The following is a 71,141-nucleotide window of genomic DNA, read 5'->3' on the forward strand; positions in this document are numbered from 1 at the left end:
ATCAGAAAGGTTGCCGACCCCTGATGTAGTTCGACAGAATATTGAGTTTGCAAACATACTAAGAACTCTAAAAAGTTTATAATAGATAAGCTACCAAATAAGGCTAATGAGTTTTGTCTATGCAATGAATAGTCACCTGGGGTTGCCACTGAAGAACACGCTGCCAGGCCGACTATTTAATGATGGGGTTCTGGCACGTGCTACAGCATCAGGCCAGAGTAGACCTGGGAACCGGCAAGGAGCAACTCCATATTCCTACAATGGCTACCTCTCTCTGACTTTTTATTGGCATTGATTTAGTTATAAAATTATAGGATCACAGCTCAGTTGAAAGCAATTAATTTTATTATACTTGGGTTCACATTTCAGCCGTACACACAGAGAGAATCAATTATTTATCAGACATTTCAAATTAAAAGCATCCCAAAGAAACAACAGATTTCAGAGCTTCACTGTCATCATGAAATGAACTTCATGATAAATATTTCACTCAGGGTTTTTTGTTTTTGTTTTAAATTTCAGATTATGTTTTCAGATTATGTTTCAATGCTTCAATAAAACAGTTAAAAAAAGAAGGAATAGTCTCAATTATATGTTATTGTACCACCAGGTGGTGCCAAAATGACGCTATAAAAGCAATCCTTTCAGTGTTTGTCAGTAGAAAATAATTGTAATTGCATGTAACTCTGCAGCAGGGCCTACAAGAAGCAATGAAAACAACCAAGGAGATTGTTGAAACTACTAAAACTGGATTAAAAATACTCCCGTGCATCATTAAAACCTGTAAGAATAGCCTGGAGAAATCATCAATTAAGAAATTTGATTTAAAAAGTCCTTGAATTGTTGTGATGAAAGATCACTTAAATGCTTGGTAAAATCAAATCATTAAATATCTCCAACAGAATTCACTCTTTATTATTATTGTTTCATTAAAGAAAGAACATTTCCACAGAAATCTGGGAATTTTTGTACTTTTCCTCAAATTACTGGAAACTGATGTCGCTGAGAGGAAGAAGCGTAGTGGAAGCGAGCAGCCACTCAACCTGCACACACAGCAGGATCAGTAATAAATAAATAAATGGAAATCTGTCCAAGCTAAAGTCGAATCACACCAAAGAATTATTGTATGTACCACAGTCTTAACACAAGAGAACGATCTTCATATAATTTAAATACAATAATGAATTAACAAAATATTAAAACTGGAAAGCTAGTCCTCAACTACTGTTACACAGATGTGTTCTTTTTATTAATAAAGATCATTTGAAAGATCCCCAATTAACATGCAGATTTACACCAAAATGGGCCTGAGTAGCATAATCTCGTAGTTAGCTTAAGCATGGCATTAGCCCAGAAGTCAGTTCTAAATATTCCCTATAGAATGGCTTGTACTTTATTATAACTTCACCTCATGACCAATTTAGAAAAAGTCCTCTAAGGCCTGCTTCGATGTATGCAAACTACATGGAAATCCAGTTTACTTGAGCTCGATTCAAAGTAGATGCTAATTTTCAGATCTGATATTTCTCTCTGATGAGACAAACACAACTTGTCTTCTTTAGTCGTTCATCACCTTAAATAACCCTGAAAGTTTGCATTCCTTCGTGTTTATTTATGCTCTCCAACAGAAAAAGGAAATATACAAATATAACCTAAGAAATAAAGAACAAATCAATCATGTTTGGTTTCACTTTTGCAAATGATAAAAGTAATATATGATATTGAGCCTCTTTTTTGCAGAAACAAACAGTGGTAACTATGGGGGACATTTCTGATGCTTTAAGAGGTATTTCTTTTCTGGAGGTTTCCACCAGCTCACGTTTAGGTCATCAGATGTACCGCCCAGGTTATTTTTAACCTGTGTAAGAGAAACAAAAATGTAATGGTTATATCGGAATTTAAACACTCATTAGCAAATCTAATAATCCAGTTACATGGCTGGAACTCAGCGCATTCAGGCATGTAGTTCAAACCGAGTATGAGAATGAGGAAGAAAGGGGGTTTAAGTGACACTGAGCATGGCATTGTTGGTGGTGACAGACAGTCTGGTCTTAGTATTTCAGGAGCTGCTGATCTGCTGGGATTTTCCAACAATCCATAGCTAAGCTTTACAGGGAATGCTCTGAAAACGAGAAAATATCCAGTGAGCTGAAGTTCTCTGGTTGAAAATACCTTGATGTCAGGGGTCAGAGAAGAATGAAAAGACTGCCTTGTTACATCAAGTTATGCAGAAGAGCATCTCTAATAGATTAAAGCAGCAGAAGACAACACTGGGTGCCCCATCTGTTAGCTAAGAACAAGAATCCGAGGCTACAGTTCACGCAGGCTCACCAAATTAGGCCAAAAGAAGATTAGAAAAGTGTTTGATATTTCTCAGATTCTGATGCGACATTCAGAAAGTCAGAATCTGACACTTTCTGGGAACACCCTGGGCATCTTAGTACTAGGAAGCATCATTTAAATACCACGTTGTTCCTGACCATGCCTATCTACTGTATCCACAGTTCACTGTATGGCCTCTATAGTGACGAGATCTCAATGTATTAGGGCACCTTTTGGATGTGGTGGAACAGGAGATTTACATTATGGATGTGCAACAAATTTGAAGCAACTGTGTGATGCTGTTACGACAATATGGAGTCAAATGTCTGAGGAATGTTTACAGCAACTTGTTGAATTGAAGCCATGAAAAATAAAAACTCCTTGAAGGCAAAAATGAGTCCAACTGAGTACTACTACACTGTATGTGATAAACTGTCCAGTGAGAATAGATGGTCGCCTTTAAATTTTGTACAAAAGAGTCTAATAAAGTTGTGTCCATTTAAAATGTATGTTGATGTTACAGTGACCTACAGAGTTGATATTCAGTCCACCTCAAAAACATCTGGCAATTGTTCTCATTACTAAAAACTTTACTTGGCATTTTATGACTCTACACAACTTACCCATTTCAAGACAGACTCCCTCACACCCGGGTCTGTCATGTCCACATCAGCACTGAGCTCCATTTGCACCAATGTCTTTTTCCGCGGAGCTGGTAAGATTATAAATTCCTCTTTAATTTTAGTTCATCATCATTTCAAATGCTAAAAGTTGTAATTATACAATTATGCAGTAATTTTTAAATGAAACTTTTTGTAATTTCTTGTTCTCTACATTTTGATAAACTACACTGTAATATAAGTGTAAAACCTCAGCAGTGCTTTCCAGTTATATCTGCCTTTAGTTTTCTTGCTCTAATCACCAGAAATCTTTTTACGTGTACAATAACAGTGAATTTTTTGGGGGGTCAATTTAAAATTAAGCTCCCAAACACCTTTTATTTTTTAATAACAGGAACTGGTCCTTCCAAATTTCTGCCACTACATTGCACTGCTGATCCCACAATGTTTACACACACTCTTTGAAAATGATTATAAATAATGATTATAAATAAACCCAATATATACGTTAATGGATAACATTTTCTTCGATTTAGGAAAACAAATTTAAAAAGTGATCAAAATTACTTATTTTGATAGTACAGGGTTAGTCATCACTGATAATGATTTTGACCTCAGGGAATTTTTAAAAGGCTATCATACAAATCACGGTTTGTGGTTTATGACAGAAGAAAGAAATGATTACCGGTGTAGCAAATAAAGGGCTGTTTTTCAGCATAGCTCCTTTGGACCATCCCAAGAGGATTGCTGCTGACCTGAAGCACACCACAATCGCTGAGTTGAGCTGACGTTATCACAGAGAGTCCCCAGGGTATGAACGAGGGTTCGCTTCCATCAGACCACCTCCAGGACATCCTTGTCAAGCCGATCCACACCTGCTGGTTTGTCACCAAGGCTTGCAGCAGGTCATTTTCCTGCTGGTTCTGCACTCGGGCCAGATCTGTGTACGTAGCCCTGCAGTAGCTCTGAGCAGAGAGCCAGTCCATGGTGTTGGTGATCAGGACAAACCTTTCAGAAACGTCAGTGGCAAGTGCTACAGAAAAAAAACAGATGTTTGGGGAAAAAATGCTCAGTTAGTCAGCAGAATAATTTTAATATCTCGAATTAAATAATGATTATGATCCCGGGGTGCACAATGTTAGATCAAAGGTTTCCAGAATATTATAAAATGAAGTGCAAAAAGTTGCTGTACCATAATTCATAAGCATTTTGCTTGTAATTGCTTCTAATGTGCTTGCTTGGTGTCATCATTTCTGATTTGGTTCTTTATAATTTTCTCACTTTAAGTTTTAAAAGAGTGACTCTCGTTTCAAAGCAGGGGGGGAACTGTGGTATGGACTGTGGCTCACACAAAAGGTAAACAGCACAGAAAAGTGTTAAAAATCTTACCAGTGTAGCAGAAGAAGCTTAACATGGAGTTGCACGGTGTAGCATACCATCCCCCTGTTGCTGACATGCTTGCACAGGACTGAACACTGGGCTCACCACTTGCCCAGTTCCAGTATGCAGGTTCTCCTTCTTTGTAGTCATCATTTTCAGACACTGACCAGCCCCAATCTCTGTACAAACCTAAGTACACAAAGGGACCACCAGACCCCACCAGACCTGCTAAATCCTCCAAGTCCTGCTCATCAGTTATGGTTGCCAAATCAGTGTACATGTCTCTACAGTACTGCTGGGCAGTGAGCCAGTCTTTAGGGTTGTTGATAAAGTGGTACAGAGGACGTTGGTAAGAGAAGGTGAAATGGCACAGACCTGTGTGTAATGCCAAAGATTAAAAAAAAAATTTGTATCACAGCTTTTATGCCTTCTACATCCGTCCTTCAACACTTCAGTATTGATGTAGATCAATTAACTTTAAAGGCAAGAGAGAAAATGTACTCACCAGAGAATAGAAAGATGCAAAACATCTTCTTCTCCATGGTCTCTGCTTTCAGAGAGATTAATGTATACTCATAAAAACACAAAAAGATGGATTACATTCAAATGTCAGGCCAAGGATACACAATAATCTAAGCCCCCAATAACTCCTACCTGTGAAGGAGACAGCTCTGATGAGAAAAGCTGGATGCAGCCTTCTCTTGAATCTGCAAATTCAAAGCAGGTGTCTGCCTGGATTTCCGGATCTTGTGTCCTTGCAGGTGGATGCAAAAATCTACTTATGTTCAAGAAAAAGAGTTTTGCATGTCTGTGACCTCCAGCAAACTCGGACACGTCTCAAACATAAACTCAACTGAGGATTATATTTAACAGTAAGAATTCATAAACGAACTAATTCCACAGTTTTCATCATCTCCACTGAGAGATTTGCTGCTTAAACTGACAAGACTCTATCTCATTAAGTGTTCTTGATAATCTTTTATATTTTCCTTAAGACTGGATTACATCCATCATGTCGAGGAAGAAAGATGACTCGAAATACTGAATGCTTTCGTAAGCAGTAACTTTGCCGTAACACTTTGCTTTGCATTTGTTCAACATGTGCCAAGCATAAAAGCTGATTAAGCTGCGGAGACAATAACTTATCATAGATTTTCCTATAAGCATTTTTTCATATCAGAAGCAGGAGGACACAACTCAGAAGTCCTTGCTCTCTCATAGAGGACGAATAATCCCTCCTGCAGCATTTATCCTTAGTCAGAAGGCCTCTGTGAATGCAAAGCACATGGAAACACACGTAGTCCTGCTGGGACTGATTCAAATATTTATTTAAAAAACAAATCACCACAAAAAACTGATCAAAACATAGTCACAGCCTTATTCTGGCAATTTCTCTCTCTTTTTTTTAAATTAACTAACAACAACCATAATAAATAAGCACCAGTAAACAAGTGAAGTAGGGTCAGACTCAAAGGCGTATGTCTCTCCATCACTGTACTGAATTAGTGAGCACCATTAAACATTATAACGTTAAGTACATTGTGTAACTAAAATACAATTTGTATACAAATTCAGGTGTGGCAGCAGTGCTCTGGATCTCTGCTGCATTATGAAAAGGGCAGGATATACAATAAGACATTTTTGTCAAGCATTTAAGTGCATTAAGTTTGTCGCTCATTTAACATTAAAGATGTTTTTGTGCTTTTTCACATTTTTTGCCTCAATTCTTTATTTTATTTTAACCCTGTAAAGCCTGAAACATGAAATAATTGCCAGCAAATTCTAATGTTTTGCAGCTGAAGTGTTCATCAAATTTAAAAATGAATAAATTAAATATCAAATTATATATAGGAGTTTTGATTTGTACTACATTTGGCATTTTTGTCTACAGTTTGTTTATCTTGAAAACTTAAATAAAGAGGGTTAGGGTTCAAAAATCATACTGATGTCTTAAAATGGGCCAAATCTAATACATTTGACTTTACAGGGTTAGTGTTGCATGTTTCTGAGTGTAAGTCAGATGAAGTTTAAATTGATTTCTATAGTCATTCATTTTACATTTAGGATGACTTATAGTTCTTACTTAACCTCCCGAGTCCCTGCATCGTCATCTCATCTGGCATTCCTGAACCTTATACTCCAATCTGCGCATTAAAATGTTGTATGTTTCTTAAAACATTGTGTTCTAAACTACACTCATCAAACTAAAAAGAACCCAAACACTTTCTGTTCAAAGATGCAAAGATGAAGCTTAGTCGAGGCCAATTAATCCCAAATAGCTAGAAGAAATTAAAAATTGCATCTGAAACAGGAGATTGTGTTTTATTGTGGTTTCTTTCACGTCATGGACGATGATTGGTTAAAAAGACAATATATACAAAAAAGAAGCATTTCTTGCTGGTAGTGCAACTTTTTTGTCCAAAAAAACAACCTTTTTGAACAACAGCAAATATATTAGAGAAAGGCTCTTCATTTAAGCACCACTGTCACCATTCACATCAATACTTCAAGCCATGAAACATGTTACATAGAACCCAAATACCAAAAAAGCTTTAATATTAATATTCGAGTTTAGTAAAGATAAAACATCCCCTGCATCTTTAAAAAGCAGGTATAGGCTCTTCCAGTCTATGACTCATGATTGACAGCTGTGATAATCAATGGCCCTTTGTTTTTTCCTTCGTCGCAAACGCCCGGGCTGAAGAAGGGGTAAACTTTCTCAGAGAAAAGGCACCCAGTAAAGGTGTAGATGTGAGATCTGGCCTCCACGTCGAAGAACGACACGGTTCCCTCGTCGTAATCCGTAAAGACCCCCACAATCTCCGGTTTCTCCTTGAGAGGAAGACGGACCGAAGGGGAGTCTAAAGCTCGATACTCATCGCCGTTCCTCAAGCGCACTGTCCAGTAGCCGTTCTCTGGCTTGGAGGTGATCATGCCCTTCCTGTTGACAGACCCTTTGACCACGCCCAGATCCCAGAAGGTCTTTTGACCGACTGAAACCTGATTAAAAACCAAATATGAGAATGAGGGAGATCAAAAACGTGTTTTGCATTTCTAGGATTACTAGGATTTTATAATTAAGTAGTTCACCTGGAAGTAGAACCTCCCCGAGATGTAGCCTTGCTTGGCCAAAACACAGATGACAGGGTCGAAGCGTTGGGGGTTGTCTGGAACAACGTGAAGAAGCTCACCACGACCCGCTTGCTTCCCGTCAGCTGTTAAGACGATGTTTGGATGGGCAGTGTCCGGATCTAAAACCACGTCAACTACAAGGTAAAATGAAAATAACTTTAGCTTATACAACTTCTAATGGTTGGTATGCAAATCAGACATGATTGGCTTGCATATAATTAAGGTTTGTTCACCAAAATCATCTGAGAAATGCACCAGTCATCCTGCACCCATAATTTGAATAGAATAGAAGAATAGATACAAAAGTTAAGAAAGTTAAGAAAGCGTCTCTAAGCATATGACTAAAAGTATCTTTACAAGCATTCCTATACATAAGCACGCAAAACATGCATTTGCGTAAATATGACAGAATAAGACAGAAAGCAATGCAGTGCTATTTATTTATGCATTTAAATGTGTGCATACCTGCATATTTCTGCATCCTCTTCATCTCTGTCATAAGAAAAGTAAGATGATGAGTTCTGACATTTTTAAGAAGAGCTCCATCTCAAAAATAAAAGGCTGTTTTTCCTGCTAAGCTTGTGTCACCTTCTTTCTTCAAATTTTCCATTTCATTCATGAGGGTCCGTTCAACTTTAGACAACGCTCTCCGCACAGTCCCCACACAGAGCTCAGGTGGTATGTTGATCTCCATCCACTCTTTTGTGGGTGGAGGTGATGTAATAGAGGGCAAATGCTTTATAAGAGAGAAATAGAGCATAGAAAGTTTAATGCTGGCATTTAAAATGTGGTATTTTTAGATAACAAAATGACAAAAACTAAATGAATGCCCTTAACACACATTCAATATTTCCTACATATAAAGATGAGATTTTTTTTTTTAATGTAATTAAGTGATGCCAAAGCCAAAAAAGTTTCAACCGTCATCAGTCTAACTCAAAGTCCTAGTTTAATGTTAACCTGCAGGAGGTGCAGGTGATCCTCAGTGTTCTTCAGCTCCTCCATCTCCGTGTTTCTCCTCTGCAGCTCAGTGATCTCCTGCTGCAGCTCACTGATGAGCTCCTCCGCCCTCCTCTCCACTGCCTTCTGCTCCTCCTTTATCTCTGCATTCACTTCGGTCTGTCTCTCCTTGATGGTATGAATCAGAGACGTAAAGAGACGATCGCTCTCCTTCACCTCCATCTCTCCACTTACCTGAATGAAAAAGAAAAGATTAAGTTATGTGTTACGTTTGCTGCTGTGTGATCATCTTGGTCTTTTCGATGGTCTGTTTCTGAAATCCTTCCCTGCTTTTCCTGGACAGCTCCACCATGACATTGAAACCACTGACTGTCTTGTTGTATTACAACGACCTTGAATTTTCATATGCATGTTCCTTTAATACAAGCAGCCCCTCTAAAAACTGCTTTCTGTGACAGCTCTGGTCTGTCCTGCTGCACTATGTAGCCCATCACACTCCAAAGACTACACAGGAATGTCTCAAGAAACCACATGGACTTAAGTCAGTAAATCAATCCGATTACGTGACTGTGCCAGAGATAGTATAAAAGATGTGGGGAAAAAACTAGTCAATCATAAGTCTTCAGATATCCTAGATAATTTGTTGTCCTTACCCTTCTGAATAACCATAATTTTGTTCATGTGTTCTTCAATAGGACCTGAACCTAGAGACTAAGCCCATAGTCTCATCCAGAACGTGCCTACTGAGGTCACAGAGAAAGGGGGGTAAGCTGAAGGCTATATTTGCATAGACCTAAATGCAATCTGATGTCATGGGCCATTTAGCCAAGGTTGTCTCTATTATGATTAATTATGTATCCTGGCGTTACGTCTTCAAATAAAGGACCAACACAGAAACGGGCAGAACAGTTCCAGAGGGTTTCATACTGTGACTATTGTCTACATTATACATGCTTCTCTAAACCCTAACGCTTAGTTACGCTGCAATATGTGTAGGCTGCTGCAGACTTTCCATGATGCACTGAGTGTTTCTACTTCACTCACCTTTTTCACTCCCTAAGTGTTTATACACCATTCTATATTTAATCAACAATTTCCCCTGGGGATCAATAAATTGTTCTGATTCTGATTAAGCAGTATCATTCCAAGGCATTGCATACATTTTCACTGCTATAGATGTGTAGATGTTACTGAGCTTTATCTATCCAACAATTAGTTAAGCTGAAGGAATATTTTACGGACATTAAGACCTGGCTGACCTCCAATTTGTTGCTTCCAAATTGAGATAAAACTGAAGTTATTGTACTCGGACCTAAAAATCTTGTGTTTTCATGTTGTCTAACCAGATTCTTAATCTGGATGGCACAACCTTGGAGTTGTTTTTGAGCATATGTCCTTCAATGCACATATTAAACACATATGTAAGACTGCTTTGTAGCATTTCCACAATATCTCTAAAATGACAAACATCTTGTCTCAGAGCGATGCTGAAAAACTAGTTCATGCTTTTCTTAAATCATACCCTAAACCAGGGGTGCTGAACTCCAGGCCTCGAGGGCCGGTGTCCTGCAGGTTTTAGATCTCACCCTGGGTCAACACACCTGAATCAAATGACTAGTTCATTACCAGGCCTCTGGAGAGCTTCAAGACATGTTTAGGAGGAATTTAGCCATTTAAATCAGCTGTGTTGGATAAAGGACACATCTAAAACCTGCAGGACACCGGCCCTTGAGGCTTGGATTTGGAAACCGCTGACCTAAATCCTCTCTTAGTTATGCTGCAATATGTGCAGGCTGCTGCACACTTTCCATGATGCAAGAAGTGTTTCTTCTTCACTCACCGTTTTCACTCCCTATGTGTTTATACGCCACTCTGCATTTAGTCATGTGTAATTATTCTCTGGTTTTCTTCCACAGAGTACCTTTTGTCCTCTCTCCCTTCTCCCACGTGCCCCGTTTCCTCTATATATGTTATTCTCTCATTTGAGTTTTGCATTTGTGCAACATGATGCATTTGCTTGTCTGTGTTCTTCTCCGTGTTGTTCTCTGTGGTTTTGCATCTTCATTTTTGCACACTTTAAATCCACCACCTTGCAACGGCAAGGGCTGCCCCTGGTGGCTGTTCAAAATGAAGCAGGTTCCTCACTCGCTCCACATTTAAGAATGTGAATCTGTCCTATATACGGTCTATGGATTATACATCTTCTTGGTCTAATTTCATGAAACTAACTGAACTATTTATACGCCTAGCCTCCTAAAGAACTGGTGTTTGTGTAAAAGTCTCTCTAAGCTTTTACCAAACTCATGTCAGACTTTCTAAACACATTTTTTGACTTTAACCAAAACAAGAAATCAGTAAGAGAGAATCCAACAAACCACATGACAGAAATATTTGCGTCGTGGCTCACCGTGCTGAGCTTCAAACAGTTTTTGATCTCCTCCCCTTTCTTCAGTCGCTCCTGGATCATCTCCTGAAAGTCAGTCTCACTCTTCTTAATAAGGACCTAATCAGGCACAAAATAAATGAAAAGGCATTGCTGATTGGCATGACTACAGGAAGTTGAATCATTATTCTTTTCCTCGATTCGTGTTTAAGTGTGTGTAAGAGGAACCATAGATTTATAAGTATACATAAAAAAATTGTTCTGACAGTTTAGAAAGTTCACCACACACCTTCCTCTCCGTGCTCTCATCCTCTACAGAAACAACCTTATGATCTCTGTGCTCAGTCTCAGTGCAGAACTGGCACACACACTTCTGCTCATCCCTGCAGAACATCTCCAGCAGCCGCTCGTGCTTCTTACACATCCTGTCCTGCAGGTTCTTCACCGGCTCCATGAGCTTGTGCAGCTTCAGGGTGACCACCCTCTTGTGAGGCTCCAGGTGGGATTCACAGTACGATGTCAGGCACACCAGGCAGGATTTCAGTGCTTTCACCTGCAGGGACGTGGCGGCACAGACATCACACACCACCTCACCAGGCTGGGCTGAAGACAGCGGCGCGGCCGATGAGCAGACTATCATCTGTTTGAATGTGTCTGCGAGCTCTTTGAAAGCTATATTTATGCTTATTTCAGGCCTTGAAGGGAACGACCTGTCACACGCGGGGCACTGGCAGACGTCAGTGCCTTCCCACTTGCTCTGAATGCAGGCTTGGCAGAAGTTGTGTCCGCAGGGAGTCGTCACCGGGTCTGTGAACACCTGCTCACAGACGGGACAGTAGAACTGTTTTTCTGGTAGCATGTTGGAGGCCATGACCTGCAGAACTGTAAATGAGGAAGTCAAATGATAAGCTGCAGGCAGAGGGAGTAAATGCAAATGTCTGAATGTCGTGATGAGAGGAGAGCTCGATAAAACGTATTGTTCATATCCGAAAACACTACCAGAAAAAAATTATTTTAGCAACCTTGAGGAAACAAAAGGACTTTATTAACAAACGTTTAGCACTCTTGTGACTTCTGCTTGTGTGCGTGTGTGCGTGTGTAATTGTGTAATTGTGTAAATATGTTCAAGCATGCACTTCTTGAAATTCAGGCTGCATACACCCTGCACTCTTCAGTGTGCTTAATGAATGAGTCATTGTTTCCCAAACTAACACACCCATTCTTTCCACATGTTATTACTGTGATATAATAATAGTCTACTCTTCCACCAATTAAAATATCTTACTTAGAGACCAGAGGTATAATTATAGTGACTTGCTACAAAAAGCACTTCTGAACTCATAAGTGTGAGACTAGTTTCACAAAGCATGAAAGCAGCAATTTAACCCAAGAAATATTAAAGACTTTTGCAATTTGTTTTGATTTTATTTGGGGCAATTGTGGCTCAAGAGTTGGGAGTTCGTCTTGTAATCGGAAGGTTGCTGGTTCAAGCCCTGGCTTGGACAGTCTCGGTCGTTGTGTCCTTGGGCAAGACACTTCACCCGTTGCCTACTGGTGGTGGTTAGAGGGCCCGGTGGCGCCAGTGTCCGGCAGCCTCACCTCTGTCAGTGCGCCCCTAGGTGGCTGTGGCTACAACGTAGCTTGCCATCATCAGTGTGTGAATGTGTGCACTTTGGGGTCCTTAGGGACTAGTAAAGCGCTATACAAATACAGGCCATTTACCATTTATTTTAAAGGCAAGACTGTAAAAATATTATGCAAAGTCATTTAAGGTGAATCCAGATATTTGGAAATTCTGCAATGAAATAGGTACATTTGATATTAATGGTTAAAATTAATACGTTTTTAATTAATTATTTATTTAAGATAAAATGTATCAACTGAAATATGGTATTAAGTTACACAAGTTAACTGCTGTCATTTATGAGCAGTAACTCCGACAAGTCAGCTCTGACAAGTGTTCAGGGTTTTTTTGGTTTGTTTGTTTTGGGTTTTTAGTCCACGTTGTTTCAGTTTCTTCATGAACGTTGCCAACTTGTCACCATCTCATTGGTTGGTCCCGCCTTGAAGCTTTACTCTTAGTGCTTTTTTGCCTCTATCATCATCTTGGTGTTTCCATAGTGAATGTGAGAAGTGTGATGACAGTCTGAGAAACCAAGGGTGACTTTTCTAGTAGAAATTGGCTTTGATTTTTAGATCAGAAAGATCATGTCCATCATTTATATACAGTTTATGTTTCTGTCTTAACCTTCTGAGGTGTGAGTCCCTATTTGAGGCGACTTTTGTTGTGATTTGGCGCTATATAAATAAAATGGAATTGAATTGAATTATTTCTAACACTTGTTGACCCTAATTTCACCCTTTGTTCCCTCTCTTGGTTCACATTTGTTGCCTAATGGACAAAACTGAAGAGAACAATTTAATAAAAAGTCCATTTTCTGATTGTCCCAGTTCAGAGTTGGGGTTAGACGTTAATAGCAGGTGGTGAGGGGCAAGGGCTGTGTGTTTTTTTGGGCTTCCCCAATCTGATCTGATATTGATTTGGCAAAGAGGGGAATAAAAGCAATGCACAGGCCATCATATGTCACTACTGGGCCTTGAGTTATAGGTATTGTTGCACTCAAGTTCTTCTAGTGTGTTAAACAATTAGGGTTGGGGTCCTGACGTAGGCTGGTAGACGGGTTTAAGGGTTGGGAGTATCATAATGACTTAGATCAGCGGTCCCCAACCTTTTTTGCGCCACGGACCGGTTTATGCCCGACAATATTTTCACGGACCGGCCTTTAAGGTGTCGCGGATAAATACAACAATATAAAACTAGTACTGGTACTGAAAAAAAGAAGATTTATTCGTAACACACGTGAAAAGACCCAGGAAAACCGAGTTAATGATAAAAATGATAACAAAATAACGCTGAAAACCGATAAAAACCCTGAAAACCATACATTTCACACCTGAGCCTCAAATCTCTCGGGGCCGGTACCAAACGACTCACGGACCGGTACCGGTCCGAGGCCCGGGGGTTGGGGACCGCTGACTTAGATGTTAAAGGGTTAAATGCTCACAAACATAGTGGTGTTGGAAGAACTCCTACCACAGAAGAATATGAGGAAAGCAGCTCCTGAAGAAAACCCAACCCGGCAGTTATTACCAAATAACTACGATTAGTAAAAACTGAACTTTACGCCCTTTGTTACAGAATCAGTTTAGCCAAATTTGTGGTTAACAAATGAAAGTTTATTGCCCTTAGCTTTGCATAATTACTGCTTCTCTCCAGAAGTACCAGAATCAGCCAGCCAGCTCACTAATGTAAACTTTTCATATTATTTGTTTAATCTACTCCATAAACCAAGGTGTAAAAACAGCAGTGGTGGTTTCTTATCCAAGTAACGTGAAGCCACAGCGAGACACAGCCAACTTTTTACACCTTTTTAAAATCTTTATAGTGAGCTAAGTTTGACAACTGCAATGCAGTCACTACACAAAGGGATTTATATGAATCTCCCCAGCCAAGAACAGGCATTTTACTCCAAACTCCCTTAAGAACACATTGCAGCGCACACACAGTGAAGGCTTTTAGGCCATATACAGATCTAACTGAGTCAATCATTACAAACTTCAGTCATCATAAAGATTTATTCCATACTTGGAACAAGCTGATCGGGCAGTGAGTGGATTTTAACTACGCTGAAAGTTACAAAACTAAAGAGGAAGCAGCTCATGTAAAGGCACCAATTAAATGCATTCAGTTAACAAGTGCACAAACAGGTGGCTGTTTCGTTTTTAGAGGATAGTCTTAAGCACACAAGTGAAGCTTGTTACATTTCAAATGCAAACAACTAGCAACATTTTACATGTGTTATGACTGTACTCTTTGAATACTCAGGATTTAGCTTTGTGCAGCAGGCCGGCTATCTAAACAACTGTCCAATAAGGGGTGCACATGCTGTTCCTCTTTTGAATTAATGATGCTGCTTGACCTGATCTGTTTCACAGTTTAAGAATTAAATAAAAAACTTTCTGCTCATACTTACAGCTTTTCTTCTGTAATGGAAGTTATCCAACCACTCCTGTGTTCTTACTGACAGCAGATCAGGTGACTCCTGCTGCATAAATTGGCATGAATAGATAACAGGACTAGCTGTTAAACAGGAAAATGTAACGTCACAACTGTTATTCATCCCTCCCACTCCTGAGCCCTGCTCCGGTTTCTCTTTACTTCCTAATCTTAAAACGGCAGCATTCTCAGCACAGCCCAGCATTAGTTACATACCACATGAATGTGCACGTTTAGCACATACTTTGTGTGCACAGGAGTGTGTAATAATAGGTTTCATACTAGCAAGGAGTGTGTTTACCTCATGGGTGTGGTGTTTAAGTCCAATGGTTCAATGTTTTCTCCTCACGAAGGCCTTAGACAGCAGAATACTCTGAGGAATGCTGCAGAGCTTTGCACTGGTTAAAAGGACATGTTCAGCTTTCATAATCAAACTTGAATAAAAGCCACGAGGAAGAACAGATGGGCACAGGCAAGGCTGGCTGATATCATCTCTGAATGGAGTTACAGTAGCTGTTTCACACCCACTGGGGCTCTTAGATAAAAACTGGAGCCAAACTGGTTGGTTTGAGCTCATTTTCAGATTAGTGATCATGTGACTGGCGTGTGATGGAGTCTTTTCAAAACAATGGAGGTGTTGAGCTCCGACTTTAGAACAAATTTACTGAGTGGTACAGTTTCATAAAGTTTCTTCTTCTTCTCCATTTCAATTTTAACTCTATATGTATCCTACATATTGCGCTTTACTATTTTAAATTGTTTCATGCAGATGATAAGAAGTGATGAGTACATATCCCATATGAAATATTTTAAAAGTACAGGGTACAGCTGCAAAGTATTGACAGCATTGTTAACTAGTAGAAGGATTTTAAAGGTATAATGTACTGTGAAGTGATTTTAATCCTTGGCTAATACGGTCAAATTTCTGCATAACTCTAAGGTGTCTGGCTGCTGAATTTCCAATAAGCTGAAGGAAAAGTGATAAGTACAGCTGTGTGTCATCTGCATTAGAACGCTACGATATGTTTTGATTCGTTATGACAGTGCCAAGTGGGACCATGTAAAAGTTAAAGAGTAATGGACCAAGGACTGACCCTTGAGGAACTCCTGATTGATTTTTTATTTTTGCAGATCTAAAACTGCTAATTGCAACATAAAAACCTTTGCTCTTTAGATACGATGAGAGCTAGTCAAGAACCTGACCTGTTAAACCAACTGAGTCATGAAGCTTTTGAATTAAAATGTCACGATGCACGGTGTCAAAAGCAGCAATGAGATCACCTAAGAATGAGACTTTCTGTCACCGTTGATCTTTAGGTCACTGACCTGTTTCTGCGCTATGATTCAATCTGAACCCTAACTGGCACTTATAAAGTCAATAAGTTGAAAATTGCTTATTTAGTTGTTTGTAAACATTTGTCAAATATTCCACTGTATTTAATGAGAGTTTCCACACAGGGATAGGTTTATAATCGCTAATTATAAATAAATCTAGGCTGAGATTGCAGCACATTTGAGAGAAACATGGAATGCAGTCTGGTTCTGCAGGAAGTTTCTTCCTGTTACAAGTTTTTTCTTCCCACTGCTGCCAAGTGCTCAAAGGCGGGGTTGTCTGATTGTCTGGTTTTTCTCTGTACTATTGTAGGGCCTTTACCTTACAGTACAATGTACAATATAATAATAAGCACCTTGAGGTGACTGTTGTTGTGATTTGGAGCGATATAAACAAAACTTAATGCAATTGAACTGAGTAGATTTGAAAAGTTTGGTGGGGATCAGCATTAACTGTGCATCCGAAATCAGAAAAAAGTTGTGTCCACACTAGACTCAAATTACACCCATGTATATACGGTTTCACATTCAATAAGAAAAAAGACATAATTGATGCCTTCTGTCTCAATGTGACTATTTACCTGCATGCAAAGCACACGCAGAACCTTGTGCTGCTGTCATTTACGTGCCTGCAGGCGTGCTCACATCAACAACTGCTGACAGAAAACATTTCCTGACTACATATCATGAGTTGTGTAGCCTACAGCAGTCATACCACACCCATATTAAAACCATTAAAAATGCTCTTTTTCCAGATGTCATCCGCATTACCATAAATGTATAAGAGTTGGACTAGATGTTTGGTCCTCCTGGTGTCTGTCCTGTTATGGAATATGTTTGAAGTTGATAAAAAAATTTTAATATCATAATTTGCAAAGCCTTGAGGGAGTCACGGCTCCTTTTTATCTCGCTCTCTCTTTTGCTAGGCAAAGCATTTCAGTGGAAGGTTTATCACTTCATATGACATGTGAAAATTAAGTGGGAGAGAAGTAACACCACTTGATGCTCAAGACCTTAAAGATACAAAAATAAGAATAAAATATTGAATATAAAGCTCGTTACACTTTAAGTAAGAAAGCACACTTATAAATGTCAAATACAGATAGATTTCCTCTCAAAGGTCACATTTATTGTGCTTTCCTCCTTTCATTCAAAAGGTCACAGAAAATATTTATTATTACAGAGAATTATTATGATTGAGAATGCAACAACAAACAAAACAAGTAAATAACCAGAGGTTCAAACACAACACATGTAATGCTATCATATAAAACAGGGCTCCTGCACACCTACTGGTCTAACAGAGCTAAGGCTGCTGACTGCATCTTGTGGGGTCGACATCTCTGCTTTGTAGCTTTAAACACACACAGTGTCAGCTTGCTGCAATAATAAATGTGTGGAAGACTTTTTTCAGGTGTTGGCTTCAAATTTGGGATTCAAATCCGAAACTGACAAATTTTTAATCTACTGGCTCAGCAGTCCAGTTTGCAGTTACAATAGCAAAACTGCTTTGGTACACAAAACAAATCCATTGCTCATTATTGCTGAACAACAACTAATGAGTCCATTTCAATACGAACATTTTAAGCAAAACCATAGCTATGAAAACATTGCTCAATTATAGCTTTTTAAAAACCCGGGAGAGCAGCCAAATGGCTTTTAGCTAGGCTTTAGCTTCAGCCAAGTGGAAGCTAAATTGGCTAGTCATTCATATGTATATTGGGTTGTTACCTGGGAATTCTGGAGGGAGGGGAGTGGGGGAAATAAATCTCCAAAAGTCACCAACTTGGAGTGTTTCAGTTTGCCATCTTAGGGAGAAATCAACACACATGGGTGTATGTCCTTTGTTGCTGAGATTTATTGATAAAAACAGTACAAAAAACCAACCATTTGTACACATATTTACAAATAATAATAAAAAGCGAGTGAGTATATTACAACATTCTCAGCAATCACTCACAATCCTGGCACTGCCATGGTATTTGTAGTCTGCATTTACCACATGTGTATCTGTTGCAGTGAACACATCGCACAGTGGCATGATTGTTCTTGCATTTGTGTTTGACCTGACACGTGGCTCTTTTTCCAGGGTAAGGTGTGGAGGGTTGTTTCCGAAGCAACTGTTCTTTTCTTGCCTTCTTCGCAGTTACATGAGAGTGAGCCAACTCTGTTGCAAGCGCCACCAGGAAGTCCACCCGTCTTTCCTTCGTCCTGGTGCATGCTTGATACAGCACATGTGCATTCAGTGCTGCCATGTCAATCATGTTATAAAACACGGCAACTGGCCAGCGCCGTGTTCCTTTGCGGACAGTGTACTCCCGAACCATCTGGTCCATCACATCCACGCCACACTTTGTTTTGTTGTAAAGGGTGACAGTGTTTGGCTTCCTTTTGGTAGTGTTATCAGTCTGAACCACGCTGTGCATGCTGCTAAGAATGTAGACTGTCTTCTTCCGTTTGGCCGCATACGCCGTCAGCGTGGCAGCAGAGGTTGAAAACACCTAAGAAATAAGATAAATTGTTATTTCCATAGCCCTTTTACACACAATGAAACACATAAACATAGAACCACAAAAGACCTGCAACATACCTGAGTGGTGAATTCATTGCGATCTGTCTGTCTAGTGGATTGAGGAATTTCCCTGCGAATCTTGTTGACTGTGCCGAGGATGGTGGTTTTCCGTCTAAGAAGTTTTTGCGCAAGTGAAAGCGATGTGAAAAAATTGTCCGTGGTAACATTTCTGCCCTTGTCTAGGAATGGTTCCATCAGCCTCATTACTACATTTTCAGAAAGTCTCTCCCCAGTGGGACGATTGGGGTCCTTGCCAAGATATGGGAAGACATTGCAAATGTACTTGGATTTTAGGTCGCAAGCCACCCAAAACTTGATCCCAAACTTGTCAGGTTTACTTGCAATATACTGCAGGAAACAGCACCGAGTCTTTGATGGGAAAAGCTGTTCATCAACGGTGATATGTAGACCAGGGTTGTAGCACGTGATGCAGTTGGTGACAAATGATCCCCACACACTGGAAATTGCAGCGAACTTGTCAGTCTTTGCTCGATCACAGCGGGTGGACTTGTCATCAAAGCGTAGGTGTTGCATGATGTCTTGGAAGCGGTTTCGTGCCATAGTTCCAATTATCTGTGGGTTTCCCAGGTTTGCTGACCAGCAGTCATTTACAGATGGAACCCTGTAAACCCCCCGCAAGATCACAATTGCAATAAATGCCATTAGTTCAGGGAGGTCCATGAACCAATGAACATGCTCCGTTTGCTGTGCATGTTGGATAGTCCATTCTTGAATGCTATGAAGCATGTCAAGAGTGATGAAACACAGGAAGCTCTGAAGGCGACTCGAGATACTTCTCCTGGCCTTAGCCGTTGGCTCTCCATCTGCAGCGTACGCTTCTATTGGGGTGAAAGGGAGACAGGTCCCCACATGTTCTTCACGCCACACTGTGCCATCTTTCGCTGTCTCAGTCCCCAAACAAGCTCTCTTTTTCGGTGGAGAAGCAGTCTCCTCATCTGCAGTGTGAACAAATTCAAATTGTGAGCAATGGGAAGGTCAAACAAAATCACAAATGCATGCATAGATACAAATTATAATTCCAGTATCTCCTCCTCTGTATCAGAATAATGTCTGAAATATCTTACTTACTAACTACATCCACTTATTTGTTTGAAATGAAAAAGGAAATAACATGAAATGAAACTAACCGGAAGACTGATCAGACAGCTCTGAGTCCGAATCCGGCTGAACTTCTAGGTCTTCTCCATCCGAGTCACAAGGGTCGACTTCCGTCAGGATCATTTCCAAGGCCTGCTGAGTGGTGAGTCTTCTCTGCATTTTCTTTCCTTGGAGATGAGGTCCGTACACCACAGAATTCTTCAGGGCAATGAAGGATTAGGCTAAGTGCAGTGAGATTGTATCATATATATACCCTTGATCACAATTGATCAGTGGTCCATTGTGGCACAAATAACACATAACACTGCAACCTGGTACAATAGTACCAGTGCTCTGATTGGTGGACCACTGATCAAACCACTGATCAACCCGTGGTTGGAATGTGGTCCATTGTGATCACACCGTCACACCACACCCGTCACACCCGTGACGGCTCGTCACCGTCCATTGTGGACCACAATGGACGTGTACAAATGGTTGGTTTTTTGTACTGTTTTTATCAATAAATCTCAGCAACAAAGGACATACACCCATGTGTGTTGATTTCTCCCTAAGATGGCAAACTGAAACACTCCAAGTTGGTGACTTTTGGAGATTTATTTCCCCCACTCCCCTCCCTCCAGAATTCCCAGGTAACAACCCAATATACATATGAATGACTAGCCAATTTAGCTTCCACTTGGCTGAAGCTAAAGCCTAGCTAAAAGCCATTTGGCTGCTCCCGGGTTTTAAAGGTAGAAAGGTAGAAGCCTGGGAGTCCCAGTGTTAAAGGTTTAGCAAAGCGTCCATGCAGGGAGTGAAATACTGTGCCTGTTCTCCATCAAGTTTTTTGAATATTGTCTAATTTATTTATTTATTTTAATATGCATTTATACAAAAGGAAAGAGTACCCAGATGTCAGCAAACTGTTTGCATCAGGCATAAAACTTTGCATGTGTTTGCATGGCTGAACGCAGCTCTGCACCACAATCTATGACCTCATACCTCTGCTTTGATCGCTTTTTGCCTATCAAAATTCTTCATAAATGGTTCAAATGACTCAGTCAGATCTGCAGTTTGAAGAAAGAAAATAAACAAATGAACACGCTATCACTCCAGCTTCAGCTCCGAGTTCAACACAAGGTGATTTAAAAGCTTGGCATCGCTGCCCTTTAAAGCGCTGCATACATCACTGAGCATAGGCTGTACCTAGTGATGGTGAGATGAAGCCTTGTGGTGAACTGAAGCTTTCCATCCAACTGGTCGACTCATGGTTTGAAGCACTGTGATGATTCATTTGCTCTACTGCGCCATCAAGTGGACGATTCAAGTGAAACAGGCTCTGTGATTATAATAATGTGATGTGTAAACCTCTAAACTGAACAAATAAATTGTTTTCATGGTTATTTATCATGAATATTGTCTCAGTATGTCTGATACAAAAGAGAAAGTGGAAACTATCAGGACAGAGTTTTGGTATGATTGTGTAACTGTGTAATCATGACACAAACTAGTGTGTGACGCTTCACTCTTTAATAAACTAAAAGACAGAAATCAGATTATAGGAATCTGTGGTGTTGTTCATTTATATTATGGTACTTATCATTCGTGATATTTATTACTGTGCGCATACTTTATTAGGAGAGATGAGATGAAAATGTTGCCAGACAGGAGAAAATCTTCTCTTCCTTGCTCGTTCCATCAAGTAGAATTGCTCAAGTATCTATGTAGCACGTACGTAATCCAATTCCACAACACAAAGTGATGGGGAATCAGCTGTGTTTTGCTGCCCATTTTATGTCTAATCTGGCGCAAACCAGCGAGCCAGTTCCTAAATCAGTCACATGGTACGGACTGCCCACGAGGCCTCGAACATCACTGTATATGTAATCAAAGCAAGCCTCACAAAAACTCCCCCGAGATTACTCGACTCACGCTTCAAAGCTTCGACACACAGGACACATCACCATCGGTCACTTACTATAGACATCTCTGCATTGAATCATACTTGTTATTAATCTCTGACTATCTTCCACAGCATGTTTCTTCCTGTTAAAAGGCTGCAGTTCATAAACAAAAGTATCACCTGCCATGCCTGAACATAGGTGCTGGTATGGCACAGTGAATGAATCTTGACTCTTTGAATTTTGATATTTTTTACCCCTCAAATGAAGGTGAGCTAAATATTAATATAATATTTTCAAGGTCTAGTTGAATCATGGGCTCATTAGCTTGTTCAATTTACAATTCTAAAGCCCGGTTTGTGGTTCAGTATGAGAACAGACACTTCAAGCATAAAATGCAGAGCTGTTCCTTTCAGAGTTAATTCGCCGACATCCTATTTTCACAACTACGCTAACGTCATGTACATTTTCCTTCACAAATTTTCAGTCAGACTATATCCATGTCTAAATGTGTTAATTAGCCATATTATTATGACGATATTACATATGAAACAGTGCAGTCTGGTTCCACTAATAGTAGCAAAAACTGAAATCATTTTCCCCCTCTGGGTCTCATGAGCTTTTTGGGCAGACAAGATTTACTGTTTACATTGGATATTCTTTCTGTTTGGTCTTTGTAGCAACAAGCAGCAGTTTGGAGCTGAAAACATTACCACTTCATATGTACATTATATATGCAGGCTTTATGATTTCTTGGGAACCATCAGTGTTAACATGTTATTTTAATTGACTGCAATAATTATGTTGCCTTATGATAACAAAAAAAAAGTCTTACAATGTTGAACTAGTCAGTTTTGTTCTTAATTGGTAGTAGTTTCATTGACATGTAACAGTTGCTTCCTCTTGGAACTGCTGCACTCGTGGATGCATTAAAGACAATTAAAGAGAGCTCTGTGTGGGTCTGTCTACACTTACATAAGAAAATGTAGCTTTTTTGTGTGTTTCATCCACATGTAAACAGCTTTTTAGATAACTGAAAACAGCACTTTGGAAAACTGCTTACAGGGTGAAGGTTTTAGAAAGTTACTTTATGTGTTCACATGTGGACAAGGAAAACGGCTTCCAGACATCAAAGGCGTGGGTCTCTATTTCCTTCTTCGATGTCAGAATGTGCAGTGTTGGTGATAGTTCCTCCTAGGCTTCTGATTGGCCCGCCTTTTAATACAGACAAGATTATATCACCACCTGCAGCGCTGTCATGCTCTTGACAGTACTTGACATCATTTTTGCACTTTTGGCCCTTTTGAGCAAATACAGTACCAAAACTCCCTACTCAGTTGCATTATGTCTCTCAGCAGTAGTAGAAACTAAAGCAGAGCCCAACTTAAACTATAGTGTCCATATACACCATCTGTGAAACACAAACACTTAAACCCCAAGTGAGTGTTCCTTCTCTTCAGCTGCAACTTTGGTTGGCAGATTCAATTCAGTTTAATTTTAGTTATCTAGGTCCAAATCACAACACTCGCCTCGAGGTGTTATATATAACTACAATGAGCTAACCCTGAACAAGAACTTTGCAACAAGGAAGGAAAAACTCCCTTTTCCTTTTAACAGGTAGAAACCTGTCAGAATCAGGCTCAGGGAGGGGAAGACATCTGCACTGACCGCTTTGTTGAGCAAGACAGGACAAATTAAATACACAGTGAAGGAGGGCCAGAGATTAATAATGATGATTAAATGCAAAGTGGCATGTAAGCACAGAGAGAGTGAAAAAAGTGTAGTGAAGAAGAAACCATCAGTACATCATGGGAAGCCCCAAACACTCTAGGTCTATTGAAGTGTAACTAAAAAGGAAAGTTTTACGCATAGATTTCCACCTAAATGCTACTTTGTCATAAGACCCCTATAATGAGCAAAAAGGTCACAGGTTGCAAAAATATATAGAGTCTGGTACATAAATAAAAAGTCCCATATAATTATACACGTGTATTTTGATTTATTTTATTGAGTCTAAAATACTGAGTCTATATAAGCCAAGTCTATAATGTGCCAAATTTATATTGCAGGAAGCAGAACATATAGCTTTGTTCAGACGTGGTTTGGTTTGGTAAAAAAACTGGACCAAAGACCATATGTTCTATGTGGCAAATTAATAGAAAAATTACATTCAGTTACAAAGAGTAACAATTAACAATTCACAAAATGATCTTAGTAAGCAAGTAGGTTCATTGTACCCTTGTTGTCAAACACTTAATGTGTTACTTGCTTCGTTGCAGGTCTCTCATGCCCTTTGGATTATCCTGTAATTGACAGAAAGGAGAATGAGTGATCTAATCATTAAAAAATATCCCTGATAATTGTGTTTCTTAAGGAGTGTAATAGATCAGAGATGGCCATGATAATGGGGGCTTACAGGGAATATCTCTTCCGTCTGCTTAAAGCGTGAAGAAGCCTTCTCTAGAAAGAATGCCCAAAATATAAATGCGAATTAGTAGTCAGATATATTTAATGCATTTTGTTATATTGTATAAATCTTTATTTATATATAGAATTTGTGGCTGATGCATGCACACACACACACACACACACACACACACACACACACACACACACACACACACACACACTTAATAACAATTTAAAATTCAAAGGAATATTAAGTTGCCTTACTGCGCAGTATCTTTCTTGCCAATACAGCCAAGCCCACTAGAAGCAGGAGAGACGAACACCCCACTATAGACTCCAACATGTAACTAGGAAGCAGGCACAAAGCAGACTGAGCAGACAATCCACCTTCGACATCCATTAAAGTGAAAATAAAGAAGTGCTGACTTTTACCGGTAACGGTTCCAGGGCTGACTCGGAGTAGGTGGGGATGTCACGGGCTCTGTTTTTGAAGGTAAAGATATTGTAACAACTCTGTAAATATGCTGTGATAGGTAAAGAGTGTTTCCAGCATCCTAACATCAATATTATTCATAGGTGACTTTTAATAATCGATACCCTGAACAAGTAGAGACTTGAGAGCCTCTGCCATCTGTCACAAACACATATTGATCTTTAAAGCTGCTTCTTCCCATTTCAGCAGCTACAAGGTAACATGGAGAAAATGCCAAGCAATCACAAAAAAACTACAATGCATGATTTAAAATGCTAATAGGTTATGCAAATGATAAGCTGCAATCATTTATTTGTCTTGGAAATGTTGCTATTACTCTAACCTAAGAACACAGAGATGGTAAATATGCCTGTATTAGCATGTAAGGACTGTGAAACATGGGAAGGGTCTTAGTTTGTTTTCTTTCACTTAAAATAATGTTGTCTATAACACAAAATGGCATTATGTTTGTTAAAATCATTTGCAACCGATGATACACAATAATGACACAATCTCAGACTATGTCTGTTTAGCATTTTAGCAATTTTTGGTTCGTTCTACAGTTACAGGTCAATTTCATGTCAACGAGCTTTATCAGCCAAACATTCATTTCAGGCAATGATAAATATCATAGTTGTTTTTAATTAATTTTTTAAAAATCAACCGTTTCCATCATTTATTTTTTCCTGGCCATTTAGCTAAATGTAGAGTTTTGCTATTCAAATTAACACTAGGCTGCATTTAGAGGTGACATGTTAGCGAGGGCCTAAAACTAAAGAATTGTCAATTGTGTTACCTGTCACCCAGTTTTCCTTGATAACACATTCTATCATGATTTAGACTTAGTCTAATTAATGCACCACATGCTGATTTTGAGAGAAGCACTTAATATTTATAGAAACAGAGAGAGAAAATAGCAATGTTTTTATCTGAATACAGGTTTCTCTTTTCCTCTTAGTGCATGCCATCAGCTGTGTTGCTCTTTTTATTTCTTTTACAGCCAACTGCGTTACATGTGATTTTTGCATCATAAATCTTTTAAATGTTGGCTGAATAGCAATAAAAATATACGGGGTGCATTTCTAGAGAGGGAAGTCTAGAGTTATTCAACATAAGGATGTTGACTAACTCTAGACTCCCTGTGATGAAAAAAAAAATCATCCTTGATGATATCAGCACACAGAAAATCCATAATGAAGTTTAATTATCACAGTTTCGAGTCAGTTAGACAGCAAAGCTCAAAAGTGTAATTTGTTATGTTTTTTTATGTCTAAAATATGAAAGGCTCTTTATCAACTTACTAGTAGAGCCGTGTGGTCTGACCTGAACCTGTACGGCTACTTGCTGCTGCCCTGCAGAACATAAATACCAGTCAGCATCTCTCATCTGCAGCTTCTTTAAGGTTACAGTGAAAGCCCCAGTTCTGTCATCGCTGATGGTCACTGAAGTATCTTCGTAACTCCTTTCAGAACCTGTCGACAGACAGGAGCTCCGGTCTCCGCTCCGACACCACTTCTTCTCACTTAGTCTGTTGACAGGCAGTCACAGGAGAGTCAGTGAATGCTCACTGTCCACCAGCGTTTGATACCAATGAAAGTTTTTGGACAAATTCCCACATTTACTGAAGTGTGGTCAGTGCTTCTTTAAGGACAGTTCTAAGGGTTTTAAAGGATAAAATGTGGATAAAATCCTCCAAAGGAAAACCAAATACCTGAATCTCTGAGTGTAAAGGCATTGAACCGTGAGACTACTTCCTTCTTCCCCACTCACCATGCTGTTCACAACTGACACACCTGCAGAGATCATGAAAATGCAACAAACTTCTTTAAAACTGTGGGCTAATAAATGTTTATCATCTCAAAATTTCTCCATTACTCACCATGAAACACTTTCACTTTAGTGTAAGCCACGTCATCAGCGCTTGATGCTAATTCCACACCACACGAGTACCACCCAGAGTCCGTCTCTTTCAGGTCGTTCATGGTCACTGTGAACATCAACCGGGCCGGGTCGTCAAAAATGCTCACTTTGTCTTTACTTGGATTGGCCGAGGAGGTCTCGTGAGTTCGGGCCAAGATCTCGCAGAAAATTCTCATCCCCCCATGACACCAGTATTTGACATGGTCAGCATAGTGAGAACCATATTGACATTGGACAGTGAGGGATCCACCCTCCGGGCCAATAAACTCCTTCTGAGTGGTCACCCAGCAGAGAACAGCTGACAAGAAGTGGAAATCATTAAATGTTAAACACCAATTTAAAATGAAACTTTTAGTCATGACACAACTTTAACAGAGCAGTTGCTCACATCGGACACCTGTTATCTATAAATAAAAGGTGTGGCCTTTGGCAACACTTGCACCATATTAATCCGCTTCAGTTTCCTTTGTTACAAAGCACAGTTTCCTGCTTTAGTCTAAGGAGCTTGGAAAGAAAAGCGTCTGGACTTATTTAAGTTGCCTGAAGATGTTTCACCTCTCATCCGAGAAGCTTTTTCAGTTCTAAGGGTCAAATAGTGGAGAGTCCCAGATTTAAACCCAGTGGGAGTAACCCCCCAAAGAGGGACAAAGGACCCCCTGATGATCCTCTACCTAATCTGAAAACAGCTTGAAAATCTTTTTTGTCTAACTTCTCTAATCAAATGCACACAGTCACATTGAATACCTGGGATCCATGGTATCAGGCTGAGCGTGAGTATAAAGAGTCGCTGCATGTTTCCTCTTCAAGTTTGACGCTTAACAAGAAAGTGTTCTGTGTTGTGCAAACACAGACTCCAGATTCCACCATATATAAAATTTCCCTTTGTCATGTGACCACTGGGCAGATACAGATGCTTCAGACGTTAACTACATAAATGCCAGATTGTAATGACACTGTAAGGAACACTTCTTTAGATTTGAATTAGAATTTGATGAATGTTGTGTTGATGTTCTGCTGATTATTTTAACAGCTTTTCTCTGATTTTTATGAAATCTTTGACTTTGTTTGTTTATAATGTTTATAATGTCTCTTTATGATATGTCTAATGATAAGCAGCAATGCTTTTATAAAGATGTAACTCTGGCGTCTCCAAAAGTTGATTCTGTTCATCTGGACGTAGCGTTTTGTGGGAGAAACGTTTCGTCACTCCTCCAAGTGACTTCTTCAGTCTCAGCTGACTGCAGGTTTCCTCAATCTTATAAACAGTACATTTGCAATATGCATCTGGTACACTAGCTGCACAGTGGCTCAGAGGAAAGCACTCCAAGGGGTCATTAACACTGGCTGCCCTCTCCCCACACTGGAAGATCTAAACAATACCCGCTGTCTTAAAAAAGCTCAAACCATTATAAAAGATACCTCACATCCTGGGGACTCCATGTTTGAACTGTGCTGTTGTTACTTCTGCAGTTGTTGCTTGACAGTTGTTGCTTCTGCTACAAGACCTTTTATGGTCATCTATTTCCTGGAAACATTTGTGATGATCTCAGAAGGGACATTTTTAGCCAGTTTGACCTTGCCAGCAAAATAACCCCTAAAATTCCCCGCTCTTTTCAGATCCCCTTACACAGAGCAATCGGTGTAAGGACTAATAGACTCAAACACAGTTTTTATCCAACTGCAATAACACGTCTGAATACTGCAAAAAAAGATGTCCATTACGCCACTCTTGTGGGAATGTATGTGAATGTTTGCTAATACTATTCCTATTATCACTTTTATTTATCAATTTTATTGAATGTTATTGTTTTATTTATATTTTGATATTGTTAGGGATGATGCACTGATCGGGGACCATTTTTAATTTCACTGTACCTGTGACAATGACAATAAAGACATTCTGATTCTGAATTGTACTAGACTCTTACGGGGTCAGCGGATGCTGAGACCCAATTCTTTTGCTCTCAGGCTGGATAAAGAAGACGCAAACTCAGTGTATTCAAAATGTATGCTTTATTCAAGAAAACCTTCCAGAAGGGAGATATGTACAGCCTCCTGCAGATCTGAGGGGCGCTCCCTCAGTCTGTTACATTTATAACTTTTGTTTTCAGCATCTGACTTTCCTGTTCTTCAGCCCTCTGTGTCCCCTGCGCCCCTCATGCACAGTTTTGATCAAAACAGCTCCTTTTATGATCATGCACCCTAACTCTGTCTCTTTCTTAATTTAAGCCTTCATTTCCTATGTGTGTGGGCAATCTACAAATTAACTATTTTAAAACACAGCAAGCTTTCTACCTAGTTCTGCTTCTCTGTCTATATTTATGACAATGTCAGACACTTGTTAAAGGTTGCTCTCTGCACCTCTAAGATAATGCAACCGTGCATCTACTCCTGCAATGCAATTTTTGTGATAACTGGTTTGTCTAACTTCCCTCAGGAACGTCCAGCGGGGGTGAGTGACAAAGACTCCATTCTGCCGCCTTTTGTGTCAAGGGATAAACAGACTGTTTTCCCCAAGGCTGCTAACGCCAGCTTTATGAACCCCAGAGCTTGTGTTCCTCTGGTTCATGATAATAAAATGAGTGTTCATTTTGAGAATAATTACACCTCTCTGGGCTCTAAAGACTGTGCAACTTTTGTCGCTCCAGAGCCAAGTGGTGTAAAGACTGTTTCTTCTGAGACTGCTTTGCATTCTAATGCACGCACTATTAAGGACTATTTGTTTTGCCCCTTCTAAGCCCAAATTAATTTCTAGTGACTCCGTTTACCCTGGTAACTTTGTGTCAGTTACTTCCCAGACTGTAGTTCTCTCTCCTGCACAGTCTACTGTCCACCCATTAGTTCACTCCTCAGTTCAGTCATTAGCTGCACCACCTATCGATCGTGGCTCAAGAGTTGGGAGTTCGCCTTATAATCGGAAGGTTGCCAGTTCGAGCCCCGGCTCCAACAGTCTCGGTCGTTGTGTCCTTCACCCGTTGCCTACTGGTGGTGGTCAGAGGGCCTGGTGGCACCAGTGTCCGGCAGCCTCGCCTCTGTCAGTGCGCCCCAGGGTGGCTGTGGCTACAATGTAGCTTACTGTCACCTGTGTGTGAATGTGTGGATGACTGGATGTGTAAAGCTCTTTGGGGTCCTTAGGGACTAGCGCTATACAACTACAGGCCACTTACCATCTATCCTGCCTTTACCCCCTCCTGTTATTAGGGCTAGGTCAGCACAACCCTGAAACGACTGTTTTTCAACCACTGTTTCTAAGCAGAGAGACAAACCTGTTAACAATGGAAAGGTTCCTCAAAAGCTGGCTGTGACTCACTCCAGGGCCTCCCCAGAGGCTGAGTTTCAGCCCTCAGCCCACTCTCGACCCCTGGGAGCTAAGAACCCAGCTGAGGACTGCACTTGGCTGTCGCTGCCTGAGCAGGGTCAGTGCTCTGCGCAGCTGCAGTCTGCTCTGTGTTTTCCAGAGGCCCACGTGCCTGCCGGTTCAGCCCTGTGTGTGCCAGGGGCCCCTGTGCCTGATGGTTCTGTGACTGTTTTCGCTGTTTGGATTCCTGGGGGGGGTCTTGTTTTGTTCTGTTCTATTGTTCTGTTTAACAGTTACACATTTCATTATCCAGACTCTGACTCTAAGTATTCATTTTAAAAATAAGAGAAGTCTAGGCTTTAATCCTAATAGATTCACTTCAACCTTGAAAGAAATGTGTGGGAGTTAGGGTCCTTCTAGTGTCGCTGTTTAAAGTTAATTGGACACTTGGATGCATTGTACCTTGAAAGGTGAAGGCAGAGAAAAGGTGGAGAGAACCCCAGGTGTCTGCAGTAAAAGTCTGTGGGAGCATCTCCAGGGAAAACACAAAGTGTCTGCTGATGTCTAAGACTTAAAGCAGTCATTCACCACATGGTTTTCAATTAGAATGATTAAATATGACTGGATGTGGATCTGTGCAATTATTCTCACACCCCTAAATTCTGCAGTAAAAATTGCTGCATTTTTATGGAACACTTTTCAATACTGCCGTAAATCCACTCCAATTAAAACTGAGTCTTGGCACATTAATACATTATTCATTTCTTTATGTAGAACTGAATATGCTTAAGCTTAGACCCCGAAGTTAGAAAGAAAGAAAAAAAAAGGGGGGGGGGGGGGACATTTTGGACTGTGGCATAAAATGGAAATGCACAACTTCTAAAGATGTGTGTTCCACCACTGAGCCTGGAGTCCTTTACCACACCCATTTGGATGTTAGAAGTTTCTTCCCTGCTACCCTTGAAAAGAAGAAAGGATGTCTCTTTGCAATAACCAGCACTAAATGGTCATTTGAAAAGCCAGATTTGAACAATCCTACTGTGTATAAGAAGCTGCAGAAGTTGGGGGGTGGGGGGATGCACAGAAATACAGTGCTGTGCAAAAGTGTGGAGTCACCACTATTTTCTTTATATTTTGCCAGGGAAATGAGAAATAGTAAGCATGTTTAAATACATACAGAAATACTGCATATAATGCAAATAAGGGCCTTGTATAATCCTACCAAGCTTCAAAGTCAATATTTAGTATGACCATCTTTATTCTGCAACACAGCCTGAACTCTTTCGGGCAAGCTTTCATCTAGCAGTTCTCCGGGCTTCTTGAAGGCCATTCAAAGCTTTGGATGTTGACTGCCTTTTGTTCTGTTGTCTGTCAAAATGCTCTGACACCGCTTCAATAACATTTAGGTCAGATGGTATTAGATGGTGAATCAAAATCTAATGGTACTTTTCAGCATTCACAATACCGTCAAATCTGACAAGATCCCCAACACCGCTGGCTGAAATTCCACCATCAAACCATGGCATAGCCTCCATTGTGTCGTGGAACACTTAGACGCACTTACATGTTTGCCTCAGCCAATGAAATTCATCACAACGAGATGAAGGACGGTGTGAGCGAACAGGAAGTCGGCGAAGGCTCTCTCTGGGGAGATGGACAGAAAATCTCATTTGTTCTGTGGGTTTATCTGGATGAAAAACAAACAAGGGATTAAGCATCAGTACCTCTTTCACTTGCCAACTACTGCAACAACTGCAGTGGGGCTACAGCAGAGTTTTGTTTTGTTTTTTTCATGATAACTTAAATAGTTTTAAATATTAGGGTTAGTGGTTTAGAAGTTAAACACCAAAAGTCAGACAGCCTAATTTTTTCACAATTTTCAGGTTGTTACGTCCCCCCCACCATGGTGGAGGCAAAGGTAGGAAGGAGACAGCAGAACAGTTAAGTATCAGGCAGGATTTATTGGTTGCTTGCCTGGATAGTAAAACTTAACAACAGAAAAGAGGTGGGGGAGGAGGACTGGGCGGTTGATCCAAAACAAAGAAAGTAATAAAACAAAAAGAGGTCGATAGCTTCCAGGGCCTAACTGAAAGAAAAAATGCAAAACAAAAGGCCTACCTAGCTACTCGACAAAAGGTCAGTGAAAACATACAAGAGTGGCATCAACCGCATAACCTAGTGTGACTAACAGAGTAAAACCTACAACCAGTGTATAGGGTACCCCAGCTTACCTGTCCAGCCTCCCACCACGCACAATACAAAGAAGCCTGTTCGCAAATGTTTGTCAAAGCAGACGCCAGCAGCCATCAGCTGGCTAAGGAGCTGCTCATTTGTAGTGATCCTCAGCGTGTGATTGGCCACCTGGGCCCAGACCAGCCAACAGACACATGCCAATCAACTTCGAACTGGCCAATAGGTGGAGGCTTGACACCTGAAAGATAAATAGAACACAAAAGCAAAGCCACACCTCTTGGCATGTAACAAGGTCGTTACCTGTTTTTGCATTTAGGAGGAAATAGGAAGCACAGATACTATGCAGTATAGCTGAAATAATTAACTGATTAGCTGATTGGTCAATGCAGACAGATAATTTCCATTTTTTGTCATCCTCAAAACACCACACCTCCAACACATTTATAAACCAAATAAATTATCATACTTGTTAATGTCCAACATGATGAGTTGTAAAGCCCACCAATTTACCAATGGGCTTAAATTACTGACTTCTAGTAGCTATTGGAAGAGCCACTGGTATTGGAATTTATAACTGACGAGATATAAAAATCTGATAAGAAGTACTGATAGGAGAAACACCCTTTGACCATATTATGATTGCTGATGTTACATAGTGTGTACACCAGAGGGCACTCTGCAACTTCCTGTTGGCATCGCTTGTTTGTAATGCTACAAACAACAACAAGCTGACAGAAAAAGAAATTAGAGTTCACTAACAGCATCTTCTGGTGGTAAAAGTGCCACAGCAGCTATACACAGTTCAACAAATCACGTGGCAGTCTGAAGCGTGCATGCGTGAGGTTGTCTGTGTGTATAGTTGTGTCCAAATTCATGGGCTGCATCCTCCTGAGGACCCGGCCTTCGCGGTCTACGTGGGCCGGGTCCTCAGAAGGTCGGGTAGGCCGGAAGTAAACAGCTGTGGAATTGGACGGTCTAGCCTTCAGATTTGCGTCACCGCCGTCTCGGTGGAGTTTAATCAACTCGGCCGTCTGCTCCTTGCTATGTAAAATATAACAGGACACTGGCGTAAATTCTCGACCATCTCACACTTCTGTTTAATCAATTTTCTGTTTGCCATTTATTCAGCTGTGTGAAAACCACCAATAAAGTTTTATTTTATCTACTCTAGTAATAACTTTTATCTGAGCCAAACCGATTTACTCACAAACAAATAAAATGCTGAAAAAGCCAAACAATAACATTTAGGTTGTCTAAGTTAACTAACTTACATATTACGTTTAACCTGAGTAGCGAAACTCCACGGTGATCTGAGATTTATGTGCCGGGAGTTGTACCATTCTCTGCGGCTCTAGTGACCCTCAAGCTCTCAGCTAGCTATCGAGCTGGTGGGTAACAGACGTCTCTGAAAATGTTGGAGCGCTTTTGCAAATATGCGATATCTTGATAAACCGAGCAGATATTTGAAGTTTACACAACTACTTTCTCGCCTGAAAATATGTTAAAAGTTTATTTTGTGACCCAGAAAGATTGATAAGAGTAATATTAAAAACTTAGTAGCGACCGCCATTGTTGAAAACTGGAGTTTGGCTGGGCCGCGCTATGAATTCTGGGATATGGTAGGCCACGAAGGACACACCCGACCCATCCTTCAAATTCAGGGAAAAGGAGGACAGCCTTCGGCACATCGCTGTGACATAATCGGCCTACAAATGCGTCCTCGGGAGGATGCAGCCCATGAATTTGGACACGACCCGCATATGCATGTGTGTGGGTGTGTTTGTTAGACACTTCCTGACATCATATATGGCGTGACATCTCAAGTCACACCATTTAGGCATGACCTTTAAACACAAAAGCAGAAGTAAGCAATCCTGCTAAACTTAGAAAAACAAGAACTCGTGGTTTCTTGTGTGCAATGAAATATTATAGCGATGAGACTGTTTCCTACATCTTATGTTAGCACTTCTAAACCCGAAAATAAAGCTGCTAATCGTCACGCTCTTTCTGCACAATCACAACCATATTAGGACACATAAAAGCAGTGGTTATATATATATATCTTAGCACAATCTCGAAAGCATCAACTCTAACATCCATATTTTAAAATTTTTTATTTATTGTCCATTACAAACGGCAATAACAACACCTTTATAAATAAATTGATAAATCGATACTAGCGGCCACTTAAGGCTGGCTCCAAAAGCAAGTCAATGCCCATCTTAAAACCCCTCATTTTAAGAGGTCTATGCGAGCTAATTTGCGATGTGCACCGCTGGCCAGGCCATTTATTTTTTGATGCACCCTCTCAGATTAGTTCACTGTGTGTCGTGCAAAGGGCTGGACTGGGTCAAAAAATCAGCCTCTGGCATTTTGACTAAAGACCGGCCCACCAGGTATTAAAGCCATTCAATTCAATTCAATTTTATTTATATAGCGCCAAATCACAACAAAAGTCGCCTCAAGGCGCTTCATAGATACAGAGAAAAACCCAACAATCATATGACCCCCTATGAGCAAGCACTTTGGCGACAGTGGGAAGGAAAAACTCCCTTTTAACAGGAAGAAACCTTCGGCAGAACCAGGCTCAGGGAGGGGCGGGGCCATCTGCTGCGACCGGTTGGGGTGAGAGAAGGAAGACAGAATAAGACATGCTGTGGAAGAGAGACAGAGGTTAATAACAGATATGATTCAATGCAGAGAGGTCTATTAATACATAGTGAGTGAGAAAGGTGACTGGAAAGGAAAAACTCAAGGCATCATGGGAATCCCCCGGCAGCCTACATCTATTGCAGCATAACTAAGGGAGGATCCAGGGTCACCTGGTCCAGCCCTAACTATATGCTTTAGCAAAAAGGAAAGTTTTAAGCCTAATCTTAAAAGTAGAGATAGTGTCTGTCTCCCGAATCCAAACTGGAAGCTGGTTCCACAGAAGAGGGGCCTGAAAACTGAAGGCTCTCCCTCCCATTCTACTTTTAAATACTCTAGAAACAACAAGTAGGCCTGCAGAGCGAGAGCAAAGTGCTCTAATAGGGTGATATGGTACTACAAGGTCATTAAGATAAGATGGGGCCTGATTATTTAAGACCTTGTATGTGAGGAGCAGGATTTTGAATTCAATTCTGGATTTAACAGGAAGCCAATGAAGGGAAGCCAAAACAGGAGAAATATGCTCTCTCTTTCTAGTCCCTGTCAGGACTCTTGCTGCAGCATTTTGGATCAACTGGCTTTTCAGGGACTTTTAGGACATCCTGATAATAATGAATTACAGTAGTCCAGCCTGGAAGTAATAAATGCATGAACTAGTTTTTCAGCGTCACTCTGAGACAGGATATTTCTAATTTTAGAGATGTTGCACAAATGGAAGAAAGCAGTCTTACATATTTGTTTAATATGTGCGTTGAAGGACATGTCCTGGTCAAAAATGACTCCAAGGTTCCTCACAGCGTTACTGGAGGCCAAGGTAATGCCATCCAGGGTAAGAATCTGGTTAGATACCATATTTCTAAGATTTTCAGGGCCGAGTACAATAACATCAGTTTCATAAAGCCTTTGAATGAAAACAAACGCTGTTGTGACAGTGATGTACAGTCTTGTTGGTATATGTATGATTTCTATACATTTTACGTCAGATAAAAACTTTGGTTGTAAGATTCAGATAATTATTTAATAAAAGCTAGACATTTTAAATGAGAATAAGAAAGAAAAGTATTTCTTTGTGCCCCCTTTTCCCTGTTAATGCCCTACCTGGCCCCTGGCAAAACTTTGCTAGACCCTCCCCTGCACAGTTACCAGCTGTCAGCTACATAAAAAAGGATCCTGGTGTTATTTGTCTCTCAGAAACAGTTCATAACTTCCCTTCAACTCATTCATGTCACCTAAAAGGTAAACCTGTTTCTCCATCACCTGTTCAGCTCTGATGATTCAGTAAGGACATCTCCTGGTTTTATCTTCATGTTTACCTCTCACCAGATAACCAAACAGATATCATGACCAGCAGGTTTACAGCTGTGGCTCCAGCAAACATCAGCTGATACTGGAAATTAATATGAAATAAATTCTAACAGCAGCTGATCAAGCTTAAACGTGCTGCTGTTGTTTAGCGCGAAATCATTTCATGATTGAAGTAGAAATAGGAGAGAGAGGGGGAGAGAATGAGAGAAGAAGAGGCAGCTATGCAGCAAAGACAGAATAAATCCAGCTTTGTGTCTTTTTTATCCTATCTGACGTGCAGGACAAACTGTGTTACTTTTCAGCTCAATACAAAACGCGTAATATTTTCTCTGAATACAGGACGATTACGTTTTTTACCTGACGGTTGGCAACTCTACTAACTAACCTTATGAATAAAATAAAGTTCACTATCAGTAACATCATAGCACCCACCTAATTGCTAGCTAGTACGCAGTGCGAGTCATTGTAACTGACTGTAAAAAGTCAGCACAACGAAAATAAACTCCACCTAAACTTGGTTTATATCATCTGACCCAGATAGACTGCAGGTCATAACTTCTTACCTGAAGTTCAGTTGACACTCGGACTGAAGGCCGCCTCGGGTCTCTCCTCCTCCTTCCCTTCTCTTTCCTTCATCCACCTGCTGGCCTCTGTGGGAGCTCCACCATAGCCACCACCAAACAACTGACTTATTTTTACACATCTGCCAGCATCTGGCCAATCCACCAGCTTTCATTGTTTATACCGTTACTAAAAGAAAAAAAAACTCATTACCCATAACAACGGAAAATCACCATCGATGGTGGGCCGGACTCAAATGTTACTGAACTTCTCCAGCTATGGACGTGCCATCAGTTAACCCTTTGCGTGCCAGCTGTGGCACGCGTGCCCAGGGTTGCCGACCCCTGACGTATCATAAAAGAGTTAGTAATTTATTTTATTACTACCTGTAATTTATTGCTGTTTACGTCTATTTGCTTAATTGTTTACTAAATGTTTGAGGTGTGAAATAAACTGCAATGGAGTTTGAAAACAAAATATGGGTGTGTGTGGTTGGAGGATGTGTTTGTGCGGGGGTGTTTAGGTTGGGGGGGGGCAACATTTTTCTTTTACAACAAAGGAGGGTTAGCAAAAACAGTTTGGGAACCACTGTCTCAACCTGTGAGAGAGACTTCAGTTCTTACATGTCAGCAGGAAGGGGACTGATCCTGCATGGATCTTTTACTTGAAAGTGTAAAACGGGAAGTGAAAAATAAATGTTGTTGTTGTTGTTTGTTTGTTTCTTGGCTGTTTCTTCATTCATGCTTGTTCACTTTCAGTACTTGTACCTGACCATCTTCAGAGGAATGTGTTTTTATTTTTGTTAAGTCACCAAACAATGAGCTGTGACTCATTCACTCATTAAAAAATGTTGACGTCACCTAGTAAGAATACGTAGTTGATTGTTGTTCATTTGCTGTATCTTTTATTCCTTGGCTTTTAAATCAGAATGAGTTTGTATTACTTTTATTTATCTTATTTCTCACTCAAATCTTCTAATTTTATGATTCTTTTTCTTAACTCTTGTCATGTTTTTATTTCTTTTAATTGTCTTAATTGTACAGCACCTTGGTCAACGGTTGCTGTCGTAAATGTGCTATATAAAGAAATTTGACTTTGACTTTGACTATATGCTATCTTTTTTTTTAAATACAGTTGTGAACTTTCAGAAGAGGTTCAGTAACATTTGAGTCCGCTGATCTAATTTATGGTTTTGATTAGAAAGAAGTAAATACAATGTTTTAGCTCTTTCTTGTTTTCTAAATTCTGTCTACTGCCTTTTATCCACAGAGTCCAACATTGTTCATTTTGGGACAAATACTGGCGTCCAAAGTGATGGAAGAGTGTTTGCTTTTGTTGTTCTTGTGTTTTTTCTTTGATGAGCGTAACCAATATGTATAATAATAATGAAAGTACTTTGTTCTGTCTCTTTTTCCATGTCAGTTGCTTTAATCATGTAAAATCCCTTTTTACTACTTGCATTTTTTGTCCATTCTGGGTTTCCTTTTTTAATCATTTATAGTTATTAATATTGAATCGTTGCTTCCTTTTACGCAATCACACTGGCATAATGTTGACAGGAAGCAGGTTTGAACTGGTTTCACAGGCATCACTTTTTTAATTTAACTCAAAAATCTGTTCTGTATTTTATCAGGTGCTTTTCACATCAGTTAGGGAGGACGCCTCAGTGTTTGAAGTCATATCAACCATTAACTTGACCCAAACTAGTTGAGACTGGAATATTTGAAGTTATCATAATAGCTTTCTTAACAAAACAGGCAGGTTGTGCTCCTTACTTCCAGAATGGAGATAGTATATTGTTTGTTATGTCAGGTTAGTCTGCTTTGAAAATCAACAAAGAAATAGTTTGTTAGTGTGTTGAATCCCGAGAATTCCAGACTTTATATTTAAGTGTGTTACACGTAAATAAGGCTTGCATATTTGTGAGCAGCACAACAGGAACAGTTAGCCAGGCTAAAAACATGGGCGTAACAGCCACGTGAGAAAACGTTTACAAGATGATTTATCATTCTGTCATTGTTCCTGACAGCTGTGTTGGGGATCAGGGGAACACGTGTGGAGTTTCACTTTAGGCCTTTCAGAGTACGAGGAAGTACTTTAACACCAAACTGTGATTTTTTTCTGGTAGTTGTAAGGGAAGTAAGTCAACTAAGCCAAATAAAACTTCACTAAAAACTGAAAAATTAATGCTAATAGCTCAAACAAATAAAACTGTGTCATCCAACTGGAAGTGAACTTTGACGTCCACATGAGCTAGTTTGTCAATCTTTTCACTACGTGGCCTAAATTCCCAAAGCCTCATTCTTCCTTCTCATCAAGGATTTGGTAAGCATGTCTGTCATGTTTTGTCTGGTGAGCGTAGGAGGAGCCTAACCAGACAGGCAGGAATAAAGAACCTGTCTCCTACACAGTGCCAGGAAGAGTCTGTTGCTGAAGGAGCTGCTCAGGGCCTCTGCAGTATCATGCAGGGGGTTTGCAGTGTTGTCCATAATAAACCTTTGCTTGGCTAACATCTTCCTCTTTGGAGTCTAGGGGACTGGCCAAGACAGAGCTGGCCCTCTTTACCAGTCTTTATACCCACAGCACTGTTCAGTATATTTATAGATAGCACGTGAAGAGCTGAATAACAAAAAATACCAGGAAGTTTTACACTAGCAGTTTCACCTGTCATCTCTTTTGGGGTAACTGTTTTAGAAAATTACTGGAAACCAAAATTGTCATTGTAAAAATGACTTCCTAGTTCAAAGTGCAATGCTGTGACAGCGTGCCAGGTTTACACACGTGCATATTGGCAACGCTCGTGCAGAGAACAAGCAAGAACAATAGAATTAATACTTATTGTACTGGAAGTGTGAAACACGTGAGTTTGGTGTGGCATTCAGCTGAAAGGTTAAACAGGACGCGTCCAGCGGGAACCTGACTGAGTCATGACACAGTATGAGTGTGACCCAGTGAAACAAAACAGAGCAGAGTAGGAACAGTGATATTTCTAACAGAAGCAGGAGCGGGTAGCACCTCATTTCTTCTTCTACATAAGCTAGGAATAATTGAAGCTTTAACAGGTGCTGGTATCAGGGAGCCAGTCTGTGTGCTGGCTGCTGATGGTGTTTATTGTCTTTATTTGGGTGTGTTTATACCGATATGCCACTACCTAATGCAATTACTGTAAATGACCTGAAAAGCATTGCTGCATATTTTTAGCTGGCTTTGTGTCACATAGGATGGATTAGAAAAATCCAGCTCTGACCTGGGAATGATTCATCCCAACAACCATGGGTGTGTTCATCAAGGCCTCTGTGACACAGAGCTTCCTCGAATGAATTACTCTGTTTACAGATTTAAAATGACTACAAACTTAACAATGAAAGATTTTACGATTTGTGGCATCTCGCAGCAACATTACTTAACACCCTGGATCACGTCTACAGCAACATACACGGTGCATACAGGGCTGCACCACAGCCCCACTTTGGACAGTCTGACTACATCTCTCTGTTCATGTACCCGGCTTACAGACAGAAACTGAAACAATCGAACCCTGTCATCATCACACCTGTTAAACTGTGGACCCCAGAGTCTGAGAGCATCCTACAGGACTGTTTTGCCCAAACAGACTGGGATGTGTTTCAAACTGCAGCCACCAAGGAGATCTGCTCTGTCAATATACAGGACTATGCTGAATATGTGACCGGGTACATCAGCACCATCAGCTCTGCAGGCAGTCTGCTAGATGACCTCAATGTATTGAGGCAGCAGGACCAGACAGGACGGGTCCTTAAAGCATGTGCTAGTTGTTGGCTGATGTTCTCACTCCCGTCTTCAACCTCTCCCTCAGCCAGAGTACCGTCCCCACATGCTTCAAGACCACAACAATCATCCCTCTTCCCAAGATAATATAAGATAACATAATAATTTTTGCACATAAGGTCATCTTACATATTAAACCAGCATATTAAGCTCATAGCTCTTTTGCACATAAATCTATTTAACACTTCAATTTTTGTCTCCATTTATTTATTTATTCTATTTGTATTTCCATTGTTCTAGTTCTATTTGTACATTTTAACCAGCATCTGTGTAGGAAGGTAGATTATTTCTGCACCAAAGTGCACGTTGTTGTCATTCCCAGCCTGTATTTATTAATTGCTTGGATTAAATCTGTAGTTAAATTGATAACTGCATACAAAAACATTTGCAACAGTGAACAGCAATTAAAATGTAGAGTAAATACCAGGAAAAGCGAACAGGCAGAACAAGAATAACCGGTATAACTCGTTGGGAAACTCCACTGTGGGAGGAACTTTGTACCATGTTTTATTTTATAGAGAGACAAGCGTGTTTTTGTGGATATTCATTCTTCACATCTTTCAAGGACCGTCTGCCTGCATGACCTAAACAAGTAAGTGATTATTTATACCAAGCAGATAGCATAGAGAATAAAAATACATGAAACAAGACATCAGCTGCCTTTTCTTCAAGATAGACTGACTTTTGATCCAAATATTGACGGCAATATTTTTAATTAGAGGCACAGAAATAGTAAAAGTGGATATCTCAGAGATGATGTGTAAAATGTAGGTGTGTGTATTGTGGATGTAATCTCAGGTTTCAATCTTTAAATTAGAGCAACAACTACTACTACTTTTACATTTTTAACACGTTGACTGGAGTTTGAGTGTTAGAGAGAACTCAGTAAGGGGAGAGCAGTGGCTAAATAAAATGCATTAATAAAGAGCTGAGGGCTGATTTATTGGGAAAAAATTAAACTAAGTAAGTAAAATAGTTAATATAGTGATGAAATTGTAAGAAAAGGTTCAGAAACAATTTCTCTTTATATTGCTTTCATTTGCATTTTACCCATTGTCTCAAAATTTCTTTCTTTTAATTTAGTTAATCTACGCTGAAATAATGAGCATTTCTTTGATTTTAAATTTGACTACAAAGAAAATTATTGTAGTCAAGAATTCAGTCAATGAAAAGTCTGAGATTTTCTCCTTCTATTGCCTCTTTCACAGCCCATTTTTTGATCTCTTTACTGGTAAATCCATTAGATTCATAAAAATGTAACAATATGTTGCCACTAGGACCTTCAGACTCTGTTTGTGAACCCTTGTATATTTGCAGTCTGCAGATTGAACTTAAACATAGTTGTTGTCTTAGAAGCATCTGAAATAAATCTGTCCACTTTTCTCTGCGCTACAGCATGATGAGCTTTCATGTGTTTTGCCCTGTTCTGTGAAATATAAGTGAAAAGGGCACACTGGACGCTTTACTTTGATCTTATGTTTAAAAATATCCTTTAGTCTTCTTGGTTTGCCATTTAGATTTTTTTAAACTTAGATTTATAAACCTGCATCTTTACAATCTGACCTAAAGAGTTTAAATCCCATAGTGTACAGAAGAATTTCAACATGTGTGGGTAACAAAATGTTATTTCTCTGTCAGAAACATGGCCTCAACATTGTCTGAAGAGCAATTTCAGTGCAGCATCTGTTTGTACAGCTTCAAAAACCCTGTCTCTATCCCATGTGGGCACAATTTCTGCCTGGAGTGCATCAAACGTTATTGGGATGTGGCGCAAAAGTCGGATTGTCCACTGTGCAAAGAATCCTTCAGCAGTCGCCCCGAACTCAGGGTGAATTGGACCTTAAAAGAAATCACTGAAAGATTTCAAAGGTTGGTTGACTGTAACTATACTATAGTGCTTTATTTCAACGTTTTAGCACATTTGGTTGAAACTAATCAGATGTACATCATCATCTTAAAGCTTGTTAAAAGAAATGCCAGGATTCAAACCAAAGAGACCCGTCATTCCACTACTGCCAATTAGGTCTGGAGGAGAGATGGAGTTCAAGATCAAGGTGGGAGAAAGAAGTGGTTAAATGTAACGATGCTCATGGATTATCTTGTAAGGAACTCCAGATAATCCAAGATGTAAAATACATGTTTTCAACTTCAGCCTCTGCAGACTCGGATAAAGAAGACCCAAGAACAGTATCAACACATGATCCAGATCCGAATCAGAAAGACCGAGGAGATCAAACAGTCAATGGAGCTGAGCAAAGTGAGCATTGCTTTTTGATCATTTACAGACATGAACATTTCTCGACCTGTTTGCTCTCTAAGAAACAAAACTTCAACCAATTTGTTTGTAGAAGCTCACACCAGAAGAAAAACAGCAGTGTTGTTCTGCTTCATGTAGACTGTATTTAAAAGACAGAGGAGACTCCCCCTGCTGGTCATTTTAAAAAATGCATTAGCCTCACTTTTCAAGCCTGGAATCCACTTTTGGCTTTTATTTGCAGTTTATCCTGCTATAATATCCATGCAGAGTGTAAGTAACCTTGTGCACAAAAGACTCTGATTACAGGGCAGAGTAACTATAGAAGCTCAAAAGCTAAAATCCTTGCATATCTTCTAAAGTCAGGATTACTTCAGTCAAAGTATTTTTCCATCTTTAGTAATTCATATATGGCAGCGTGGCTCTGTTTTAAGAGCTCTTGTGATCTTTTATTAGTTGTTTTTATTGATATAATAAACCTTCATTATGTGGACATAAAGAGACATGGAAAAGCAGGGCTGGAGGTGGGTTGGGACAATAGATCAACTGTTATCAGAGGACTGCAGGCTGGTCTCACTGAGGTCATCTTCTTTGTCTTCTTTTTGGGGGAAATGTGTTAAATTATGGGCATATTAATAAGAATCATCGTATATAAGCAGTTTTTCCCCAAGTTTAATTTGTTTTGCATTTCACTGAAGAAGGGGTAGCAAAGTACAAAGGTGGTGCATTTGAACATATTTCACATATTAATTAAACTCTTTTCATCTCTGCAGAGAAATAAAGAAAGAGAGATACAGTGCAGCGTTCAGGCTGCCACAATGATGGTAAGTGCCATTGAGAGAAACCAGGCTTTGCTCATCGAGGAGATCGAACGGAAGCAGGAGGTGGCTGAGAAGAGAGCAGAGGAGCTTCTCAAGGAGATCAGCCAGGAGATCAATGAGCTGCAGAAGAGACGCAGTGAGCTGCACCTCCTGGAGCACATTGAGAACCCAGTTCAGCTCCAGCAGGTCAGAATCAGTATTTATGTTTAATATTTCTGCACAGCCAAGCAAGTTTAAAGCATCTAAAGCGATTGTAATATGATATGAATACAAACCGGCCTGTCTGCTTGTTAGTGAAATCATTTGATAGTGCTCATTTCTGTCACTGATGCTGTTTTAGAACTTTTTACATCTGGACGCTCCGATGTCCGTCAAGCACTGGGCTGACGTCAGAGTCCAATCGGAGAGCTACGCACGGACTGTGAGGAGAAATTTCTCCAAACTGGTCGACATCTGCCAAGAACTGGAGAGGAAGCTGTGTGCAGAGGGTCTGTAATCCTTATGATGACATGACATTATAGTCTCTGATTTTAGAACACAAGACTTTCTTTGCATCACTGGTTCCTTTGGTTTTATCATAATCCTGCCACTTTTTGCATTGCATATATATTTATATCATATTTTACACTATAAGTCTGCACATAACTAACTTTAGTGATACACTTAGGGTCCAAAAATAAATCTCGTAACATTCGCTAAAATATTAGTGAATATTTTAATTGTTCTACGTTAATGTTTAATGACACTAAAATGACACAGTTTCTTTTCTGATCTTTTGCAGAGGTAAACAAGATGAATAAATATGCAGGTATGTGTATGGATATGATATTTATATTGTGATTACGTTATATGGATTACACAAGATTGAAAATTTGTCACCATCATATCTAATAAAGACTCTTACTGATGTCAGTAGAAAGAAAGTGGCTCTTCACACTGATTCAAATAATCTTTATACATTTACATGACTCAGAATACAGATACTCTGTTGCCAAAAAAGGTGACTTCAGTAATAATATGCTTCAAAACAACAGGGTTATTTTTTCATATTATTTCTTTAATCCTGAAAAATTTGAATAAATCTGAAATAGCAAATCTTTTTATGTGTTTTCTTCTGTTTCTGTCTCCAGTGGATGTAACTCTGGATCCTGCTACTGGCTGGGTGGTCCTGTCCCCGGATAATAAAAAGGTGAGCTGTAATTATCAGCTGCATGATTCCTGACTGTAACACCTTAACAAGAGCTCGGAGTTAAACAAAGTCTTGTCCTGCTGTAAAAAATGATCCAACAAAGTGTTGATACATGTGCAGCTGTTTGTATAATTAAGTGTAAAGTCATTTTCTTAGTTAGTTATACACACCAGTTCAGTTTAGCCCTGTAATATTATTGGGAAAACACTTATTAAAACAGCTATTATTGGGAAATTGCATTTCTTGTCTGTGAAATTAGAGTCTGTGAATTACAGACAACAGCTAATGGACGACAAATATTATGCAGGAACTATAATGATGGAAACTAGTGGATCAGAAGTCAGGAAGATGCAAAATAACGACAATTACGGCATCAGTAGTTGTTGTATGAATGTGATCGTGGCAATCCACAGGTGAGCATGAGCTACCAGCAGTGGAGGACCCTGCTACCTGACGACCCCCGCAGGTTCGACTCCTGCGTCGCCGTGCTGGGAAAACAAAGCTTCACATCTGGGAAACGTTACTGGGTGGTTCAGGTAGGATAAAAGGATAAAATAAATAACTGCTAAACAGCTTATAGTCGTGATCAGTGTGAATATTATCCAAAGTGGAACACAACAGCTTTATTTAGAGTAAGATTTGGATTGAAATACACCAAAGAAAATTACACATGAACACAACGACACAACCTGTGACTAGGACTGTATAATGTATATGATCTAAACAAGCAGGAAAATAAAACTCTTCACGCCCCCTGGTGGCTACATGATGTTCACTTCTGATTTTATATCTGCTGTGTTTACTGTCAGAAAAAGTTTATTATCATTTAAAAAGCAACCTAAAGAAATGAAGCTCTGCTCTGCAGTTTAGCATCATTTTGTCCTTCTTTGTGTTTCAGGTTGGGGATAAAACAGACTGGGATCTTGGGGTGGCCCGGGAGTCCATCAACAGGAAGGGCGCCATCACAGTTCGCCCTGATAACGGTTACTGGGCGATATGCCGACGTAACGGTGGTAGCCTGTATGCCTGCGCTGGGCCCGCCGTCACTCTTCACCTTAAAGAAATTCCTCAGAAAGTCGGTATATTCCTGGACTATGAAGAAGGCTCGGTGTCCTTCTACAACACAGAGGCAAAGACTCACATTTACACTTACAGCGGGCTCACTTTCGCTGAGCCGCTGTATCCGTACTTTAACCCCTGCATACATGACAACGGGAAGAACACGGCCCAGCTGGTCATCTGCCCGATCGAGGCTGGGATCACTGTAGACACTTCAGCACGTTGAGCGAGAGACTCGGAGGATCCTTTTTAAAACCTCGAGAGCATCCACATTCATTGTCTGGATAAGTTGTAATCTGTAAATGCAAACGAAAGACCAAGAACAGGAGAAAATATTCTTCTCCCAAGTGTAAAGCGAACACCCTGAATATTGTCCTGGTACAGACTGCAAGCCCAAGCTTAGCTCCTGCAAGGTGTTTGGATATATTTATTTATTTATTCCAGTCAAAAGCTATAAGTTAACCACGAGGTTTGCTAATGTCTCTTAATCTTCCTGATGATATCTATAAAGAGGTTTTTAAAAAGAGCTAAAGACCCAAGCGAGGGTTCATCTGAACCATCCACTTATGCCTGCTAAGGTAGGACAAGTGTATGTAAATGAGGATAAAACTTCCACTGATAAGTCCACAGTTATCTGACAACGACACATTAGTGATGGTTTAGGAACTATAAGATGCACCTATACACGATCACTACGGTGGATAGCACTGCATGAATCCTGCCTACATTTTTACACTACTCATTCTTTGGTAATTTATTAATATGGTATAACTTATATTATAGCTCAAGGCCTGATTTAAAAGAACTTTATGAATCCAACTTTGTTTGGATCTTTGGTTTAAGATCAGGGACACGTCACATGGTCTTATGAGTTCAGAGGTGCATGTCTGTTTTAGTTGGTAGCACGTAGATCATAGTACCACAATAGTATATTAACATCAGTATATCATGTGCATGTAAGACATTGAGTATATATAATTTCTTGTCATTATTGTAAAAATTTGGATTATTGTGATGTATTTAAGCTGAAATAAATGTGAACTGAATCCCTGAGAGTCTGCTGTGTTCTTTTAACTTTTTATCCCAACACAGAGTTTAGACAAATTCTAAAGTTAGAATTAGAAAATGGAGCACAGAAAACTTATCTATTGTGCGGAGTGCAAAAAACACTATCAAAATATTCCCCCACTTTTTTTTAAGATTAGACAACCTTTATTAGTCCCACACGTGGGAAATTTGTTTTGTTACAGCAGAAAGTGGACAATGCAAAGTTACATAGCAAAAATTAGAAAAACACTGGAATAGAATAAGAATAAGATACTGTACACAACTATGGAACGCCAGGACTGCCATAATGAATTAATTAAATACACCATTAAATAATTAATTAAATGTGGCAATAATTAATTAAAATTGGAATTAATTAATTAAATAAATAGTTATGACACATTTAATTAATTAATTATTGACACATTTAATTAATTATTTATGTATTTCACATTTTAATTAATTATTGACACATTTCATTAATTATTGACACATTTCATTAATTATTTAATGATATATTTATTTATTTCATTTTGGCAGTCCTGACGCCTGGCTCTCGTCATGAAATAATTTTATCTGTCAGCCTCACCCATCAAACTCAGGGGGCGGGGTTAACGCTGCCCATGCAGCTTCTCTAACATTTGATTGGTTGCCGTGCAAAGTAAGTCAAAACAGGTCGATCCTAGAAAATCGATTGCTTGTGTAGACTTGGGGCAGCCAGTTATCCCAGAATGCAGATCAAATCACAGGCAGCAATGGTGGTGGTGTAGTTTTAAAATACCCCGTTTTTCTGTCACCAGCTACACTTTTAACAGTGTTTTAGCCGCGAATGTCGCGACATATGTCTGGTCAGGTTGTCAACATAGAACATGTTTGCAAAAGTGCTCAGATGTTTTCAGAGATTTCACTAGCTCTGCTAACAGTTAGCATGCAGAGTGCACCCAGGGGGTTACGTTAACCGGTTTGTTTACATATTCCACTCTCCGTGTTCCACATGTTGCATTCGCAGATTCTCATTTTCACCGAACGATCGTCTCTTTCCGCCTGGTCTTGTGTCTCTGTGCTTCTGTAACATAAAGAACGAGCTGACATTTTTCTCACGAAACCAGCGATCAGCTCAACAGACCCTCAGTTTACCTGCATGCATCCTCCTCCTCATCTGTCAGCTGTTTAACACCTGCTGCTAATTCAAGAAACACGCCTAGTTACCTGGTGATAGTCACAGTTTAACTGGGCAGCCGGTGCTCGATATAACGCAATGTCAGCGCATTTTTCTGCACAAGATAAGTAAATATAGTGTTTTCCCCGAGCGCAGAGCTGCTGGAGCTCGTTTCCTTACAGAGCACTTGTGGTGGGGCGTGGTCTGCGGGGCCGTGCGGACGCACCTGCACGGCATCCGCAATCACGCCCGCCGTGTTAAAACACGGGGACTCAGGGGTTGGTGGTGGTGTGGTGTGACGTGAATCAAATAAAGTTGGCTCTGAACGTCGCTCCGTGGTCCCGCCGTGCCTTATTCATGCCACATTGGTGCCGAAACCCAGGAGGCGGCATGGCGGGTACCTACCAGAGCCAGGAAAGGAAAGAGCTGGCCGAGAGGGTGGCCGAAATAGCGGCCACCCAGCGGAAGCAGGCGGCGGAGGTGCGTCGCCAACAGGAAGAGCTGCGGAAGGAGAGCGAACGCCACCTGGGGAAGATGGCAGAGCTGGCAGCGCTGCTCTGGGCCTGGGCGCCACCCCCACAAGTGTGTCCCGAGGACAGTGAAGCGGTGGAGGAGCCGTGTGGGTCACCTCGGCAGCCGGAGGTGGTGGACGAGCCACGCGGGGGTCCGAGCCTGCCGGAGGAGGAGGAGCAGCCGGGTGAAGGGCTGCTCCTGCCGGGAGCGGTGGAGGAGCCGCTCCAATCGGAGGCCGAGGACGAGGCGGGCGAGGGTCTACACCTGCCGGAGGCAGAGGAGTCGCTCCACCCAGAGGTGGGCGAGGGGCTGTGCCTGCTGGGGGCGGAGGCGCAGTGCGGGGAGACGGAGGTCCCTGCTCCAGGGCAGCCTGTGCAGCCGGAGTTGGAGGCAGAGGAGCGGGACAGCCCCGCTAGGCCGGGGATCGGCGGGCTGGCTAGTCCAGCCTCGCTGCCACCAGTCGATTCTGCGCGCCTGACGTCTGCCCAGCCGCCTGTGTGCAGGAGCGCACGGCCATGCCTGTGGGGCCGTGTCCGCTTGCTACGCGGCCGACCTCCGGACCAGCTTCGCCGTTGCCGCTGGATGCGCGGGCGGCCACCAGAACGGACGCGTCCCCGTCGCTTGGTCAGGGGCTGGGGCGCCGATGTGTAGGGGCCGAGTCTCGCCCCAGTTCGCGGGGGGGGGGGGGGAGTAGGTTCGGCCAGATTGCTCCCCGGCCTCAATCGGGCGATGGGGGTATGTGGTGGGGCGTGGTCTGCGGGGCCGTGCGGACGCACCTGCACGGCATCCGCAATCACGCCCGCCGTGTTAAAACACGGGGACTCAGGGGTTGGTGGTGGTGTGGTGTGACGTGAATCAAATAAAGTTGGCTCTGAACGTCGCTCCGTGGTCCCGCCGTGCCTTATTCATGCCACAGCACTTTATAGGCGAACAGCTTTATCAGCGGCTGATGTCCAATCACCGGCACACAGCTTTCAAACCTCAGCTGAGTTTTAGCTCTCAGTGGTTAAACGCTGGACTTCATTCACTCAGGTTCTGTCTGTCGGGTCACGTTTACTTCGCTGTTTTATTTACAACTGAGCAAATCGGTTTGGCTGAGGTTAAAGTTACGTTTCATAACTGCATAGTTTCACAGACGTTTAATGGTTCACTGGCACATGTGTTAGACTGAACTATTCGCTTTTCTTTATCTGGTGTGTTTTGGATTTAACAGTGAATTTTGAGATGAAACTGACTTTTAAAGTGTTTTTATACAAAGAGGAAAGAGAAGGCGCATTTCCACCGAGAGAAGCAGAGTTTGCAACAGCATGTTCATCATGAAGTCTGCAACCTGGACAGAAATATTATATCATCTGTTTTTTAATAGTTATTCAACTGTATTCTAAGCACCAGCTGTCTGTTAGAATGTGATTTTTTTTCTCTCTCTCTGTTGGCAGAGGTATAAAAATGCGCAGGAAAATCTGACGTGCATGGCGAACTTCACCGACGATATTTAGGGAGGAATAAACACACATCAAACATAAATGAACCATTTGCCTGTCTCCATAATTGAGAGAATTTTCTCTTCTTATGTCAACACTCTCTCTCTTTTTTTTTCTTTTTTTTTTTCTTTTTCGGTCATGTTATGTTTACCTGTCAAAGGCTTGTTACAAACTATGAAACACATTGTGCAGACTTCTGGATGTTAGAAGAAAACTAATACTGCTCATGAATGAGACTAAAGGCAGGAAGGTGTCCTTTAAAACTAAACATGTTAATAGGACCTCCCTGTTTATATCATAGTTTATGATATAGCACGTGTATTTCAGTAATAGCCTGCTGAGGCCACTATACGTGCTGGCCTCATATCAAATGTGAAGGCAGACTGAGTCTATGTTTGACGTTTGTTCTTATCTAATCTTCCTTTTCAAACATTTAAACAGCAGCGAGTCTGCAGCTGAGGGAATACAAACTCAAATTGTCGGAACAGGTTTGCTCGTTTCTTGGATTCATTTGGTGATTTATTAAATGTATAACTGTTATTCTAATCTGCTGCTGAGTCTCTTACACTTTTCTTTATGCTGTATATTTTCACGTCTCTGGAATAGTTGGCAGTTAGATAGTCAGCTGGGAAACTTTGTGTTAACTCATGGAGCTGAGGATATCGTGGATATGCTGACCTCGCTGCGTGGTGTACAGAGCGAGGTCAGCATGATTAATATTCACAATAAAAATATTAGCCGAACATCATGAAGTCTGTATGTGTTTCATAGTGTCGAACAACCTTTGTACAGTTAAAGCCAGCAGTTACTACATGACAGAAACACCAACGTTATCTCTTTTATGTGTTTATACACAGGTCACGCTGATTACTGAACAAAAACCCAAAGATCAGATGTTAAACAGATTTATTTGCTCTCTCTCCTCCTTAAACATGTTTTTAATGTTAGTTATAATTCAGAATTGGCGACTGAAACACGTAGGACACATAAGAACATCAGGAAATAAAACATCGATAAATATAACCTCAGTAAAAGAAGTCAGCGGGGGTTACTACAGCTGTGTACCGGGGCCTGCGCTTTGTCGGTGGGATTGCTTGCGAGGCGAGCGGGTCTATCCCACGCTTTGCCGTGAGACTGGGCAGACATCTCCGAAATCATCGAAGCACTTTTGTAAAGAGGCTGTATCTTGACAAACCGACCAGACACATGAAGATTAAACCACTACATTCTCGGCTAAAAAAAATATTAAAACGGTATTTGGTAACACACAAACAGGGTTTTTCAAAGCTCAGTTCTGTTAGCTTCCACATGCCGGTTGTTGTGTGCTAGAAACAATGGCCACCAGGCCAAAGCAATGGTTTTGACTCGATCAGCGTTAACCCCGCCCCCTGAGTTTGATGGGTGAGGCTGACAGATAAAATTATTTCATGATGAGAGCCAGGCGTCAGGACTGCCAAAATGAAATAAATAAATATATCATTAAATAATTAATTAAATGTGTCAATAATTAATGAAATGTGTCAATAATTAATTAAAATGTGAAATACATAAATAATTAATTAAATGTGTCAATAATTAATTAATTAAATGTGTCAATAATTAATTAAAATGTGAAATACATAAATAATTAATTAAATGTGTCAATAATTAATTAATTACATGTGTCATAACTATTTATTTAATTAATTAATTCCAATTTTAATTAATTATTGCCACATTTAATTAATTATTTAATGGTGTATTTAATTAATTCATTATGGCAGTCCTGGCGTTCCATACACAACTGTACACAATAGAATACAATAAAATACTTTATACAATAGAATAAAATAGAATACAAATGCTATATACAACTGAGTATAATACAACAATGCCAGAAAAGAATATTGCACTTAGTGTTATTGCACATGTGTAGATGTGTGTTTGATCGGTTGAAGTCTTTGTTGTGGAGTCTGACAGCAGATGGAAGGAAAGACCTGCGGAGTCTCTCCGTCCCACACCGTGGGTGCCGCAGCCTGCCACTGAAGGAGCTGCTCAGTGCTGTCAGAGTCTCCTGCATGGGGTGGAAGATGTTGTCCAACAGGGATGACAGCTTAGCCACCATTCTCCTCTCACTCACCACCTCCACTGGGTCCAGAGGGCATCCTAGAACAGAGCTGGCCCTGCGGATCAGCCTGTTCAGTCTCTTCTTGTCCCCGGCAGAGATGCTGCCGTCCCAGCAGACCACACCGTAAAACATGGCTGAGGCCACCACAGAGTCATAGAAGGTCTTCAGCAGCGGGTCCTTCACTCCAAAAGACCTGAGTCTCTGCAGCAGGTACAGCCTGCTCTGCCCTTTCCTGTAGAGAGCATCTGAATTATGAGTCCAGTCCAGTTTATTGTTCAGATGAACACCAAGGTACCTGTAGCTGTCCACAGCCTCAATGTCCATACCTTGGATGTTCAATGGTTGTAGTGGAGGATATTTGTGCCTGTGGAAGTCTGTGGGACTCTCCCCAGCCTCAGGCTCAGGTTGAAGATGGGCTCCATCACCCCACACAGTTGGTCTGCGCAGGACCTAACGACCCTTGAGCTGATGCCATCTGGACCCGCTGCCTTCTTGACTCCAATTCTTGACTGCAACTGCATTTCATTGTATTTTTATTTTTTTTACAGTGACAATAAAGAACCTAAAATCTTGAATGGCAAAAGCCAAAATCAAGAGAAAAAGAAAAGACAAACTCAAAGGCACAGAGTAATTCAACAGATAGATGGCTGTATTATGGAAGCAGTTAGAGTCGGAAAAACGCCATCCAAATGTAGAAAATCAAGATAACCACATTAGTGAAGGAGAACTCAAAGCAAGACAGATGACCAACTACAAAAGGAAAACAGGAAATGGCCCAAAAGACAATAAGCACAAAGTCATGACACACTGTTCATAGTACAAAAGTAATACTCTGGAAACAAAAAACAAGTAACTCCACAAACAAAATCCTAACTACAGCATTAGCAACAATAAAGGTTTCAGATACTAGAATGTAAGCAGGATCAAACTAAGAAAAAATACAATTAAAACAAAAAGAAAAACAGTGACTGTAAGGTTTACATTGTTGGGTTGTCATTTATGCTTAGAAATACATATTCATATATTCTTAGAAATTAATAATCATTTAGAAATATATAGTTGATTGCATATTGAAAGAATGTCTCATCCTAGGGGGTCTGTAACAACTCTGAGTAGCGTGAAGAGGGGAGTGTGTTCACTCCTCTACAGAGTGTTCTGGCATAGATCACACACCTCCTAGGGTCATGAGAGAGGTCGTATCTTCTCTCATTGATATATGGTATAGCAAACACACATATATCTGTTTGAGTATAAGAGCCTAATAATTTTTAAAAATATTTCTTCACTCACGGGCCGTAAGTAGGGGTGACATGGGCCGCGAGATAGAGAGACAGGCATTAGAGCCTCTTATTGTGTGTTTTGTTTGGGTTCCCACCGGCGTGGAATTACCAAAAATAGAGAGACCATAGCCTAACATATGAAACAGGAAAATACCGCCATGTAATCCATTTATTTCAACAAAGTAACTGTATTCTGAATATCACCTATTAAACGGTAACTGTAACGGATACATTCTCATATTTTGTATTTTAAATACATAACTCCGGTGCATGTATTACGTTACTCCCCAACACTGCCTGTTGATGAGATCTTGTGCCGCTCCTAGAACACCGGCCTCCAACTCCTAAAGAGACACGGGTGTCCCTAAATTTAGCAAATATTAGCTTCAGGCTAGCTTGCTGCGACGGATAGGCTAATACCAGCATTTTACCACAACTTCACCAGATGTAGCTAAAAAAACTAAACTAATGTCCAGTCCAGTGGGACAGCAAGGAAAGATGACAAAAAATGATTACTTACCTGCGGTTTAGAGGGTCAAGCTGAAATTGAAGCAGCCATTGAAAGACGGGAAGAGAGAAAGATGGCAGCTTGGTCAGCACTAGTGGCCTCTATAATGTATGCAAATACATGCGGGTTGGAAGCCCCGCCCCCAGATGCCAAAACAGTGCCAGCAGATTGAAACTGAAAAAAAAGCGAAACAAAACATTTACAGCTTAATTAATTGTTTTTTACAATACATTTTTTTTCCGGTTTCAATACAAGATTTTTCAGTACATTTATTTCAGTTACAATTTTTTTTTTCCGTTTCAATAATTCTTTAGGTTTCATTTCAAGGTGGCATCGTTCTGATCCCATAGAAGTTCAGTTCACCTGACACTCGGACCGGTGTTCCAGATTAACTGGCTTTGGTCCAACAGATGTGTGGCAGACTTGCCTTTCAGGAGCTGCTACCGACAAACCAGCAAAAAAAACGCCAAATGTGTCATCTGTGACACTTGTGAGAATACCTCAAACACAGTCCTTCAGTCCTGTTGCTGTTGAACAACATTGCAGTTACTATGAATTTACAGCAGTTACACAGTGATTAGTAATAAACAGCCAGTGAGAGTGAGTGGATTTAAGAAAGTGAGTGACTCAGGTGTGTCAGTTGGTGTGTCATCTGTTTTTGAGTGCGGGGGAGAGTTAGAATTTCTTGGTTTTAAAGCTATGTTAGGAATATTCATAATGTAATTTCCAAAATTTGCACATAATCTGCAATTTGTAGCAGATCTACTGACTATCACATAGCAGCTGGAGCAGTCTCAAATGGAGGTCAGTCCACTACTGCCACCTGTGGCCAAGTGCCAAAGCCTGCCTACTACTAGATTAACTTGTGACACATCTGCACCTGTTTCTATGACCACATTGAGTAGAGTCTGAGTGGCTGCACTTACCCTGGTGCATTCAAATCCACCCACAAACAACCTGCCTCGGGTCTCTCCTCCTCCTGCTTCTCTTTCCTTCATCCACCTGCTGGCCTCTGTGGGAGCTCCACCATAGCCACCACCAAACAACTGACTTATTTTTACACATCTGCCAGCATCTGGCCAATCCACCAGCTTTCATTCACTGTAAACCCGAATGTTCAAAGTAATTAAATAGATTAAATAGTGTATACTCAAAGTCTTTAAAAAGTTCTGTTAACTTAAATATGTCAAGTTCGTGTAACATGTTCTTCTTTTTGAGTAAATGAAACTAATAATATTTGAATGAATTGAACTATTTCTATATTAAGTAAGCATCACTTAAAATCATAACTTAAGCACAACGTAACACAGTTAAGTTAGGACATATAAGAATGGTAAAGTCCTGTTATTTTTGTTGTTTCAAGTAGGTAGGATTTAATAATAAACTTAATTTATGTAGCACATGCAATAAAATCTCAAAGTGTTTCACCAAATAGGTAAAATCAAATTGTCTTAAATGCATTAGTGGAAGACAAAATGTATTTATTTTAATATTCATTGTTTTATCAATGTATCCTACATATATATTTTCAATTTTTTCCGTAAGTGTTGAGGAGCTGCAGGAATCAATTTTTATTCCGAGTTAATCTCTGATTCACCCTCCGAAGCGGAAGGCGGCGCTAATGAGCATTAATACGAAACACAGAAGAAGTAAAGGTATATGGGCGGGAACAGCACCAAAGAGGCAACACAGACGACTGGAGAAAGTTGGACCTAACGGCAGCAACTAGCATCACTGGACTTACAGTAAGTTTTCAATGTTGATATTAGTTTATTGTTAAAATACGAATATTTAGTTGTATTTTGGGTGCGTGTCAAAAAGAATAGCAGAAATGTCGGGTTTTTTATGTGCTTTGCTGCTCTCCCCGAAGGAAACTTTGCACTTGCAGAGCTAGCATTAAGTTGTTGTAATGAGGGTCGGAGGCTGTTTAAATAGTTAGATACTACTTGTTCTAGAGGTGGCGCCGGGTCGCCTAGTATGAAACAAAGTGTTTTAATCTCTCTAAATTTTTAAACCCCCTCTCATGACTCAGAATAGTTGGGTCCAAACAAGCCCGTTGTCCCTGCAGTTACACAGCGGAGATACCTGTCTGCAGTGAGAGTGCTTTCAAGCCGTTTGCTTGTTAGAAACGCTATATTTTAAACTATATGTGCAGGGTTAGGGTTGTGAAGGAGCTCTTGGACCTCTGGCCTGCTCTAAAAATGGAGTCTGAGGTAATATGGATCAGCTCTCTTTAAAATGAAAATTGTAATTCTTACTCATGTGGCAGCTTTTTGCTGCTTTATAAAGGTGTGCGAGATTCTTCAAATTGAACTTTATTGTCCTTCTGCTGTAGTTGTATGCAGAGTTTCAGCGGATTACAAATCAGAAACTGCCCAATACATTCTACGCTGAACTTGACCGCCATCTTCCTCGACTGATGACCTTATTCAGACAGAAGGCATCAAAAACTGGGAAGACAGCAGATGCCCTGGCTGAAAGTCTAAGAATTCACAATGAACAGGTAATAATAGATTGTTACACATTTCATAGGTTGAACCAGTGGAACATTGGACAGGTTCAATGATTTAAATGAGCTTTTTGAATTTTGCTATTACTCCACTTTGTGTTTGCTATTTGTCTGACTGTATTAAAGATGTGAACAGGTTATTTGTGGACATATGTTCTGATTTGACTGTTGTTGTTGTTCAGTAAACTCACCAGTATATACAATTCTGTTTTTAATCTGGAAATAGGAAATCCATGATATCCACACCAAGCGCACTACCGTTCTCCACGCCCTTCCTGTCTATCTGCGTGAGGATGTCTCTGGATTTTTCAGAACCTGCACTGTGAGTATCCTTAAGTATCTAACAGATACTACTGTGTAAATAAACAGTGCACCAAAGCACAAACATGTATTTTGATGCACTGTTTGGACTTACCTTTGTTTAGTCTACCCATACGGTTTCCATGTATGGTCTTTTCTGTCTCCTCACTATGAATGAACTGAATTGGTGTTTTGTTGAAAGTGATAAGATGTTTAGTAAAACATTTTCCTGTGTATTTCCTTTAGCTTAGTTTCAGTCTATCTCACACCACTTGATTCTCTGGTGAATTAGCTGATTTATGTGTGCAGAACATGGATCTTCTGTTTTTCACCTCTTACAGTGAGACTTAGGTCTCCCTTGTAAAAGAGGTATTGTATCTCAATGGGAGTTGGTAAAATGAGAAATTATATGTCGTCTGTTGTATTTCTTGGGTTAGATTGTGATTAGTATCTCTTTTTCATTAATTTAGGATGAATCTGATGAGTTGGAGCTTGATGGTGTTGAAGTGGCCCTCTTCACTGTCATCAGTGACCATGACACGACAAGTCCAGTTCACTACCAACCTGTGAAAATCTCTGTCGTCATTGAAAGTGATGCCGTGTTCAGTCTCCCCAGATTTGGTGAAGCCTTCCTGGTAATGTTTGCACTGATCTATGCACCTCAGCTACCCCAAAGCCCTGACCAACACTTTAGAATTTACTCAAAAGATTTTACTTGGTCTAGAAAGTGGTAAACTGTCACCCAGGTTACAGACCCTCAAGAATGACTTGGTTATGTAGGAACTCATCTGTAAGAAGGATGCAGGGTGAAGCATTATAAAAGGCTAGTTCAAAGTTCTCTCCTTTTATCTAAATAATGCCTCAAAACGTTATTGCATTACTCTACAGGTGTTCAGCCAATAGGTCCAAACTATACAACGTGCCTTTGTTCTCATTAACATAATGCAAAGCAACACTAATGTTTTGTATGTTTTAATGTTTTTCGTAATACTATTTCTAAAACATTGTGGGCTGCGCAAGATGACCTAAATTTCACTGTTTGATACTGGTTAATGTAAAACAAATAGCATTGTAATTCACTCAAGTTGCTGCCCTGTTGCCTTATTCAGATATTAGCCAGAGAGCCAAAAGCACATTTTGATATTATTTATTATTATTTGGCATTATTTTTCATTACTCTGACAGTTTTCCCGACTAAACAATTTTTGGTCTACTTATTTTAATTTATAAATGTTTTTGTTAATTATTTTTAATTAATTTAATTTTTTTTTAATGTATTTAATTTCAACATAGTGCTAAAAGGGAGCAGGGAAGATACTGTTCAATGGCAGATGTTTATGACTTTTGCATATTAAGTTACCTATACTCAGTGTAATTGAGGCAATCAATTGCCTCAAAAATTTTAAGTTTTGGGTCACATGTTTTTAAGTATCAAGTAGTCAACATATTTGACTAACGTGTACTTAAAATAATGACAACACAAACTAATAAACATTTGAGTTTTGTTAACATAAAAATGTTGTGGTTGTGTACTTATTTTTTATAAGTTCTGTGAACTTATTCCTTTGAATTTGTAAACTTGAAACTTTAAGTCATTAACTGCAAATATTTGAGTTGACCGTTCTCAAAAGATACAAGTACCATGTAATCCAAACTTTTATGTTCTGGAAAAATTTGACTTTTGAGTTGATCAACTCAAAAAAATTGAGGCAATCGATTGCCTCAATTTTTTTGAGTTCTGGTAACTTATTCGGGTTTACAGTGTTGTTTATATCGTTACTAAAAGAAAAAAATAACTCATTACCCATAACAACGGAAAATCACCATCGATTGTTCACTTTCAGTACTTGTACCTGACCATCTTCAGAGGAATGTGTTTTTATTTTTGTTAAGTCACCAAACAATGAGCTGTGACTCATTCACTCATTTTTTAATGAATCATTCACTCATTAAAAAATGTTGACGTCACCTAGTAAGAATACGTAGTTGATTGTTGTTCATTTGCTGTATCTTTTATTCCTTGGCTTTTAAATCAGAATGAGTTTGTATTACTTTTATTTATCTTATTTCTCACTCAAATCTTCTAATTTTATGATTCTTTTTCTTAACTCTTGTCATATGTTTTTATTTCTTTTAATTGTCTTAATTGTACAGCACCTTGGTCAACGGTTGTTGTTGTAAATGTGCTATATAACGTTAACTAGTAATGACTTCATGAACTTCTTCACAAATAAAATTTTTATCATTAGAGAAAAAATTACCAATAATCATCCCACAGATGTAATATTATCTACAGCTACTCTTAGTACCATTGATATTAAGTTAGACTCTTTTTCTCCAATTGATCTTTCTGAGTTAACTTCAATAATTACTTCCTCCAAACCATCAACGTGTCTTTTAGACCCCATTCCTACAAAACTGCTCAAAGAAGTCCTGCCATTAATTAATTCTTCGATCTTAAATATGATCAACCTATCTCTAATAATCGGCTATGTACCACAGGCCTTCAAGCTGGCTGTAGTTAAACCTTTACTCAAAAAGCCATCTCTAGACCCAGCAGTCTTAGCTAATTATAGGCCAATCTCCAACCTTCCTTTCATATCAAAAATCCTTGAAAGAGTAGTTGTCAAACAGCTAACAGATCATCTGCAGAGGAATGGTTTATTTGAAGAGTTTCAGTCAGGTTTCAGAGCTCAGCACAGCACAGAAACAGCTTTAGTGAAGGTTACAAATGATCTTCTTATGGCCTCTGACAGTGGACTCATCTCTGTGCTTGTCCTGCTAGACCTCAGTGCAGCGTTCGATACTGTTGATCATAATATCCTATTAGAGCGATTAGAACATGCTGTAGGTATTACAGGTACTGCACTGCAGTGGTTTGTATCATATCTATCTAATAGACTCCAATTCGTGCATGTAAATGGAGAGTCCTCTTCACACACTGAGGTTAATTATGGAGTTCCACAGGGTTCAGTGCTAGGACCAATTCTGTTTACATTATACATGCTTCCCTTAGGCAGCATCATTAGAAGACATAGCATACATTTTCACTGCTATGCAGATGACACCCAGCTCTATCTGTCCATGAAGCCAGATAACACACACCAATTAGTTAAACTGCAGGAATGTCTTAAAGACATAAAGACCTGGATGGCCGCTAACTTTCTGCTTCTTAATTCAGATAAAACTGAGGTTATTGTACTCGGCCCTGAAAATCTTAGAAATATGGTATCTAATCAGATTCTTACTCTGGATGGCATTACCTTGGCCTCCAGTAACGCTGTGAGGAACCTTGGAGTCATTTTTGACCAGGACATGTCCTTCAACGCACATATTAAACAAATATGTAAGACTGCTTTCTTCCATTTGCGCAACATCTCTAAAATTAGAAATATCCTGTCTCAGAGTGACGCTGAAAAACTAGTTCATGCATTTATTACTTCCAGGCTGGACTACTGTAATTCATTATTATCAGGATGTCCAAAAAACTCACTGAAAAGCCTTCAGCTAATCCAAAATGCTGCAGCAAGAGTCCTGACAGGGACTAGAAAGAGAGAGCATATTTCTCCTGTTTTGGCTTCCCTTCATTGGCTTCCTGTTAAATCCAGAATTGAATTCAAAATCCTGCTCCTCACATACAAGGTCTTAAATAATCAGGCCCCATCTTATCTTAATGACCTTGTAGTACCATATCACCCTATTAGAGCGCTCCGCTCTCGCTCTGCAGGCCTACTTGTTGTTCCTAGAGTATTTAAAAGTAGAATGGGAGGGAGAGCCTTCAGTTTTCAGGCCCCTCTTCTGTGGAACCAGCTTCCAGTTTGGATTCGGGAGACAGACACTATCTCTACTTTTAAGATTAGGCTTAAAACTTTCCTTTTTTCTAAAGCATATAGTTAGGGCTGGACCAGGTGACCCTGAATCCTCCCTTTGTTATGCTGCAATAGATGTAGGCTGCCGGGGGATTCCCATGATGCATTGAGTTTTTCCTTTCCAGTCACCTTTCTCACTCACTATGTATTAATAGACCTCTCTGCATTGAATCATATCTGTTATTAACCTCTGTCTCTCTTCCACAGCATGTCTTTATCCTGTCTTCCTTCTCTCACCCCAACCGGTCGCAGCAGATGGCCGCCCCTCCCTGAGCCTGGTTCTGCCGGAGGTTTCTTCCTGTTAAAAGGGAGTTTTTCCTTCCCACTGTCGCCAAAGTGCTTGCTCATAGGGGGTCATATGATTGTTGGGTTTTTCTCTGTATCTATGAAGCGCCTTGAGGCGACTTTTGTTGTGATTTGGCGCTATATAAATAAAATTGAATTGAATTGAATTGAATATAAAGAAATTTGACTTTGACTTTGACTATATGCTATCTTTTTTTTTTTTAAATACAGTTGTGAACTTTCAGAAGAGGTTCAGTAACATTTGAGTCCGCTGATCTAATTTATGGTTTTGATTAGAAAGAAGTAAATACAATGTTTTAGCTCTTTCTTGTTTTCTAAATTCTGTCTACTGCCTTTTATCCACAGAGTCCAACATTGTTCATTTTGGGACAAATACTGGCGTCCAAAGTGATGGAAGAGTGTTTGCTTTTGTTGTTCTTGTGTTTTTTCTTTGATGAGCGTAACCAATATGTATAATAATAATGAAAGTACTTTGTTCTGTCTCTTTTTCCATGTCAGTTGCTTTAATCATGTAAAATCCCTTTTTACTACTTGCATTTTTTGTCCATTCTGGGTTTCCTTTTTTAATCATTTATAGTTATTAATATTGAATCGTTGCTTCCTTTTACGCAATCACACTGGCATAATGTTGACAGGAAGCAGGTTTGAACTGGTTTCACAGGCATCACTTTTTTAATTTAACTCAAAAATCTGTTCTGTATTTTATCAGGTGCTTTTCACATCAGTTAGGGAGGACGCCTCAGTGTTTGAAGTCATATCAACCATTAACTTGACCCAAACTAGTTGAGACTGGAATATTTGGAGTTATCATAATAGCTTTCTTAACAAAACAGGCAGGTTGTGCTCCTTACTTCCAGAATGGAGATAGTATATTGTTTGTTATGTCAGGTTAGTCTGCTTTGAAAATCAACAAAGAAATAGTTTGTTAGTGTGTTGAATCCCGAGAATTCCAGACTTTATATTTAAGTGTGTTACACGTAAATAAGGCTTGCATATTTGTGAGCAGCACAACAGGAACAGTTAGCAAGGCTAAAAACATGGGCGTAACAGCCACGTGAGAAAACGTTTACAAGATGATTTATCATTCTGTCATTGTTCCTGACAGCTGTGTTGGGGATCAGAGGAACACGTGTGGAGTTTCACTTTAGGCCTTTCAGAGTACCAGGAAGTACTTTAACACCAAACTGTGATTTTTTTCTGGTAGTTGTAAGGGAAGTAAGTCAACTAAGCCAAATAAAACTTCACTAAAAACTGAAAAATTAATGCTAATAGCTCAAACAAATAAAACTGTGTCATCCAACTGGAAGTGAACTTTGACGTCCACATGAGCTAATCCTTGTGTTTGTCAATCTTTTCACTACGTGGCCTAAATTCCCAAAGCCTCATTCTTCCTTCTCATCAAGGATTTGGTAAGCATGTCTGTCATGTTTTGTCTGGTGAGCGTAGGAGGAGCCTAACCAGACAGGCAGGAATAAAGAACCTGTCTCCTACACAGTGCCAGGAAGAGTCTGTTGCTGAAGGAGCTGCTCAGGGCCTCTGCAGTATCATGCAGGGGGTTTGCAGTGTTGTCCATAATAAACCTTTGCTTGGCTAACATCTTCCTCTTTGGAGTCTAGGGGACTGGCCAAGACAGAGCTGGCCCTCTTTACCAGTCTTTATACCCACAGCACTGTTCAGTATATTTATAGATAGCACGTGAAGAGCTGAATAACAAAAAATACCAGGAAGTTTTACACTAGCAGTTTCACCTGTCATCTCTTTTGGGGTAACTGTTTTAGAAAATTACTGGAAACCAAAATTGTCATTGTAAAAATGACTTCCTAGTTCAAAGCGCAATGCTGTGACAGCGTACCAGGTTTACACACGTGCATATTGGCAACGCTCGTGCAGAGAACAAGCAAGAACAATAGAATTAATACTTATTGTACTGGAAGTGTGAAACACGTGAGTTTGGTGTGGCATTCAGCTGAAAGGTTAAACAGGACGCGTCCAGCGGGAACCTGAATGAGTCATGACACAGTATGAGTGTGACCCATTGAAACAAAACAGAGCAGAGTAGGAACAGTGATATTTCTAACAGAAGCAGGAGCTGTAGCACCTCATTTCTTCTTCTACATAAGCTAGGAATAATTGAAGCTTTAACAGGTGCTGGTATCAGGGAGCCAGTCTGTGTGCTGGCTGCTGATGGTGTTTATTGTCTTTATTTGGGTGTGTTTATACCGATATGCCACTACCTAATGCAATTACTGTAAATGACCTGAAAAGCATTGCTGCATATTTTTAGCTGGCTTTGTGTCACATAGGATGGATTAGAAAATCCAGCTCTGACCTGGGAATGATTCATCCCAACAACCATGGGTGTGTTCATCAAGGCCTCTGTGACACAGAGCTTCCTCGAATGAATTACTCTGTTTACAGATTTAAAATGACTACAAACTTAACAATGAAAGATTTTACGATTTGTGGCATCTCGCAGCAACATTACTTAACACCCTGGATCACGTCTACAGCAACATACACGGTGCATACAGGGCTGCACCACAGCCCCACTTTGGACAGTCTGACTACATCTCTCTGTTCATGTACCCGGCTTACAGACAGAAACTGAAACAATCGAACCCTGTCATCATCACACCTGTTAAACTGTGGACCCCAGAGTCTGAGAGCATCCTACAGCACTGTTTTGCCCAAACAGACTGGGATGTGTTTCAAACTGCAGCCACCAAGGAGATCTGCTCTGTCAATATACAGGACTATGCTGAATATGTGACCGGGTACATCAGCACCATCAGCTCTGCAGGCAGTCTGCTAGATGACCTCAATGTATTGAGGCAGCAGGACCAGACAGGACGGGTCCTTAAAGCATGTGCTAGTTGTTGGCTGATGTTCTCACTCCCGTCTTCAACCTCTCCCTCAGCCAGAGTACCGTCCCCACATGCTTCAAGACCACAACAATCATCCCTCTTCCCAAGATAATATAAGATAACATAATAATTTTTGCACATAAGGTCATCTTACATATTAAACCAGCATATTAAGCTCATAGCTCTTTTGCACATAAATCTATTTAACACTTCAATTTTTGTCTCCATTTATTTATTTATTCTATTTGTATTTCCATTGTTCTAGTTCTATTTGTACATTTTAACCGGCATCTGTGTAGGAAGGTAGATTATTTCTGCACCAAAGTGCACGTTGTTGTCATTCCCAGCCTGTATTTATTAATTGCTTGGATTAAATCTGTAGTTAAATTGATAACTGCATACAAAAACATTTGCAACAGTGAACAGCAATTAAAATGTAGAGTAAATACCAGGAAAAGCTAACAGGCAGAACAAGAATAACCGGTATAACTCGTTGGGAAACTCCACTGTGGGAGGAACTTTGTACCATGTTTTATTTTATAGAGAGACAAGCGTGTTTTTGTGGATATTCATTCTTCACATCTTTCAAGGACCGTCTGCCTGCATGACCTAAACAAGTAAGTGATTATTTATACCAAGCAGATAGCATAGAGAATAAAAATACATGAAACAAGACATCAGCTGCCTTTTCTTCAAGATAGACTGACTTTTGATCCAAATATTGACGGCAATATTTTTAATTAGAGGCACAGAAATAGTAAAAGTGGATATCTCAGAGATGATGTGTAAAATGTAGGTGTGTGTATTCTGGATGTAATCTCAGGTTTCAATCTTTAAATTAGAGCAACAACTACTACTACTTTTACATTTTTAACACGTTGACTGGAGTTTGAGTGTCAGAGAGAACTCAGTAAGGGGAGAGCAGTGGCTAAATAAAATGCATTAATAAAGAGCTGAGGGCTGATTTATTGGGGAAAAATTAAAGTAAGTAAGTAAAATAGTTAATATAGTGATGAAATTGTAAGAAAAGGTTCAGAAACAATTTCTCTTTATATTGCTTTCATTTGAATTTTACCCATTGTCTCAAAATTTCTTTCTTTTAATTTAGTAAATCTAATAATAATGAGCATTTCTTTGATTTTAAATTTGACTACAAAGAAAATTATTGTAGTCAATAATTCAGTCAATGAAAAGTCTGAGATTTTCTCCTTCTATTGCCTCTTTCACAGCCCATTTTTTGATCTCTTTACTGGTAAATCCATTAGATTCATAAAAATGTAACAATATGTTGCCACTAGGACCTTCAGACTCTGTTTGTGAACTCTTGTATATTTGCAGTCTGCAGATTGAACTTAAACATAGTTGTTGTCTTCGAAGCATCTGAAATAAATCTGTCCACTTTTCTCTGCGCTACAGCATGATGAGCTTTCATGTGTTATACCCTTTTCTGTGAAATATAAGTGAAAAGGGCACACTGGACGCTTTACTTTGATCTTATGTTTAAAAATATCCTTTAGTCTTCTTGGTTTGCCATTTAGATTTTTTTAAACTTAGATTTATAAACCTGCATCTTTACAATCTGACCTAAAGAGTTTAAATCCCATAGTGTACAGAAGAATTTCAACATGTGTGGGTAACAAAATGTTATTTCTCTGTCAGAAACATGGCCTCAACATTGTCTGAAGAGCAATTTCAGTGCAGCATCTGTTTGTACAGCTTCAAAAATCCTGTCTCTATCCCGTGTGGGCACAATTTCTGCCTGGAGTGCATCAAACGTTATTGGGATGTGGCGCAAAAGTCGGATTGTCCGCTGTGCAAAGAATCCTTTGGAAGTCGCCCCGAACTCAGGGTGAATAGGACCTTAAAAGAAATCACTGAAAGATTTCAAAGGTTGGTTGACTGTAACTATACTATAGTGCTTTATTTCAACGTTTTAGCACATTTGGTTGAAATTAATCAGATGTATATCATCATCTTAAAGCTTGTTAAAGGAAATGCCAGGATTCAAAGCAAAGAGACCCATCATTTCACTACCGCCAAATAGGTCTGGAGGAGAGAAGGAGATCAAGATCAAGGTGGGAGGAAAAGTGGTTAAATGTAACGACGCTCATGGATTATCTTGTAAGGAACTCCAGATAATCCAAGATGTAAAATACATGTTTTCAACTTCAGCCTCTGCAGACTCGGATAAAGAAGACCCAAGAACAGTATCAACACATGATCCAGACCCGAATCAGAAAGACCGAGGAGATCAAACAGTCAATGGAGCTGAGCAAAGTGAGCATTGCTTTTTGATCATTTACAGACATGAACATTTCTCGGCCTGTTTGCTCTCTAAGAAACAAAACTTCAACCAATTTGTTTGTAGAAGCTCACATCAGAAGAAAAACAGCAGTGTTGTTCTGCTTCATGTAGACTGTATTTAAAAGACAGAGAAGACTCCCCCTGCTGGTCATTTTAAAAAATGCATTAGCTTCACTTTTCAAGCCTGGAATCCACTTTTGGCTTTTATTTGCAGTTTATCCTGCTATAATATCCATGTAGAGTGTAAGTAACCTTGTGCACAAAAGACTCTGATTACAGGGCAGAGTAACTATAGAAACTCAAAAGCTAAAATCCTTGCATATCTTCTAAAGTCAGGATTACTTCAGTCAAAGTATTTTTCCATCTTTAGTAATTCATATATGGCAGCGTGGCTCTGTTTTAAGAGCTCTTGTGATCTTTTATTAGTTGTTTTTATTGATATAATAAACCTTCATTATACATAAAGAGACATGGAAAAGCAGGGCTGGAGGTGGGTTGGGACAATAGATCAACTGTTATCAGAGGACTGCAGGCTGGTCTCACTGAGATCATCTTCTTTGTCTTCTTTTTGGGGGAAATGTGTTAAATTATGGGCATATTAATAAGAATCATCGTATATAAGCAGTTTTTGCCTAAGTTTAATTTGTTTTGCATTTCATTGAAGAAGGGGTAGCAAAGTACAAAGGTGGTGCATTTTAACATATTTCACATATTAATTCAACTCTTTTCATCTCTGCAGAGAAATAAAGAAAGAGAGATACAGTGCAGCGTTCAGGCTGCCACAATGATGGTAATTGCCATTGAGAGAAACCAGGCTTTGCTCATCGAGGAGATCGAACGGAAGCAGGAGGTGGCTGAGAAGAGAGCAGAGGAGCTTCTCAAGGAGATCAGCCAGGAGATCAATGAGCTGCAGAAGAGACGCAGTGAGCTGCACCTCCTGGAGCACACTGAGAACCCAGTTCAGCTCCAGCAGGTCAGAATCAGTATTTATGTTTAATATTTCTGCGCAGCCAAGCAAGTTTAAAGCATCTAAAGTGATTGTAATATGATATGAATACAAACCGGCCTGTCTGCTTGTTAGTGAAATCATTTATTTGTGCTCATTTCTGTCACTGATGCTGTTTTAGGACTTTTTACATCTGGACGCTCCGATGTCCGTCAAGCACTGGGCTGACGTCAGAGTCCAATCGGAGAGCTACGCACGGACTGTGAGGAGAAATTTCTCCAAACTGGTCGACATCTGCCAAGAACTGGAGAGGAAGCTGTGTGCAGAGGGTCTGTAATCCTTATGATGACATGACATTATAGTCTCTGATTTTAGAACACAAGACTTTCTTTGCATCACCGGTTCCTTTGGTTTTATTATAATCCTGCCACTTTTTGCATTGCATATATATTTATATCATATTTTACACTATAAGTCTGCACATAACTAACTTTAGTGATACACTTAGGGTCCAAAAATAAATCTCGTAACATTCGCTAAAATATTAGTGAATATTTTAATTGTTCTACGTTAATGTTTAATGACACTAAAATGACACAGTTTCTTTTCTGATCTTTTGCAGAGGTAAACAAGATGAATAAATATGCAGGTATGTGTATGGATATGATATTTATATTGTGATTACGTTATATGGATTACACAAGATTGAAAATTTGTCACCATCATATCTAATAAAGACTCTTACTGATGTCAGTAGAAAGAAAGTGGCTCTTCACACTGATTCAAATAATCTTTATACATTTAAATGACTCAGAATACAGATACTCTGTTGCCAAAAAAGGTGACTTCAGTAACAATATGCTTCAAAACAACAGGGTTATTTTTTCATATTATTTCTTTAATCCTGAAAAATTTGAATAAATCTGAAATAGCAAATCTTTTTATGTGTTTTTTTCTGTTTCTGTCTCCAGTGGATGTAACTCTGGATCCTGCTACTGCTGCTGGCTGGGTGGTCCTGTCCCCGGATAATAAAAAGGTGAGCTGTAATTATCAGCTGCATGATTCCTGACTGTAACACCTTAACAAGAGCTCGGAGTTAAACAAAGTCTTGTCCTGTTGTAAAAAATGATCCAACAAAGTGTTGATACATGTGCAGCTGTTTGTATAATTAAGTGTAAAGTCATTTGCTTAGTTAGTTATACACACCAGTTCAGTTTAGCCCTGTAATATTATTGGGAAAACACTTATTAAAACAGCTATTATTGGGAAATTGCATTTCTTGTCTGTGAAATTAGAGTCTGTGAATTACAGACAACAGCTAATGGACGACAAATATTATGCAGGAACTATAATGATGGAAACTAGTGGATCAGAAGTCAGGAAGATGCAAATTAACGACAAGTACGGCATCAGTAGTTGTTGTATGAATGTGATCGTGGCAATCCACAGGTGAGCATGAGCTACCAGCAGTGGAGGACCCCGCTACCTGACGACCCCCGCAGGTTCGACTCCTGCGTCGCCGTGCTGGGAAAACAAAGCTTCACATCTGGGAAACGTTACTGGGTGGTTCAGGTAGGATAAAAGGATAAAATAAATAACTGCTAAACAGCTTATAGTCGTGATCAGTGTGAATATTATCCAAAGTGGAACACAACAGCTTTATTTAGAGTAAGATTTGGATTGAAATACACCAAAGAAAATTACACATGAACACAACGACACAACCTGTGACTAGGACTGTATAATGTATATGATCTAAACAAGCAGGAAAATAAAACTCTTTACGCCCCCTGGTGGCTACAGGATGTTCACTTCTGATTTTATATCTGCTGTGTTTACTCTCAGTAAAAATTTATTATCATTTAAAAAACAACCTAAAGAAATGAAGCTCTACTCTGCAGTTTAGCATCATTTTGTCCTTCTTTGTGTTTCAGGTTGGGGATAAAACAGACTGGGATCTTGGGGTGGCCCAGGAGTCCATCAACAGGAAGGGCGCCATCACAGTTCGCCCTGATAACGGTTACTGGGCGATATGCCGACGTAACGGTGGAAGCCTGTATGCCTGCGCTGGGCCCGCCGTCACTCTTCACCTTAAAGAAATTCCTCAGAAAGTCGGTATATTCCTGGACTATGAAGAAGGCTCGGTGTCCTTCTACAACACAGAGGCAAAGACTCACATTTATACTTACAGCGGGCTCACTTTCACTGAGCCGCTGTATCCGTACTTTAACCCCTGCATACATGACAACGGGAAGAACACGGCCCAGCTGGTCATCTGCCCGATCGAGGCTGGGATCACTGTAGACACTTCAGCACGTTGAGCGAGAGACTCGGAGGATCCTTTTTAAAACCTCGAGAGCATCCACATTCATTGTCTGGATAAGTTGTAATCTGTAAATGCAAACAAAAGACCAAGAACAGGAGAAAATATTCTTCTCCCAAGTGTAAAGCGAACACCCTGAATATTGTCCTGGTACAGACTGCAAGCCCAAGCTTAGCTCCTGCAAGGTGTTTGGATATATTTATTTATTTATTTATTCCAGTCAAAAGCTATAAGTTAACCACAAGGTTTGCTAATGTCTCTTAATCTTCCTGATGATATCTATAAAGAGGTTTTTAAAAAGAGCTAAAGATCCAAGCGAGGGTTCATCTGAACCATCCACTTATGTCTGCTAAGGGAGGACAAATGTATGTAAATGAGGATAAAACTTCCACTGATAAGTCCACAGTTATCTGACAACGACACATTAGTGATGGTTTAGGAACTATAAGATGCACCTATACACGATCACTACGGTGGATAGCACTGCATGAATCCTGCCTACGTTTTTACACTACTCATTCTTTGGTAATTTATTAATATGGTATAACTTATATTATAGCTCAAGGCCTGATTTAAAAGAACTTTATGAATCCAACTTTGTTTGGATCTTTGGTTTAAGATCAGGGACACGTCACATGGTCTTATGAGTTCAGAGGTGCATGTCTGTTTTAGTTGGTAGCACGTAGATCATAGTACCACAATAGTATATTAACATCAGTATATCATGTGCATGTAAGACATTGAGTATATATAATTTCTTGTCATTATTGTAAAAATTTGGATTATTGTGATGTATTTAAGCTGAAATAAATGTGAACTGAATCCCTGAGAGTCTGCTGTGTTCTTTTAACTTTTTATCCCAACACAGAGTTTAGACAAATTCTAAAGTTAGAATTAGAAAATGGAGCACAGAAAACAAAAGATAACAAGCAGAAAGTCATGACACACTGTTCATGGTACAAAAGTAATACTCTGGAAACAAAAAACAAGTAACTCCACAAACTAAATCCTAACTACAGCATTAGCAACAATAAAGGTTTCAGATACTAGAATGTAAGCAGGATCAAACTAAGAAAAAATACAATTAAAACAAAAAGAAAAATGACTCAACAACCTCTCGTTGGGTAGTCAAACCACTGGTGACAGACAGAGCACAGGAACATACCTCCATAAGCAACAAGTCATCAAAGACCGACACAAAAGCTGACATCAAACCACGTTGTCTGCACGCTGCGTTTCTTTGCATCATGGATGGTGAGTCAGACTCATTCTGTGTCAGCACTGTATTGAACTTTAGAGTATCTTATGTGGGGCAGAGCACTGAAGCTGCACTGAAGCTGCTTTCAGTGCTGGGGGTGCTGGAAGATCTTTTTAAAATGTCTTCATGTATTATGTTTATAGATGATGTACAGTGTTTGCTTGTAGGTTTATCGTTAAAGAAGCAGCACTTTAATGAGTTTATTTGAACAAGGGTTTCTTTCCTGTTATTTACCAATAGAAATACTTTCTTAAATCCTACTTCTGCTACTTAATTATATTTGTGTATTTGTATCCCAATAACTACAATAAAAAAGTGTGCTTTATCCTGCTTGAGTAGCACGGCTCAAAGGTCATACATTCAAAATTCATAACTGACTTGTAGCAACAGCAACTGCAGTGGGAGAAAAAAAATATATCCTTTCCTTTTCACAGAATCTCACACTGCTTAATATTTCTTACACTTAGTGCAACTTACATTTGTGCACAGGTGCTTTTACATTACACTTATATTTTACACTTCACTTACATTTACACATTTTACAGTGTAAAAGTAAACAAAATGTAAAATGCAAGTTACAGTTAAATTGTACAGTTACACTAACATTTTACAGTGTAAATGTAAGCGAAGTGTAAAATATAACTTATATTTACATTTTACAGTAACACTT

The 71,141-nt window shown here is 39.9% G+C and overlaps 5 protein-coding genes across 5 annotated transcripts; 2 read left to right on the forward strand and 3 right to left on the reverse strand.

Annotated features, from left to right (window-relative positions):
• Window positions 1-323: 323 nt before the first annotated feature.
• Window positions 324-4,985, reverse strand: LOC146714313 (C-type mannose receptor 2-like). The gene is made up of 5 exons (XM_085452725.1): window positions 4,828-4,985; window positions 4,332-4,697; window positions 3,628-3,975; window positions 2,946-3,034; window positions 324-1,858 (listed from the first exon to the last, which is right to left on the reverse strand). Exons 1-5 carry the CDS (start codon window positions 4,862-4,864, stop codon window positions 1,757-1,759), a joined length of 942 nt encoding a protein of 313 aa, XP_085308851.1. The 5' UTR covers window positions 4,865-4,985; the 3' UTR covers window positions 324-1,756.
• Window positions 4,986-5,633: 648 nt separating this feature from the next.
• Window positions 5,634-14,895, reverse strand: LOC146714314 (E3 ubiquitin-protein ligase TRIM39-like). Its single transcript, XM_085450776.1, has 8 exons — window positions 14,832-14,895; window positions 11,087-11,679; window positions 10,822-10,917; window positions 8,415-8,648; window positions 8,043-8,190; window positions 7,920-7,946; window positions 7,413-7,588; window positions 5,634-7,322 (listed from the first exon to the last, which is right to left on the reverse strand). The coding sequence occupies exons 2-8, from the start codon at window positions 11,666-11,668 to the stop codon at window positions 6,951-6,953; spliced, it is 1,635 nt and encodes a 544-aa protein (XP_085306902.1). The 5' UTR covers window positions 11,669-11,679; window positions 14,832-14,895; the 3' UTR covers window positions 5,634-6,950.
• An 8,896-nt stretch (window positions 14,896-23,791) lies between these two features.
• Window positions 23,792-26,781, reverse strand: LOC146714315 (CMRF35-like molecule 7). The gene is made up of 7 exons (XM_085452727.1): window positions 26,521-26,781; window positions 26,353-26,434; window positions 25,943-26,169; window positions 24,602-24,650; window positions 24,434-24,516; window positions 24,177-24,220; window positions 23,792-24,063 (listed from the first exon to the last, which is right to left on the reverse strand). The coding sequence occupies exons 1-7, from the start codon at window positions 26,735-26,737 to the stop codon at window positions 24,022-24,024; spliced, it is 744 nt and encodes a 247-aa protein (XP_085308853.1). The 5' UTR covers window positions 26,738-26,781; the 3' UTR covers window positions 23,792-24,021.
• A 15,235-nt stretch (window positions 26,782-42,016) lies between these two features.
• On the forward strand, window positions 42,017-46,737 carry LOC146714316 (nuclear factor 7, ovary-like). The gene is made up of 9 exons (XM_085439755.1): window positions 42,017-42,243; window positions 42,335-42,428; window positions 42,527-42,631; window positions 43,402-43,635; window positions 43,790-43,937; window positions 44,231-44,257; window positions 44,580-44,638; window positions 45,052-45,174; window positions 45,537-46,737. The coding sequence occupies exons 1-9, from the start codon at window positions 42,017-42,019 to the stop codon at window positions 45,921-45,923; spliced, it is 1,404 nt and encodes a 467-aa protein (XP_085295881.1). The 3' UTR covers window positions 45,924-46,737.
• Window positions 46,738-65,303: 18,566 nt separating this feature from the next.
• LOC146714317 (nuclear factor 7, ovary-like) lies at window positions 65,304-70,033 on the forward strand. The gene is made up of 9 exons (XM_085452728.1): window positions 65,304-65,530; window positions 65,622-65,715; window positions 65,813-65,917; window positions 66,684-66,917; window positions 67,072-67,219; window positions 67,513-67,539; window positions 67,862-67,926; window positions 68,340-68,462; window positions 68,825-70,033. Exons 1-9 carry the CDS (start codon window positions 65,304-65,306, stop codon window positions 69,209-69,211), a joined length of 1,410 nt encoding a protein of 469 aa, XP_085308854.1. The 3' UTR covers window positions 69,212-70,033.
• Window positions 70,034-71,141: the final 1,108 nt, after the last annotated feature.

Source organism: Copadichromis virginalis, linkage group LG3 (assembly GCF_057382275.1).
Source record: "Copadichromis virginalis isolate Kocher_CV1m ecotype Utaka linkage group LG3, C_Virginalis_male_GT1.1, whole genome shotgun sequence".
Lineage (NCBI taxonomy): Eukaryota > Metazoa > Chordata > Actinopteri > Cichliformes > Cichlidae > Copadichromis > Copadichromis virginalis.

Bases quoted from the DNA above. Each gene is read 5' to 3' on its own strand.
- LOC146714316 (XM_085439755.1), top strand. From the start codon at position 42,017: ATGGCCTCAACATTGTCTGAAGAGCAATTTCAGTGCAGCATCTGTTTG. The intron at 43,938-44,230 runs GTCTGTAATCCT...GATCTTTTGCAG, and splicing joins GAGGAAGCTGTGTGCAGAGG to AGGTAAACAAGATGAATAAA. The intron at 45,175-45,536 runs GTAGGATAAAAG...TTTGTGTTTCAG, and splicing joins AACGTTACTGGGTGGTTCAG to GTTGGGGATAAAACAGACTG.
- LOC146714313 (XM_085452725.1), bottom strand. From the start codon at position 4,864: ATGGAGAAGAAGATGTTTTGCATCTTTCTATTCTCTG. The intron at 3,976-4,331 runs GTAAGATTTTTA...TTTTTTCTGTAG, and splicing joins AAGCTTCTTCTGCTACACTG to CACTTGCCACTGACGTTTCT. The intron at 1,859-2,945 runs GTAAGTTGTGTA...TCTCTTACACAG, and splicing joins GGGAGTCTGTCTTGAAATGG to GTTAAAAATAACCTGGGCGG.
- LOC146714314 (XM_085450776.1), bottom strand. From the start codon at position 11,668: ATGGCCTCCAACATGCTACCAGAAAAACAGTTCTACTGTCCCGTCTGT. The intron at 10,918-11,086 runs GTGTGTGGTGAA...GTGCCTGATTAG, and splicing joins ATGAGAGCACGGAGAGGAAG to GTCCTTATTAAGAAGAGTGA. The intron at 7,947-8,042 runs GTGACACAAGCT...TTCTTATGACAG, and splicing joins GGAAAATTTGAAGAAAGAAG to AGATGAAGAGGATGCAGAAA.
- LOC146714317 (XM_085452728.1), top strand. From the start codon at position 65,304: ATGGCCTCAACATTGTCTGAAGAGCAATTTCAGTGCAGCATCTGTTTG. The intron at 65,716-65,812 runs GTGGGAGGAAAA...TTTCAACTTCAG, and splicing joins AGAAGGAGATCAAGATCAAG to CCTCTGCAGACTCGGATAAA. The intron at 67,927-68,339 runs GTGAGCTGTAAT...GGCAATCCACAG, and splicing joins TGTCCCCGGATAATAAAAAG to GTGAGCATGAGCTACCAGCA.
- LOC146714315 (XM_085452727.1), bottom strand. From the start codon at position 26,737: ATGAGAATTTTCTGCGAGATCTTGGCCCGAACTCACGAGACCTCCTCG. The intron at 26,170-26,352 runs GTATTTGGTTTT...GCCTGTCAACAG, and splicing joins CTTTACACTCAGAGATTCAG to ACTAAGTGAGAAGAAGTGGT. The intron at 24,517-24,601 runs GTAAAAGTCAGC...CCTGCTTCCTAG, and splicing joins CAGCCCTGGAACCGTTACCG to TTACATGTTGGAGTCTATAG.